The sequence below is a fragment of the Glycine max genome, chromosome 17 (assembly GCF_000004515.6).
Source record: "Glycine max cultivar Williams 82 chromosome 17, Glycine_max_v4.0, whole genome shotgun sequence".
Taxonomy (NCBI): Eukaryota; Viridiplantae; Streptophyta; class Magnoliopsida; order Fabales; family Fabaceae; genus Glycine; species Glycine max.
The window spans coordinates 35,715,604-35,770,734 of record NC_038253.2 but is presented as its reverse complement, the minus strand read 5'-3'; the positions used below and the strand labels follow the sequence as shown (position 1 = coordinate 35,770,734).

At 34.3% G+C, this 55,131-nt stretch overlaps 5 protein-coding genes and 1 pseudogene across 10 annotated transcripts; 3 read left to right on the top strand and 3 right to left on the bottom strand.

The window, feature by feature from the left end:
* Nucleotides 1-3,201: 3,201 nt before the first annotated feature.
* Nucleotides 3,202-5,350, bottom strand: LOC100813531 (rust resistance kinase Lr10). Its single transcript, XM_003549256.5, has 2 exons — nucleotides 4,508-5,350; nucleotides 3,202-4,419 (listed from the first exon to the last, which is right to left on the bottom strand). The coding sequence occupies exons 1-2, from the start codon at nucleotides 5,238-5,240 to the stop codon at nucleotides 3,329-3,331; spliced, it is 1,824 nt and encodes a 607-aa protein (XP_003549304.1). The 5' UTR covers nucleotides 5,241-5,350; the 3' UTR covers nucleotides 3,202-3,328.
* A 253-nt stretch (nucleotides 5,351-5,603) lies between these two features.
* LOC100782182 (rust resistance kinase Lr10) lies at nucleotides 5,604-9,865 on the top strand. 3 transcript variants are annotated; one of them, XM_041010976.1, is made up of 5 exons: nucleotides 5,604-5,891; nucleotides 6,078-6,121; nucleotides 6,224-6,622; nucleotides 7,620-7,679; nucleotides 8,759-9,865. In XM_041010976.1, exons 1-5 carry the CDS (start codon nucleotides 5,722-5,724, stop codon nucleotides 9,829-9,831), a joined length of 1,746 nt encoding a protein of 581 aa, XP_040866910.1. In that variant the 5' UTR covers nucleotides 5,604-5,721; the 3' UTR covers nucleotides 9,832-9,865. The 3 variants fall into 3 exon arrangements, with proteins under 3 accessions (XP_040866910.1, XP_006601168.1, XP_014625496.1); XM_014770010.2 differs by having other exon boundaries at nucleotides 5,749-5,891; nucleotides 6,002-6,121; XM_006601105.3 differs by having other exon boundaries at nucleotides 5,607-6,121.
* Nucleotides 9,866-23,168: 13,303 nt separating this feature from the next.
* LOC121173883 (secreted RxLR effector protein 161-like) lies at nucleotides 23,169-23,798 on the top strand. The gene has a single exon (XM_041011421.1). The coding sequence runs from the start codon at nucleotides 23,169-23,171 to the stop codon at nucleotides 23,796-23,798; it is 630 nt and encodes a 209-aa protein (XP_040867355.1).
* A 474-nt stretch (nucleotides 23,799-24,272) lies between these two features.
* On the bottom strand, nucleotides 24,273-26,178 carry LOC100812455 (rust resistance kinase Lr10-like; annotated as a pseudogene).
* A 4,385-nt stretch (nucleotides 26,179-30,563) lies between these two features.
* Nucleotides 30,564-32,750, bottom strand: LOC100809236 (rust resistance kinase Lr10). Its single transcript, XM_003549252.5, has 2 exons — nucleotides 31,893-32,750; nucleotides 30,564-31,804 (listed from the first exon to the last, which is right to left on the bottom strand). The coding sequence occupies exons 1-2, from the start codon at nucleotides 32,623-32,625 to the stop codon at nucleotides 30,714-30,716; spliced, it is 1,824 nt and encodes a 607-aa protein (XP_003549300.1). The 5' UTR covers nucleotides 32,626-32,750; the 3' UTR covers nucleotides 30,564-30,713.
* A 237-nt stretch (nucleotides 32,751-32,987) lies between these two features.
* LOC100305358 (stress-induced receptor-like kinase) lies at nucleotides 32,988-35,914 on the top strand. Of its 4 annotated transcripts, none has more exons than XM_041010858.1 (4): nucleotides 32,988-33,272; nucleotides 33,459-33,502; nucleotides 33,605-34,012; nucleotides 34,729-35,914. In XM_041010858.1, exons 1-4 carry the CDS (start codon nucleotides 33,103-33,105, stop codon nucleotides 35,790-35,792), a joined length of 1,686 nt encoding a protein of 561 aa, XP_040866792.1. In that variant the 5' UTR covers nucleotides 32,988-33,102; the 3' UTR covers nucleotides 35,793-35,914. The 4 variants fall into 4 exon arrangements, with proteins under 4 accessions (XP_040866792.1, XP_006600115.2, NP_001237957.1 ...); XM_026126290.2 differs by having other exon boundaries at nucleotides 33,257-33,272; nucleotides 33,383-33,502; XM_006600052.4 differs by having other exon boundaries at nucleotides 32,989-33,502.
* The last annotated feature ends 19,217 nt before the right edge of the window (nucleotides 35,915-55,131 follow it).

Genomic DNA, 55,131 nt, shown 5'->3' with positions numbered 1-55,131 from the left:
TGCCGATATGTATCTAGACTTGTGGAAAAGAGAAGTCTCCCATTAATATCCGTGTTGATATATAGTAAGTTTTATTCAAGCAATACATTCTAATGATTTTGACAGGGTTGCCTTATATAATCACATGATATGCAGCGACTTTGACTAGTCAAAGTCATTGTGTAATTCATATAATTAGTATTTACAAAATTGAAAATAATAATTATTCCAACTTTAATATTATTGGATTTTTTTATCGACCAGTCAGAACATAATTAATATTGTTGGATTGCATGTATAAGGTGAAAATTTATTACCAGTGTGAAAAATATTTTGATTTTTTTATCCATAAATATTAATTATTAATATTATTAGATTTTTGTTAGTTGGAAAATTTGAATCCAATTTCTCTCTCATTCTCTTCTTTCTTTGCCACCAGATTAAATTTATATCTCTTATTTTAATTTCTTTGTGTTACATGGGCACGGGAGAGGAAAAGATGGTTACGTTAACATACACAGAGTTGTATCAAATGAACTTTGAGATCCTCAGCAAATTATAGTGACTTAACTTACCAATGAGCTTTTTTTATGGATTTATTATTTCAATTTTTCTTCTGTTATTTATTTTTGTTATTAATTATCTTCATATATTTCATGCAAAAATCTTGCACGTATCTTGAAACAAACTTTAGTTATTATCACAGGTACTATTAATTAGTCTTTGCTAAAGGACAATGTAAAATAGAAGCAGTTCCGCTCACTAATTAAAGTCTATGCCGTGAAGATTAATACAGGTTTAAATTTCAAAGAATATGACAAGGTTGTCTTGTATATATGTCCAATCTAAGTGTCACTCTCACTGTCATGCATTATTGTTTTGGGGAAGACTATGTTCGTGGACCTGATCCTTGTTAGTGTTAATTGAAATTGAACAGGTCATATATAACCAATTTTTTGTGTATTAATTTAACTATTTATTATTTCTATTTTTCAGTTATTTATTTTTGTATCAAATTATCTACATATATTCCATGCATAAGTCATGCATGTATTTTTATCAAAAAGGTATATAAGTCATGCATGAGTTGGTGTAATTAAACTTCTCAAATCTAAGTTCGATTCTAACATATAAATAAATAGAGTGTTCAACATATTACTTAAAACAAACTTTAGTTCTTGTCAAAGGTACTATTCACTAGTCTTTGACTGACTTTTTCTGTAGTATTGTGTGTAAAAGGTAAATGAACAATTAAATTATAAGCAATCTCACTCACTATACCCATAATCCTTCCTCACTTTTGGACTTGTGGACTAGAAAAACTCAATAATTAAAGTCTGTGCCGTGAACCTTATTAATGCATCCATGTTTAAATTTCGAAGAATTTGTCAAGATTTTCTTGTATGTATGTGTCCAAAATATAATGCTACTCTCACTCGTCTCTCACTGCCATTATTGTTTGGAGAGACCCGTGGACCTTGACCTTGGAGTTAAATGAAATTGAACAAATCATAAAGCTAATTCTTGATAGAGTTAAACCCGAGTTGTATCAAATGAGCTATGAGATTCTCAACTAATTATTATTAGAAATAAATAATTAACTAATATATATATATATATATATATATATATATATATATATATATATATATATGTAGACAGAAAATATTTAATATAAAAAATCTTTAGCATAATATGTAGTTTCAACATTATTTTTTTTACCTGCAAAACAAAGAGTATATATTTATATAAAATGGATGGGTATAAGCTATAACCAGAATCTTAAAAGTTTCAACATTAATGTTTTCATTAAAATATAAATTTCTATCATTAGATTTTTTTATGAAATTTATGTTTTATATTCATTTCAGTGGCTTATTTTTTTTTAGAGTTGAAAATCAACGCTATAATTTGAAGAATTCATTTTAAAAATATAAAAAAGACAAGAAAATAAGCAAGAGAAAGACTAGGTGAGAGATAAAAATGTTAATAGAGAATACGTAAAATAAATGGTATAAATAATTTTATAAAAAAAAGAGTCTTCGAGGAGTATTGGATATTATATTTGGTAATTAATGTGCAAAATCTGCGATCAAACTAGAGCTGTGCATGAAGTTCATTCCTTGCATATTCAAAACTCATGGTGACCGCGCGCGTGCGTTCACTTAATGAAATGAACAAGAGAGGATCCTAAAGCTTTGTATTCTTGATAAAAAATACTTCCTTTATTGTTGATTAATATTCTTAATTCACTCTTCAAATAACATAATATTGACTAAGAGGAGTGGTATAATTTTCTTTCTTATGTGCGAATTTTCTTACAAATTTTGGTTTCCAAGTAATACGGACATCAATAATCAATTTCCTGCCATTTGCAGCAAATTGCTTTGTAGAAAAGTCGAAGGTTAGGAAATTTTCAGTAGATTTTCACACGAAAATATCCTCAAGCAATTTTATTTGTAGAAATTTTATTTCAAAAATTCTCAACTAGCTAGGTTTCCTGCAGGTTTCAAATCCTCAAATAGTTCTGCATGTAATTTTCAGGTGAATCTAAAATCCACAAGTAATTTTCCAGCAGATTATAAATCCCATATAATTTTCCTATAGATTTTAAATTCGCAAGTAATTTTCTTGAGAATTTAAAATATCCGCATCAATTTAATTTTTATTTTATTTTATAAATATTAATGCATGATTATGAGTTTTTAATATTAATATCCTTCAGAATTTGTTTAGGAAAGAAACAAATTTGATTAAAAAGTCTAGCCCTTGTTAAGAATAAATTTGGTAAACTCTTGTGTATTGTTTGATTTAAACATTTTCATATCTTGGTTTTTTATAACTCAATTTTATTTACAGACATGCTGAAAGCACAAATGAAAATTAAGTAAATGGAAAAATAGGAAATAAAATTGAGGTTCTGTAATTACCACCCAGATAGAAGACGAATTTAATACAAACTACACAACTACATGAATAATAAAATAATGAGTAATTCATTTTTTGAAGATGTAAATGTTCAATGTTAAAAATAATTGTTCACTACATTTAATTGAACTCCAGTGGGGTTTTTTTTTTTTTTTTTAAATCTTACCAATAGTAGTTTTCGATTTATTGACACCATTAAACTCTTATTTCATAATCATTTTTCATCAAACATATATATATATATATATATATATATATATATATATATATATATATAAAAGAATAATTGATTAATTATAATAATAATTTACTTTATTTTCATACATTTGATTCAAACACAACAATATTTCCTTGAGGAGAAAACAAAATATGTGTAAACACTAATCATCTCCCGTTGTAAATAAATCAATAAGTTAATTTCTCATTCTTGAATTACTTCCAATTCCAAAGGTAGTCTTGCCGAAGTCAATCCACTAGGAATAGTGGAAGTGGATGAGTGAAATGGATTAGGAGGAACAGTTAATAGGTCTTCCTCTTTACTTTCCAACATTTGTATGACAGATTTTATGGATGGCCGGTTCAATGGCTGCCACTGAATGCACCAAAGTCCAACAATTGCTAGTTTTCTTGCAATTTTAACATCACCTTCATCCTCAACATGGATATGTACATCTCCATGAACTAGGTCATGCATCCAATCTGGGTACAACACATGGAAATCTTCTGCAGAAGACGTGTCTACATTCTTCCTTCCTCCAACCATTTCTAACAACAACATTCCGTAACTATAAATATCAGACTTATAAGACACATTCCCAAAGTTTCTGGAGAAAACTTCAGGTGCAATGTATCCCAAGGTTCCCCTAGCAGCTGTCATGGACACCAAACTAGGATTCTTGGAACACAATTTTGCTAAGCCAAAATCAGAAATTTTTGGAGTGAAGTTGTCATCAAGTAACACATTGTGAGGATTGATGTCAAAGTGAATAATGGGATGGTTACAACCTTGGTGAAGATACCCAATCCCTTTAGCTATACCAAGAGCAATATTCTGCAGCTTCTCCCAGCCAAGGAAATTCTGCTTGTCATCTGGTGGAAATATGAAGCTTTGTAGTGAACCATTTGGAAAGAAATTGTAGACCAGAGCACGATGGATTCCTTCAGCACAATAGCCAAGCAAACGAACCACATTGATGTGGTGGATTTTGCCCATAATTTCCACTTCATTGATGAACTCTTTCCCTTCTCCCTCTGTATTATTGAGGATTTTCACAGCCACCAGAATCTCATTTGAAAGTTTTCCTCTGAATACAGCCCCATGAGCTCCTTCCCCTAGCTTCTCTTTAAAACCACCAGTGATTCTTTTCACATCAGCATAAGTAAATCTTGCAGGCTTTTCTGCCCTGTATTCCTCTAAGAACTTCTCCACCCTTGCTTGGTCCTCTTGTTTCTGTCTAAAATGGTATATGATCTTAAAAACGACAATAACCGCGAACCCCAAAAGAATCGAACCTGTAATAACAACAGTAGGAGACTTTATTAAAAAAGAAAAAAGAGGCAAAAAGACTAAGTGAAGTTGTGTGAAGGAGTTTGATCTAACCTGGTGCAGAGTAAATAAAAGATTTGGGAACATGAATAGTTTTTCGCTTGTCCTTGCAGTCGAAACATTCGATGTCACCTCTGTTGTTCTTCCATTTACATTTCTTGCCTTTTGCTTTGCACTGACTACAATTTGCTTCGGACCATCTTAAATCCAACGAATTTCGCTGCATCCCGTATGCCGAAACTGGCGTAACGATATCGAACATTTTGGTACAGGATGTTAGGTCCAAACTGAGCACACTGTCATCAAGATCAGAAACATAAATCGGACAGGAGATCATGTCTTGTGAGTCTGACAGTGACTGCTGGTAGTTTCTCAGGTGTTGATGCTCAACTGAAGAACAGTTGAAGAAGCTCAACTTACTTGTTTTAGCTTCATCGTCAAATTTGTAAGGATGAATAAGAGAATCGTTGATTTGCAGAAACTTGTGCGGAAGGCAATTTTCCGGGTCATTCAACACAATTTCATGATTTTCGTAGTTTATGTAACTGACTTGGAGTTTTACGGAGGAGAGAGCAAGCATAGTCTCATGTTTTTGAGTACAATATAGACAAAACCCCGGATAACCACATTCATCTTTAATTCCCTTGATGAGTTTGAAGGGAAATCTGATAGGTGGTTGGCCAGAGCCGCAAGACCATTCCCCACACTCATTGTTGCTGCTGCCACTTTTGATAAGGAGAAGGATTAACATTATTTGGAGGGGCAGCACACTAGGAAGCTCTGTCATCTCAGCAACGTGTGCTTTGTTTTCTTTTCGTGCCAGTTAGAAACACTGAATATTTAAGTTCATCGGTAGTTAAGTTGAGTTGAAATTAGCATGTGTCCCGTTGATCCACGCACTTAATGTTTTTATGCTTGAACAGATTTTATGTTTTTATTTTATTTAATTTTATATTGAATAATCAATTGCAGAAACCAGATAGAAAATGGGAAAACGCGGTTTCTCAGTCCAAGTCAACACATGTTTGGATCCTCGACGCGCTTAGGACATGACTTAGGTCATTAGAAGCAACAACTAGTAAATTGGAGGTGATTTTTGGGTAGATGTGACTTGGAAAACGTTATAAAAAAAAACACGTACTTGGTTATCAGTATTACCACATAATTTTGTAAAAGGAAAAAAATGTGTCCCTTATATATTTCAAGTCCGTGTTCTAAATTTAATATCTAACTTTGATTTTGTATGCACTTCAAACAGTTTGGGCGTCATGTGGAGAGAGAGAGCGTTATTGGTGATCCTGCTACTGCTTCTAGTCCAGCAAATTTGTGCTACCAAGAAGCAAGATCATGGTTGCCCCCTTTCTTCCTGCGGCAAAATCACCAACATAACTTACCCATTTCGATTAAAGGGCCACCCTAAAAGCTGCGGCGACAATAGGTATGAGCTAGCTTGTGAAAACAATGTTACTGTGTTACATTTGTACTCTGGAAAATATCATGTGCAGGCAATCAACTACAATAATTTCACTATCCGAGTGGTTGATCCAGGAGTCGATCAACAAACAAATTGCTCCTCCCTTCCTCGCTATTTCTTGTCTCGCTCCAATTTCACTGATACTTACAGTGATATTTACAACATGGATCCATACCAAGCTGGTCAATATTCAGGTCATCGGAATTTATTTATTTGTTATCGGTAAAGATTAGTTGTTAGTTTTCATTTATGATGAAATCCACGACTTTTTCATTCTCAATTCTTTCAATACTTAGGTCGTAGTAATTGGGACAGGCTTGCTTTCCAGCATATAGTGTATATGAATTGTAGCAATCCAGTGACTCAGAATGGGAAGTATGTGGATACTGCTTCATACGTCAACTGGGACTCCAAAGACAAGTACATATACGCTATTGCTGGTGACTTAAAAGCAGAGGACTTCCAAGTTGGTTGTCACGTAAAGCTGGTTGCTCTGACATCTTGGTGGGGTTTGGATACAAACAATTATTCCTACTCTGCCATGCACACGGGGCTAGTCTATGGATTTGAGATTTCATGGATGCGCCTCATATGTGAGCAGCACTGTCCAAGTAAACACGGCTGCTACTACTACAACTGCTTTTTCGACTCTGTCAGCCAGGAGCTTAATTATTGGGACGGGGATTCATTAGGGAGTGAGTGAAACTTAACATAAAAAGACTTTTTTATTCAGAGTGCTCTATGTTAATATGAATTCTTTTTTTTTTTTGTTAATATACGTGACCTTCTTGTTTTATGAAAATTAATGGTAAATAATATTTTTTATGGACCTAAAGGTTTAGCTTTAATAATCTTAACTTTTGGCCGACCTCTTTTAATTGCATACACTCGTACATTATGTGGTAAACGAATTAGTAACTTCTATTGTATTATGAATTTCTTCTGATCATCACTTGCAGAATTTAAAATATAATTTGGTGTATTTTTATTTTTTGTATTTACAAAAAAAAATTTAGTCCTTATGTTTATTTTAATTTTTAAGACACTTTTGAATAGTAAAAAAAATATTATCTAAAATATCTTAAGAACTAAAAATAAAATAAACATAATTTATAATAATTAAAAAAATGTTAAATTAGATGAACTAAGAATAAGCCTTTAAAATATTTGCCCCTTTAACATGCCCATTATTACTGTATTCATTTACTTTAATCATTGTCATTTTACTCATTTGGAACATCAACCAATTCGAATCATCCTACTTTTCTAACAACAATCTATGTACGCTATTTATAATTTTGTGGATTTTTCATGTCAACTTGAATTAATATTTTTATTTAATTTTTTTATTGAATTAAAGGATAATTATATATATATATATATATATATATATTTTAATTTCGTTAATTGATAGTCTTTTTCTTCAATTGACAAAAAATAATTTATTATTTTTATACTTTACCTATGTATTACCTACCCAAAAAAACTATTTTAACAATATTTATAAGAATCCGTGCATTAAATAAAACATTTACTATTTTTTCTTTTTAAAAGGAAAAAGAATTATTATTTTTAAATAAGAAAAGCCTGTTAAACTTGTCAATGGCTATAACCTTTATGAAATTATGCATATGGTCATCTTTGTCTAGTTGTTGAGATCAACAGGATTCTAAAATTGATATTTTCCTTCAGTTTTAGGTGATATACTGGGTACTTTAGGTGATATACTGGGTACCATTTTCAGTCTGGAAGGTATGCATCTTATCATCTTTACCTTTGCTTTAATTATGTACATAATGAAAAGAATTAGTTTTGATGCTTTATCACACGACCTTATTCAATAATATCCTCCACCTTAAATATACATGTGAGATTCACTAATAATTTATGGTTTAAATATATTTTGATGTCTAATAAATATTTAATTTTTTATTTATTTTATAATATATTCATGTTTTATGTTGAGTTCCTAATATAATTATATTTTTATTTTTTCTTCTTGATATTTTGTTTTAGTTTCGGATATATTAATAAATTTTGTATTTGTTCTCTAATAAATTAACGAATCTCTTTTTAGTTACGACTAATAATAAATGAAAAAAAATTTATCTGGAAATAAACATAAATTTTACTAATTTATCATAAACTAAAAAAATATCAAGAACCAAAAATAAAAATATTATTATATTAAAGACTCAATACAAAATAAAATAATATATATATATATATATATATATTAAAAAAACACAAAAATTCAATATTTATTAACGATAAAATTATATTTAATTCTTATTTCTTAAATATACATATATGTATGTAGAAATAATTTAATACATATATAAATGAATCCATTTGGTTGTATATGTAACAAAACCAATGATTTTGTAGTATATATAAAATCTTCTAATAAACATAAAACAATAAATTAGTCCCTAAAATTGGCATAACTATTTATTTTGATTCTTTTGCAAAAAAAAAAATAAATTAGTTTTTAATTTTGACAACCATTAGCCAATTTGGTCTTAAATGCACTTTAATGTTAAAGGAAAAATTTACTTATACATAGCAACGTCAACAACCAAATTGATTAATATTTGTTTAAGATAGAAATTAAATAAGTGCAAAAAAACTAGAAATTAAATCTGCTTTATGTTTTTGTAACTATCTAAATGGATGTGCATAGTATCAATTTTATGAATCAAATTGTTTTTTTTTTCAAGTCAAATTGATCTTTTAATTTAACAAATTACTTTATTTCATTTTATATTAACGATGTAATCAAATGATTCTTTACCATGATCTTTATTCACTCAAGTAAAATTTTCTTGCAGGTTTAATTATGTTAATTATGTTATGGGCATGGAAAATTTTGTTGACAATGCCACTGTTTATTGTGATTTTGACGTGTAAATGGAGAAAAAGACATTTGTCAATGTTTGAAAGTATTGAAAATTATCTAGAACAAAATAACTTGATGCCTATTAGATATTCATACAAGGAAGTTAAGAAGATGGCGGGAGGTTTTAAAGACAAGTTGGGTGAAGGAGGATATGGCTCTGTGTTCAAGGGAAAATTGCGTAGCGGGTCTTGTGTGGCAATAAAGATGTTAGGTAAATCAAAAGGAAATGGCCAAGATTTTATTAGTGAAGTTGCAACCATTGGAAGAACATATCATCAAAATATAGTACAATTAATTGGATTTTGTGTTCATGGGTCAAAACGTGCTCTTGTCTATGAATTCATGCCCAATGGATCTCTTGATAAATTTATTTTTTCCAAAGATGAAAGTATACATTTAAGCTATGATAGAATATATAATATATCAATTGGAGTGGCTCGTGGAATTGCTTATCTCCACTATGGGTGTGAGATGCAGATTTTGCACTTTGATATCAAGCCCCACAACATTCTACTAGATGAAAACTTCACCCCAAAGGTCTCTGACTTTGGATTGGCAAAATTATATCCAATAGATAATAGCATTGTCCCAAGGACAGCAGCAAGAGGAACAATTGGATATATGGCTCCAGAATTGTTTTATAATAATATTGGAGGAATATCCCATAAGGCTGATGTTTATAGCTATGGAATGCTTTTGATGGAGATGGCAGGCAAGAGGAAAAATCTAAATCCCCATGCAGAGCGTTCAAGTCAACTTTTCTTTCCCTTTTGGATTTATAATCATATTAGAGACGGGGAAGATATAGAAATGGAAGATGTCACAGAGGAGGAAAAGAAAATGGTAAAGAAAATGATCATAGTTGCACTTTGGTGTATACAATTGAAACCAAATGACCGTCCCTCAATGAACGAAGTAGTCGAAATGCTTGAAGGAGACATTGAAAACTTAGAAATACCTCCAAAGCCAACTTTGTATCCAAGTGAAACGATCACAAAAAATTAAAAAATCAAGTCTATAATGAGATAATATCGAATTATTTCATAAGTTCTTATTATTCTATATAAATTAATCCCTTGGTAAAGTACACTATTTTGACAATACACGATAAACATTTATTTGCTTCTCATTATTGTTTTGAACACTTGTCCATTCATAATAGTTCACTTGTTTTTATCATTTCCTATTATTTTACATCTCAAATGTTTAAAAATGAGTTATCAATTTTTTTTCTAAGTTTCCAAATATGGAATCATGGTAGAACTCACTTTACTTATGATGATATTCACAAATTTTACTGTAAGATTATATTTCACAACTAGAGAAGTGAGATTCTACATCGGTTATTTGAAGTATACTACATCGGTTTACGACCGTCATCATAAGGAACGTCATAAAAAGGGAAAGCCTATTCTACGACGGTCGCGAACGACCGTCTTAGAATGATTAGCATTCTACATCGGTCATCTCAGAATCGGTGTAGAATGCATTGCACTCTAAGACTGTCTTTGACACATGACCGTCTTAGAATGATTAGCACTGTACATCGATCGTTTCAGAACTGACGTAAAATGCTTTTATTTTTATTTTTTTAGTTTGAGCTACTTTTTTTTTTTTACAAAATTGAAAGCTAGGTTCAAATACCTGCAATAAACACGTGAGAATATAAAATTAATTAAATTTTATACAATGAAAGATAACAATATATAAATTCAAGATGGTACATATTAACCAAACAATATATAAAAGATAACAAGTCAAATATTTCCTTTGACCCTTTTCCAATCTCTTTCACTGCTCCCCATAATATTTATGGGTGTAGGTATCCCATATACTTGGTCCCCTACCACCTTTCGTTGGTGCACCTTCAAACTATATACATATATACATTAATTTCACAATAAGCACAACACAAAATCAAAATCAAGCATGTCTCATTAATGTTCGAGGCCCAAGGACTAGAGGCCCACATGTTCTAAGGAGTCCTCAATTGAACAATTTATAATCCTGAGCTTGAAAGATGTAAGTGCTTATTATACTCATCAATCAATCCAAAAAATTCACTTCCTCTCAAACATTTAAGTTAAAAGATAAGGGTGTTTGTTATGTTTACTCTATCTATCTAAGTAGTCCAGCTTAAAAAAGTCGTAAATAAAGTATTACCTCCTCCCCCAAAACACCCACAACTGAAAAATGTAAGTACAGAATTTTCCTCAATTTATAAATCTACATCTATATCCAAATTTGCCTGTATCTCAATTCTCACCTACCAGCCACATTTACATCTACATTAATACCAAGAATTTAAAAAACAACCATTTCAAGTTCATATTCACACATGCACGGATTAAAAACTTTATTTAACATATTGAATATTAAAAAATTGTAGACTTATTCCCATGAGGATGGAAATCATGGAATAGTTTTAAACCTTAGACAGATGCACAAATTTACAATTGGTTTCCAGAGTATCAGCATCACGTTCAATCACGTGGTAAGAAGCAAAGTTTTCACAAAGTATTGATGCATATCAAAATTTATGGGGTTTGGTCCCCAACTTCACATAATCTAGTATTCCTAAAACAACAATATAGTAATAAACACTAACAATTTAATTATGTGTCCTCATCATAATTAATGAATAAAATTAATTTTAAGCAACAATTAATTTTAATGAATAAAATTATAGATCTGACCTTGGCCTGCAAGTCATTACCTGCAGAATGCAGAAAAGATTCATGAAAAGATCTGACCTTGCGCAGGAAGCTGTAAACTAACTATTAATGAATAAAATTAATTTTAAGCAACAATTCAAGATTAATTTAAACTTCAATCTTAGTACAGGAAGCTGTAAACTAACTATTTCTACCAACAATCATAATATAGTAACTTTAAAGTAACCCAATACTTCACCCTATCTCCAAATTCCTTAAAACAAAGTTCCGCGTAGTCTTGAAAATCATTTCTGAAAATTAATCATAGATTATGACATTAAATGTTATAAAAGAGTCAAATTTTTTAATTACATTTAAATCTAATACGAAAAATAAGGAAAATGAAAAAAGAATTATCATTTTTAACACATGTGGTGATTAATTTGTATATACCATTCAAAAATCTTTGTCTAAAATGTTAGCTATAATTCAAATAGAAAATTAAATTTTGTATAACTCACATAATGCGTGGATTTAAGAAGCCACCTTATTCATCTTGCAAAGCTTGGGGAAGATCCCAATGAAAAAGGGTCACAAATGGTTGTAAGCCTATGATGTTGAACTTAGTCAATTACCATTATTTTCAACTACCCAAAGAAAATGTTACATGCAAACTTCAATTAAAAAAAATATATAGTAAAAGAAATAATTAATGCCAAATACAATAAGACTCTTGAAGCATAATTAAGGAATGAAACTATAAAGCTTTAATCACCATCCATGTATGAATTAAAAAAAAATCTATAAAACACATTAAATAACCTGCAAAGTATAGTTCTTTGTTGGTGAAATGATCCGGAAGCAAAACCTCAAATCTGATTGGTCATTATCTACTTTAATTGTTGATGTAAGCAAGTTCACAGTGTGATGAGCAACAGATTTCTCATCATGTACTCCACCATGATGATGAGAAGACAGCCATCGACTTAAAAGTCCAGAAGCAAGCTCAGAGCTATTCCTCTGGCCAGGATGTTGACTACTAGACCCCTACACATGATAAATAACCACAAAAAATGTCCATATGTCCCCCTGTATTCGGGCTTGGGTTTATCTTACTTAGGTGTTATTTTATGTACACTATTAGATTGTCTCCATCATTATGGGATTATGTCTCTAATCCAAAATTCTGGGAGACATTTAATGATTTTGTTCAGACTTAAAATTAAGCGTTCGGATATCTAAAAAAATTTCCATTTGCCCAGATATGCGATGCAATCAAGCCTAAATCTCTGTTCTTTGTCTCTGATAGAAACTAGATCAGAAACTAGAACGGAATGAGTTTTTTATTGAATGAATCCCTAATGGTTAATCTGCACCAGTGTGGTATAAGAATTCAGAATGAATGAGGGCAAAATCTACAAGAATGACCTCCCCAGGAAAAAGAGAGCCGAGTTTCTCCCACCCAAAACTAATCCTCACGAACTAACTCCCTTCCCTTTTCATCTTCTGCAGTTCTAAAAAATCCTTCAAATATGATAGTAAAATTAACAAAAGTTAAAAAGATAAAGCATATGAAAAAAGCAATGCTTTTCAAGATAGATGAGGCAACGAAAATTGACATCAGACCACAGGTGTTTAAAATTAAAACAAATGAAGTGAAGGCTTATATTACTAAAACACTACAATAAAAGTGGACTAAGAGCAGTAGCTTGATTCACACCAAGTCTCAAACCTCCTTCGTAATGATAATAATAAAAAATAAAATACAAATAATATGTAGAACACAAACGATACCAAATATTTGGACACTATATGCCTTAACATTGGAAATATTATTAGCTCATTACCAGAAGATCATTTTGTGTTTTAGGATAAGCTAAATCAGAAAGTTGAAGCCTCTCTTTTACTTTTTATGGACTTGGTTCAAAGAGGTCTTAAAATTATAAGCTGGTAGAAATTATAACAGACAGTAAATGCAGCCTTCCTAGTGCATACTATAGAGAAACAGAAATCTATGTTAAAAATAATTCAATGGGGGAAAATAGCAAGAATAATCTGAATTGATACCTCAATCTTTTTCCTCAAATCATCATTTCCTTTCAGGAGGGAGTGCACTGGAATGAAGGCTGAAAGAAATATAATCCGTCCTAATTCCAACACTAGAATCCTGTAGAGTCAAATAGGACACATCACATGGCCAGGACATTAACATGAAAAGCATAAAAGAGGGACTAATAGGCCAAACACAAACATTACATTTGAAGTCACAAAATTTAAAAATTCATGATTTATACATGAAATTCTTTTTTCAAAAGGATTTGCTTTGATTTTGAAATCTTTGTGATTTTAGTTGAGTACATGCAGAAATCTGCTCAAATTTGATTTGATTTAAGTTTTAACTATTTAAATTGACAACATTGTTCTCATTATAGAGAAATCATATTATTTGAAGGGTAAAAGAGGAAAATTAGCAAGATAACACGAATTCGATTCATTTTTAATGAATTCCAAACATGGGGATCGGTTTCTAAATCAAATTGGTTCTATTTTTTAATGATTACATAGAATATGGGAATTGCACAGAATTATATATACCTCTAATAGAAATGTTATTTCATCCAAATCCAAGTCCTCACCAAACACGCAGTCAAGTTTTACTCCAAGAAACCAAAGCAGAAAATCCATATCAATATATCAAAGTAGTAAAAAAAATACACATATACAATTGCTTATTTCAAAACACAGATTGGTGTCTAATTTAGGAAATGAGTACAATGCATATTTTGTGATAGAACATGATAAGCATAATATATTTTAGTGGGTCTGTGTACCAAAATGAACACCCCATGAAGTATACAACTCATAAATTGATCTTAAAAAGGCTTTTCCAACTTTTGTTTTTGCATTTATAGCCACGAAACCATTAGTCATCCATTTATAGCCATGAAAACATAGTTTGAAATTGAAATTTGACAGTTCAATTTTTTATGTTTACAACTCAAGTATTCCTTTGATAAAATAGAGTGGTTTGATTAACACGCCAAATTCTATCATAACAAAATACAATATCAAAGCATTCAAATGACCAAAATTTTTATTCCAGAACCAATAAATAACATGCAAATGAATAAACTCCAAATACATAGCACATGGTAATATATTTTACCAAACTCAAATCATAAATAATTCCAATTTAGATAGACATAAATTGATGACAAGGTATTTGTGGGGGTTTAGGTTAAGAAAGGAGGTAGCGACGAGGGTTTGGGTCTGTGGTGGTGATAACAAGGTTGGCATGGGGAGTTTGGGTTTGCAAGGATTGATTCTAATTTGAATCGATGTTAAAACTGATGTAAAAATATATTTTTTTATATCAATTTATAAATAGCTAATATTATGAAGTTGCTTTGAATTTTAAGAATGCACCGTGTCATTTACTACAAAGATTTTCAAACAACTAATGTTTACATCGACGTAAAATGTGTTTCATGTAATCGTGATTAAACGCCATTTATATATAAAAGAGTAACATTGATTAACCACAATTTATATAAATATATTAAAATTAGTTTTGATTTTAATTTATATAGATGAATAAAATTAATAAACAACAATTTGATATAAGGCGCACTTAATTGCACTTTTTGCCTTAACCTTTTTAATTTTTGGTGAATTTTACCCCAACAAATATAGATGACTAAATTTTACCCTCAATATTTAAGCAACTTATAAATTTTATTTCTTGTCATTTATCCATTGATAAACATAAAAATTAGAAGTAAAATATGTCAAATTAATTTGTTAAGAGTAAAATTCATCAAAAATAAAAAATTTAATGATAAAAAATATAATTGAATCTTTATATATATATATATATATATATATATATATATTATAGAAATTTTATCACAAGTCTATTCACTACTAAAAAATAACTTTTTTATGACGCGTATTCTAAGACGGTCATACGTAACCGCCTTAGAATGTCACGTGGTGGCAGTTCTGTAATTAAGAAGAATAATTTTTTTTATGACACACTTTCTAAGACGATTTTATGGAACCACCTTATAATGTACTAGGGGAACGTAATCCACAACGGGTTTATATAGAAAGACGTCATTGTTTTTATTCCCCTAATTACATAATCCACTATCGTGTGTACTTTGAAACCCTATCCTCCTCTGAAATCCGATCCCTTTCATTTCTCCCTCCACTCTTTAGCGCTTCCTTTGACTCTTGCCTTGGCCACCCGCTCACGGCCGCACAAGAGCATCACCGACTTCCGCGACGAGCTCCACCAGCTCATCAAACGCCTCTTGCGCTCCAACCAAAACAACACCTGTGATTCTTGCGGAGGCTTCAGATTCATAGTGTGCGATGAGTGCAACGGAAGCCACAAAGTCATTATATGACTTGAGTCCTATTGTATGTTCTTAAAGGTTTCGGTCTGAGTTTTATAAATAAAAAACAAGAATACAAAAATTAATCATCAAAATCAATGACACTGGGTGGTTCCTTTGAAATTATTTTGTCTGGTGTGGCTGGTGATGCGGCCAAATTGGGTCGAAACTGTTCCGACCATGAAGAAAGTGGAGCTAAAGTTGGAGACTTAAAGCCTTAAAGCGTGCACAAGAGCAAGCAGCTCGAGAAGGACGAAGATTCAATGAGGTTTCTATGCTTGCTTTTCAGATATTCCTTGTTCCTGTCTGTGATCCTGTAATAAATTTGTTGTTTACTATATGGATATGTTCAGGTTGTGGAAGAAAGGTGGAGTTCTCTTGGTGAGTTGAGGGTGTCAGGGTCTTGGGGAAAGCAAAAGAGCAAACAAGTGGTAGATGAGGGTGTCGGGGTCTTGGGGAAAGCTTTATGCATGATTTTGGGGAAAGCTATATTAATGAAATCTAAGGGTTCAATTGCATGTTCAGAATTTATGTTAAGCAAATCTAAGGGTAAGATCCACCTTATTACACATATTTCATTTTCTAAAATATTTGATTATTCCCACTGACAAGAATTCCTTGTTAAGGGAAAGTATTTGGTGGTTAGTGATGTGAATTTGAAAGCCTCCAGTGTTCAAAAGTCAAAATTTGGGCCTTAAGGATCTTGTTGTTTGCAGAGTTGGACAGACAGGGTTTGAAAAAGGTGAGATTGGATGAAAGACACTATTTGATTCTAGCGTTAAATGTTTAATTTGATAATTAATTCATGTTTACAATTGATTGCATTTTAATTGACCTTATAGTTATATTCTTGGGTTGAAATCTGATTGCTCAATTTTATATAGGATCACTGGACTGGATGTTTGTCATCTTTTATGACTAACTGTTGTATAGAAAAGTTTTATAAAATTTATATCTTTTCCCCAATTTATGGTTCTTTTTGTAGGTTTGTACATATTTTTAGCTTAGTTTAGTTTTTATGCAGTATATATACCCTTCAATAAGCATTAATGAGTTTTCAACTTCAGTTTCAGGTGAAAATAGATGAAGAAATAGAAGGCTGCTACAGTTGGTGTCTCGCTAAGCGAGGCATATGCGCTTAGCGAGCAACATCCGCTAAGCAAGGCATCAGCTCGCTTAGTGAGTCAAGGGAATCTTGAAGAGAATCTGCCACGCATGCACGCGCTCAGCGCACCATCAGCTCGCCTAACGAGTAGTTTGTCTCTTCTGGCGCTTAGCGCGCCTGGCTCGCTAAGCCAAAAGTCACTTACTCGCACTTAGAGCGAGAATGGCGCTAAGTGAGCCTTCGAGGTCAGAAAGCCCTTTAAAGTTGAAGTTGGCGTAAAAAGAATGTGTGCTTAGAGGAGAGTCTTTAGTCTGGGAGAACAATTGTGCATTATGTGAAAGAGGCAAGGGAGCACCAAAAACCCCAGCTTTCAAGAGGATCTTAGGTTTTAGGGTAATTTGTAGGTTCCTAGAGGTGGAGGAGACATCCCCACTGCTGTGTAATCTATATTTTGCTTTCTAAAACCACTATTGTAGCTGAAAGGTGGTACCTTACCATGGAAGGCTAAAGCTTTTGTTGGGTAATTCTACTGAGTCTTGATGTAAATATTCTTTCATATCTATTTGATGTTGTTTTGTTGTGTTCACTGTTTCTATCTGCATTTAATTCTTGCATGCTTTTGGACTGATCAACCATTTGTGTGTAAAGTTACGATTTTTAGCATTGGAAAATGTTTTTAATCCTTAGAACTGGATAGAGCAGGGTTAGATAACTGCATTGCTAGACATAGAGTGCAGGGTTTTAGTTTTTATTATGCTTTGACCTTAATGTTGTTCGGTTAGGCTAAGTTCGATGAGGGATCCGAGAACGAAGTTTAATTAGAATTAGCCCATTCATGCGAGACATCGATGTTTGGGATAATCGTCCTCAGCATAGAACACAAGAACAACATTGAATAGAGAAAAACCCTTAATTGCATCAAGTAATTCAGTAGGAGGACCCAACATTTTAATCATCTGTTTTCTCTCCCTTTGTGATAGCTTAGTTTGTAGTTAATTTAGAATTACGGAATATACCTTTTGCTTATTTCTATTTAATGGCTTTATACAATGTTTACTTGCTGTGAACACATCACTGAATGAAACAAGTTTCCTGAGTTTGATACTCGATTTCTTACCATTTTATATTACTTGATCAACTCGGTACACTTGCCAATAAGATTTCGCAGTTATAAAGTGAGCGAACAAGTTTTTGGTGCCGTTGCCGGGGAACTTCTTTTCATTTGGGAAGTTTAGTTCAGTTCGTACGCATTGATTCTTTATTCTTTGATTTATTGTCTTTGTGAATAGTTAGTTTAGTTCAGTTTGTAGCCAGAGGTTCAAGCACATAACATTACTTATCCCCATTCTTTGATACAACTAATACATGGCAATTTATTTCATGGCCTACCTAATGAAGACCCATATGCACACCTAGCAACCTACATTGAGATTAGCAATACAATCAAGATTGTCGGTGTGCCGGAGGGTGTAGTTAGGCTGAGTTTGTTTTCATTTTCACTGTCTGGAGAAGCCATGAGATGGCTACACTCATTCAAGGGTAATAGTTTGAAGACTTAGGATGAAGTTGTTGAAAAATTTATGAAGAAATATTTTCTTGAGTCGAAAATAGTAGAAGGAAAAGTTGCCATCTCTTCTTTTCACCAATTTCCAGACTAGTCCTTGAGTGAAGCTCTAGAAAGATTTCATAGCTTGCTGCGGAAAACTCCGACTCATGAATTCTCAGAGCCGATTCAGCTTAATATCTTTATTGATGGGTTAAGGCCGCAGTCAAAGAAGTTGCTTGATGCTTCTACTGGGGGAAAAATTAATTTGAAGACCCCAAAAGAGGCCATGGAATTGACTGAAAATATGGCTGCAAGTGATCACACTATCTTGCGTGATCAGACTCATATTCCCACCAAAAGAAGTTTGTTGGAGCTTTCATCCCAGGATGCACTGTTGGCACAGAACAAGTTGCTTTCCAAGAAGCTTGAGACTTTAACTAAAACATTAAGTAAGTTGCCAAATCAATTTCATGTTCATCAACCTTCACATCCTACTGTTTTGCAGTTTGGAGGTTGCAGCATTTATGGTGGAGCTCATTAGTCTGGATGTTGTATTCCCATAGATGACACAGCTCAAGAGGTAAATTACATGGGGAATCAGCCCAGACCCAATTTCAATGCAGGTGAATATTCAGGTTTTCAACATGGTCAGAATTATAACCAACAACAAGGACAATGGAGGTCTCACCCAGGAAATCAATTTAACAAGGACCAGGGTGGGCCATCTAATAGGCCTCAACAACAAGGGCCTAGCCTTTATGAAAGGATGACCAAGCTGGAGGAGACCCTTGCTCAGTTTATGCAGGTTTCTATGTCAAATCATAAGAGCACGGAGTCAGCTATCAAAAACTTGAAATCCAGGTGGGATAGCTGGCCAAACAGTTGGCAGACAAGTCTTCTAGAACTTTTAGGAGGAACAATTAATAGGTCTTCCTCCTTACTTTCCAACATTTGTGTTGGGCTGTGACCAAAATCCATATAGAAGTTTATTTTGTTATTTTTCTGTTTTGTCCTCTGCTTATATAAGGTAAGGATGCCCTGTATTTTACATAGAGGATAAGCTTCCACTTGTATATTATTGCAAACATAATAAAAGCTTTCTGTTTTTCCCTCCCATGGATGTAGCCTTACTCAAGGTGAACCACATAAATCTGTTTGTGTGTTCTTTCTCTCATCTCTTTCTCTTTCAATTTTGTTACAACATCGTGTGTGTGACATAACTTTCTTCTGCATCTGTTGTTGCTGTTTTTGCTTGTTCTTCATCACTTCCACAACAATCTGGAATCAAGAGCTCAAGTTGCGATCAAGGGAATTCAAGATTCTCGTCTGAATATAAAGATCAAGCTGTGGGAGTCTTGTTTCTGGTTCTTTCGCTGCTTCTTTGTGATCAAGAACATTCAAGAAATCATGTCAAACACAATCAGGATTGAGAAATTCAATGGAAAGAACAGCTTCAATCTGTGGCGCATCAAGATGCATGCTTTGTTGAAGGAACAACATGTTTGGGCTCCTGTTGCTTCTGCATCTGTGAAGAAAGAAGTGACTTCTGAATCAAAAGAAAAGGCCTCTATTTCAAAGACTGAAGAACTTGCAGAACAAGAAGAAAAGGCTCACTCACTAATCTTGCTTTCCTTGTCTGATGAATTTTTATATGAAGTTGCAAATGAAGAAATTGCAAGTGGCTTATGGCTCAAGTTGGAAAAGCTGTATATGACTAAGTCAATATGCAACAAGCTCTTCTTGAAGAGGCGTCTATTTGGTTTACACATGAAAGAAGATACATCTCTTTAAGATCATCTTGATGAATTGACTTCTATTTTGATGGAATTAAGAGATATAGATGTTAAGATAGAGGATGAAGATGCTGCCATGATTCTGTTAGCCTCTCTACCACCATCATATGAGAGCTTTGTCAATTCTCTTAGTGTTGGTAAGGAATGTGTCACCATGGAGGAGGTGAAATCCATCTTATACTCAAGGGAACTTCGATCTAAAGCACCTGGAAATTCTGAAGAATCAAATGGATTTGGTCTTGTTGTCTCTAACTCTAACAAGAACATCAAGAAAAAGGTGTTTAAAGGAAAGAAGAAGACTCATGTCAATCCAAAGGATATTTGTAACTACTGCAAGGAGCCAGGTCATTTGAAGAAAGATTGTCCCAAGAAAAGGGGCAAACCATCTGCTGTTGTTGCCAAGGAAGGTTCCACATCTGAAGATGAGCTTGTTCTCTCAGCTGCTGATCATTACCAACATTATGAAAATAAGTGGATATTAGACTCTAGCTGTTCCTTTCATATGTGTCCTAACAAAACCTGGTTTGACACCTATGAAGAGAAATCGGGTGGAAATGTCTTCATGGGAAATGATGTCTCATGCAAGACAGTTGGAATTGGCACAATAAAAAGCAAGATGCATGATGGAATTATCCAAACGCTCACTGAAGTTAGGCATGTTCCAGAGCTGAAGAAGAATCTAATCTCCATAGTTATTATGGATGGAAAAGGGTTCAAATGCAGCAGTGAAAATGGGGTCATGAAAATTTAGAAAGGCTCTACGATGGTGATGAAGGGTATAAAAAGGGGTAATCTCTATATACTTCAAGGTACAACATGTGTTGAGGATGGTCTAGTTGCTATTGCATCAAGATCCAATAAGAGCATACCTGACTTAACTCAATTGTGGCACATGAGGCTAGGACATATGAGTGAAAAAGGTATGATGATACTTCAAAAGCAGCAGCTGTTGGGAAATTAGAAACTGGATGAACTTAAATTTTCTGAGCATTGTGTTTTCGGCAAGCAACATAGGATTAAATTTCCTAAAGCAATTCACACCAGCAAAGGAACTTTTGATTACATTCATGCTGACTGTTGGGGGCTTGCAAGAGTACCTTCTCTAGGTGGTGGAAGGTATTTTCTGTCCATAATTGATGACTACTCAAGAATGACATGGATCTACATCATGAGTCAGAAGAGTCAAGCTTTCAAATGCTTCAAAGAATGGAAGGCACTGATTGAAAAACAAACTGAAAGGAAAGTTAAAAGACTCAGAATTGATAATGGCTTGGAGTTTTGCTCAACGAAATTTAACAAATTCTGCAGAGATGAAGGGATTGCTAGACAGTTTACTGTTAGGAACACTCCTCAGCAAAATGGAGTTGCTGAAAGAATGAACAGAGCACTCCTGGAAAGAACAAGATGTTTATTGTCCAATGCTGGTCTCAACAGAAGTTTTTGGGGAGAAGCTATCAATACAGCTTGCTTTCTAATCAATATAACACCCTCTACTGCTATAGGACTTAAAACTCCTATTGAAATCTGGAATGGCAAAACAGCAAACTACTCAAATCTAAGAGTATTTGGCTGCAATGCCTATTATCATGTCAATGAAGGAAAGTTGGTACCTAGATCAAGAAGAGTCTGTTCATGGGTTATGGTGATGGGGTGAAAGGCTATAGGATCTGGTCATCATCTGAAAGGAAAGTTCTTCTCAGCAGAGATGTAATTTTTGATGAATCACACCTGTTTCATCCCAAGCTTGAGGTTCCAATTGCTGGAACACAAAGATGCCACTCTCCTCAAGAAAAGGATGTAGAATCTACAGCCAAAGACTCAGAAAAAGGGGGTCATTTCGAAACATCTCCTGTGGTTCTTCAAGAAGGTGAGAAATTAGAAGATTTTAGTGCAAATGAGTCTCATTTAGCTGCTGAACCTGATCCTCCACAGCTCAATTCTAGAATCAATCAGAGACCAAAAAGGGTCACTAAACCTCTTGAAAGATATGGTTTTGAAGACATGGCTGCCTATGCATTACATGCAGCTGAAGAAATAGATTCAAATGAACCAGACACTTACCAAGAAGATATTAATCATCCTGAAGCTGAAAATTGGTTGTTAGCTATGAAAGAGGAAATGGAATCTTTATATAATAATCAAACCTGGAAACTTGTTGAACTACCTAAAGGAAGACATGTGGTAGGTTGCAAGTGGATATTCAAGAGGAAGCCTGGTCTTTCAGAAAAGGAAGGGATAAGATACAAGGCTAGGTTAGTTGCCAAGGGATTCAGCCAGAAAGAAGGAGTAGATTTCAACGAAATCTTTTCACCTGTGGTCAGACATATATCTATCAGGGTTTTGCTTGCTATTGTGGCAAACCAAGATCTGGAACTTGAACAACTTGATGTCAAGACTGCTTTTCTCCATGGAAGATTGGAAGAAAATATTCTAATGAAACAGCCTGAAGGATTTGAAGTTCAAGGAAAAGAAAGGTATGTTTGTCAACTGCAGAGGTCCTTGTATGGTTTGAAACAATCTCCAAGGCAATGGTACATGAGGTTTGACAACTTTATCACCAGCCAAGGATTCAAGAGAAGTCTCTATGATTGCTGTGTTTATCACAACACGGTGGAGGATGGATCAATGATCTATCTTCTACTCTATGTAGATGACATGCCTATTGCAGCAAAAAGCATGTGTGATATACAAAATTTGAAGATCCTCCTGAGTGGTGAATTTGATATGAAAGATCTAGGGGCTGCAAAGAAAATCTTAGGAATGGAGATCTATAGGGACAGAACTCAGAAAAGGCTATTTTTGTCTCAAAAGGATTACATTTAGAAGATACTTATGAGGTTTGGAATGGCTGATTCTAAACCTATTAGTACTCCCCTTTCAGAAAAAGAGAAGCTGTCAGATATGATAAAGGTTCAAGCTCAGGCTGATAAGGACTATATGTCAAAGGTTTCATACTCAAGTGCTATTGGCAGTCTCATGTATGCCATGGTCTGCACCAGACCTGACCTTGCTTATGCTGTTAGCATGGTTAATAGGTTCTTAAACCAACCTCAGAAGGAACATTGGAAGGCTGTGAAGAAAATTTTCAGATATCTTAAAGGGACTTCAGATGTAGGTTTGATCTATGGATCTCACCCAGATTGCTGCCTCACTAGCTATTCTGATGCAGATTTTGCTGCTGATCTTGTCAAGAGAAGGTCATTAACAGGGTATGCTTACACCCTTGGTGGCTGCTTGGTGAGTTGGAAGGCAACACTTCAACCTTCTGTTTCCTTCTCAACTACTGAGGTTGAATATATGGCTTTTACTGAAGCTGCAAAGGAAGGAATTTGGCTGAGAGGTCTGATAAATGATCTCGGAATTAATCAAGAATATGCTAACATCTATTGTGATAGCCTTAGATGCTTGGCCAAGGATCAGGTTCATCATGATAGAACCAAGCATATAGATGTTAGATATCACTTCATTCGGTAAGAGAGAAGAATCAAAGTTCATAAGATTAGCACTCTGCACAATCCTGCTAATATGTTCACAAAGCCAGTTCCAAAGAGCAAGTTTGATCACTGCTTAAGCTTGCTCAATGTAGATTGTTGGGGTTAAAATCATGTGTGTTTGGAGGGTGCAGTTTGTGTTTTATATGGATGTTGGTTCAAGGTGGTGAATTGTTGGGCTATGACCAAAATCCATATGGAAGTTTATTTTGTTATTTTTCTGTTTTGTCCTCTGTTTATATAAGGCAAGAATGCCCTGTATTTTACATAGAGGATAAGCTTCCACTTGTATAATGCAACCATAATAAAAGCTTTCTGTTTTTCCCTCACGTGGATGTAGCCTTACTCAAGGTGAACCACGTAAATCTATTTGTGTGTTCTTTCTCTCATCTCTTTCTCTTTCAATTTTGTTGCAACATCGTGTGTGTGACATAACTTTCTGCTGCATCTGCTGCTGCTATTCTTGTTTGTTCTTCATCACTTCCACAACAATTTGTATGACAGATTTTATGGATGGACAATTCAATGGCTGCCACTGAATGCACCAAAGTCCAACAATTGCTAGTTTCTATGCAATTTTAACATCACCGTCATCCTCAACATGGATATGCACATCTCCATGAACAAGGTCATGCATCCAATCTGCATACAACACATGGAAATCTTGTGGAGAAGACATGTCTAACAATATTTTGTAACTATAAATATCAGACTTATAAGACACATTCCCAAAGTTTCTAGAGAAAACTTCAGGTGCAATGTATCCGAAGGTTCCTCTAGCTGCTGTCATGGACACCAAACTAGGATTCTTGGAACACAATTTTGCTAAGCCAAAATCAGAAATTTTAAGAGTGAAGTTGTCATCAAGTAACACATTGTGAGGATTGATGTCAAAGTGAATAATGGGATGGTTACAACCTTGGTGAAGATACTCAATCCCTTTAGCTATACCAAGAGCAATGTTCTGCAGCTTCTCCCAGCCAAGGAAATCCTGCTTATCATCTGGTGGAAATATGATGCTTTGTAGCGAACCATTTGGAAAGAAATTGTAGACCAGAGCACGATGGATTCCTTTAGCACAATAGCCAAGCAAACGAACCACATTGATGTGGTGGATTTTGCCCATAATTTCCAATTCATTGATGAACTCTTTCCCTTTTTCCCTCTGTATTATTGAGGATCTTCACAGCCACCAGAATCTCAATTGAAAGTTTTCCTCTTAATACAACCCCATGAGCTCCTTCCCCTAACTTCTCTTTAAAACCACCAGTGATTCTTTTCACATCAGCATTAGTAAATCTTGCAGGCTTTTCTGCCCTGTATTCCTCTAAGAACTTCTTCACCCTTGCTTGGTCCTCTTCTTTCTGTCTAAAATGGTATATGATCTTAAAAATGGCAATAACTACGAACCCCAAAAGAATCGAACCTACAATAACAATAGGAGACTTGATTAAAAAAGAAAAAAAAAGGCAAAAAGACTAAGTGAAGTTGTGTGAAGGAGTTTGATCTAACATGTAGTAGAGTAAATAAAAAGATTTGGGAACACGAATAGTTTTTTGTTTGTCCATGCAGTTGAAACATTCAATGTCACCTTTGTTGTTCTTCCATTTACATTTCTTTCCTTTTGCTTTGCACTTACTAGAATTTGCTTCCAACCATCTCAAATCCAACGAATTTCGCTGCATCCCGTAAACCAAAACTGGTGTAACGATGTCAAACATTTTGGTACAAGATGTTAGGTCCAATCTGAGCACACTGTCGTCAAGATCAGAAACATAAATTGGATAGGAGATCATATCTTGTGAGTCTGACAGTGACTGTTCAGAGTTTCTCAGGTATTGATGCTCAACTGAAGAACAGTTGTAGAAGCTCAACTTACTATTGTAGAGTTCGTGCACTTCCCATTGTAGCTAACACAGGCTTTCAACACTTGTTGGACGTCACTTATATATTGTATAAAATTAAAACGTGTAAGTGATTAAGTCCATTGGATGTGAATAAAACAACTCAGTTTATATATACTGGTTTTCATAATAGGTGAAAGCTAGTTAATTAACAACACTCGAACGTTGAATATAACTCATTAATAAAACAATTTTTCACTTGTGGTTGGACGCGCACTAATAAGAGTTTTAGAATGAAAAATAATATCAAGTGTGCTCGTTATGTAGTAGCTCCTATTCACCAGACCACCACGATAAATCCCTTACAACGATAGTCATGGGTTTGGATTGGTAAGGGTGACAAGGTCGTGGTAGGGGACTTGGTATCATGGTGGCGACGAGGTCTTTGTGGGGGTTCAGGTTAATAAAGGAGGTAGCGACGAGGGTTTGGGTCTGTGGTGGTGACAACAAGGTTGTCATAGGGAGTTTAGGTTTGTAAGGGTGGTAGTGATAGGGGTTTGGGTGGGTGATGGTAGCAACGTGGTGGCGGGGTGGGGTCGTGGTGGCAGTGATGTGGTTGGTAGGTTTGGGTTCATGGTGACAATGAGGTCATTGACAACAAAGTTGAGAGAGAAACTAGAGATTTTGAGATTTTGTAAGGCTAGAGCAAAAAGGAGTTCAAATTAATAATACAAAAAATGATTCGACATTGATTCTGATTTGAACGGATGCTACATATGATATAAAAAGATATTTTTTATATTGATTTATAAATAGCTAATGTTATGAAGTTGCATTGAATTTTAAGAATGCACAACACCATTTACCACAAATTTTCAAACAACTAATGTTTACATCGACATAAAATGTGTTTCATGTAATCATGATTAAACGCCATTTGATAGATAATAATAATAATAACAATAACAATAATAATAATAATAATAATAATAATAATAATAATAATAATAATAATAATAATAATAATAATAATAATAATAATAATAGTAAATATATAGTTTTTATTAAAATCTTTAATATTTTAACAATATTTTAAAAAATTCAAACACATGTATTATTTTCCATTTAAAAATTTTAATGTCCACATTTTTATGGAAAAATTAATTTACATATAAATGAGTAACATTGATTAACCACAATTTATATAAATATATGTTAAAATTAGTTTTGATTTTAATTTATATAAATAAATAAAATTAATAAACCACAATTTGATATAAGGCGCACTTAATTGCACTTTTTGCCTTAACCTTTTTAATTTTTGGTGAGTTTTAGCCCAACAAATTAAAATGATTATATTTTACCCTTAATTTTTAAGAAACTTATAAATTTTACTTCTTGTCATTTATCCATTGATAAATATAAAAATTAGAAGTAAAATATGTCAAATTAATTTGTTAAGAGTAAAATTCATCAAAAATAGAAAATTTAATAATAAAAAATATAATTAAATCTTTATATATATATATATATATATATATTATAGAAATTTAATTATTGATTATCACAAGTCTATTTATTAGTCTTCGAGTTCAGCTTTTTCTATTGTTTATTTCGCAAACGTAGCAATTCAGATAATTACTAGTTGGTTCATAGAATGTACTCATCAAAAGTTCACCACACATCTAGACTTGTGGAAAAGAGAAGTCTTCCATTAATATCCGTGTTGATATATAGTAAGTTTTATTCAGCAATACATTCTAATGATTTTGACAGGGTTGCCTTATATAATCACATGATATGCAGCGACTTTGACTAGTCAAAGTCATTGTGTAATTCATATAATTAGTATTTACAAAATTGAAAATAATAATTATTCCAACTTTAATATTATTGGATTTTTTTATCGATCAGTCAGAACATAATTAATATTGTTGGATTGCATGTATAAGGTGAAAATTTATTACCAGTGTGAAAAATATTTTGATTTTTTTATCCATAAATATTAATTATTAATATTATTAGATTTTTGTTAGTTGGAAAATTTGAATCCAATTTCTCTCTCATTCTCTTCTTTCTTTGCCACCAGATTAAATTTATATCTCTTATTTTAATTTCTTTGTGTTACATGGGCACGGGAGAGGAAAAGATGGTTACGTTAACATACACAGAGTTGTATCAAATGAACTTTGAGATCCTCAGCAAATTATAGTGACTTAAGTTACCAATGAGCTTTTTTTATGGATTTATTATTTCAATTTTTCTTCTGTTATTTATTTTTGTTATTAATTATCTTCATATATTTCATGCAAAAATCTTGCACGTATCTTGAAACAAACTTTAGTTATTATCACAGGTACTATTAATTAGTCTTTGCTAAAGGACAATGTAAAATAGAAGCAGTTCCGCTCACTAATTAAAGTCTATGCCGTGAAGATTAATACAGGTTTAAATTTCAAAGAATATGACAAGGTTGTCTTGTATATATGTCCAATCTAAGTGTCACTCTCACTGTCATGCATTATTGTTTTGGGGAAGACAATGTTCGTGGACCTGATCCTTGTTAGTGTTAATTGAAATTGAACAGGTCATATATAACCAATTTTTTGTGTATTAATTTAACTATTTATTATTTCTATTTTTCAGTTATTTATTTTTGTATCAAATTATCTACATATATTCCATGCATAAGTCATGCATGTATTTTTATCAAAAAGGTATATAAGTCATGCATGAGTTGGTGTAATTAAACTTCTCAAATCTAAGTTCGATTCTAACATATAAATAAATAGAGTGTTCAACATATTACTTAAAACAAACTTTAGTTCTTGTCAAAGGTACTATTCACTAGTCTTTGACTGACTTTTTCTGTAGTATTGTGTGTAAAAGGTAAATGAACAATTAAATTATAAGCAATCTCACTCACTATACCCATAATCCTTCCTCACTTTTGGACTTGTGGACTAGAAAAACTCAATAATTAAAGTCTGTGCCGTGAACCTTATTAATGCATCCATGTTTAAATTTCGAAGAATTTGTCAAGATTTTATTGTATATATGTGTCCAAAATATAATGCTACTCTCACTCGTCTCTCACTGCCATTATTGTTTGGAGAGACCCGTGGACCTTGACCTTGACCTTGGAGTTAAATGAAATTGAACAAATCATAAAGCTAATTCTTGATAGAGTTAAACCCGAGTTGTATCAAATGAGCTATGAGATTCTCAACTAATTATTATTAGAAATAAATAATTAACTAATATATATATATATATATATATATATATATATATATATATATATATATATATATATAGACAGAAAATATTTAATATAAAAAATCTTTAGCATAATATGTAGTTTCAACATTATTTTTTTTACTAGCAAAACAAAGAGTATATATTTATACAAAATGAATGGGTATAAGCTATAACCAGAATCTTAAAAGTTTCAACATTAATGTTTTCATTAAAATATAAATTTCTATAATTAGATTTTTTTATGAAATTTATGTTTTATATTCATTTCAGTGGCTTATTGTTTTTTAGAGTTGAAAATCAACGCTATAATTTGAAGAATTCATTTTAAAAATATAAAAAAAGACAAGATAATAAGCAAGAGAAAGACTAGGTGAGAGATAAAAATGTTAATAGAGAATACGTAAAATAAATGGTATAAATAATTTTATAAAAAAAGAGAGTCTTCGAGGAGTATTGGATATTATATTTGATAATTAATGTGCAAAATCTGCGATCAAACTAGAGCTGTGCATGAAGTTCATTCCTTGCATATTCAAAACTCATGGTGACCGCGCGCGTGCGTCCACTTAATGAAATGAACAAGAGAGGATCCTAAAGCTTTGTATTCTTGATAAAAAATACTTCCTTTATTGTTGATTAATATTCTTAATTCACTCTTCAAATAACAATATTGACTAAGAGGAGTGGTATAATTTTCTTTCTTATGTGCGAATTTTCTTACAAATTTTGGTTTCCAAGTAATACGGACATCAATAATCAATTTCCTGCCATTTGCAGCAAATTGCTTTGTAGAAAAGTCGAAGTTTAGGAAATTTTCAGTAGATTTTCACACGAAAATATCCTCAAGCAATTTTCTTTGTAGAAATTTTATTTCAAAAATTCTCAACTAGCTAGGTTTCCTGCAGGTTTCAAATCCTCAAATAGTTCTGCATGTAATTTTCAGGTGAATCTAAAATCCACAAGTAATTTTCCAGCAGATTATAAATCCCATATAATTTTCCTATAGATTTTAAATTCGCAAGTAATTTTCTTGTGAATTTAAAATATCAGCATCAATTTAATTTTTATTTTATTTTATAAATATTAATGCATGATTATGAGTTTTTAATATTAATATCCTTCAGAATTTGTTTAGGAAAGAAACAAATTTGATTAAAAAGTCTAGCCCTTGTTAAGAATAAATTTGGTAAACTCTTGTGTATTGTTTGATTTAAACATTTTCATATCTTGGTTTTTTATAACTCAATTTTATTTACAGACATGCTGACAGCACAAATGAAAATTAAGTTTATAACTCAATTTTATTTACAGACATGCTGACAGCACAAATGAAAATTAAGTAAATGGAAAAATAGGAAATAAAATTGAGGTTCTGTAATTACCACCCAGATAGAAGACGAATTTAATACAAACTACACAACTACATGAATAATAAAATAATGAGTAATTCATTCAGTGGGGTTTTTTTTTTTTTAAATCTTACCAATAGGTTTTCGATTTATTGACACCATTAAACTCTTATTTCATAATCATTTTTTACCAATAGGTTTTCGATTTATTGACACCATTAAACTCTTATTTCATAATCATTTTTCACCAAACATATCCAAATATTAAACATCATTTATACATATATATATATATATATAAAAGAATAATTGATTAATTATAATAATAATTTACTTTATTTTCATACATTTGATTCAAACACAACAATATTTCCTTGAGGAGAAAACAAAATATGTGTAAACACTGATCATCTCCCGTTGTAAATAAATCAATAAGCTAATTTCTCATTCTTGAATTACTTCCAATTCCAAAGGTAGTCTTGCCGAAGTGAATCCACTAGGAATAGTGGAAGTGGATGAGTGAAATGGATTAGGAGGAACAGTTAATAGGTCTTCCTCTTTACTTTCCAACATTTGTATGACAGATTTTATGGATGGCCGGTTCAATGGCTGCCACTGAATGCACCAAAGTCCAACAATTGCTAGTTTTCTTGCAATTTTAACATCACCTTCATCCTCAACATGGATATGTACATCTCCATGAACTAGGTCATGCATCCAATCTGGGTACAACACATGGAAATCTTCTGGAGAAGACGTGTCTACATTCTTCCTTCCTCCAACCATTTCTAACAACAACATTCCGTAACTATAAATATCAGACTTATAAGACACATTCCCAAAGTTTCTGGAGAAAACTTCAGGTGCAATGTATCCCAAGGTTCCCCTAGCAGCTGTCATGGACACCAAACTAGGATTCTTGGAACACAATTTTGCTAAGCCAAAATCAGAAATTTTTGGAGTGAAGTTGTCATCAAGTAACACATTGTGAGGATTGATGTCAAAGTGAATAATGGGATGGTTACAACCTTGGTGAAGATACCCAATCCCTTTAGCTATACCAAGAGCAATGTTCTGCAGCTTCTCCCAGCCAAGGAAATTCTGCTTGTCATCTGGTGGAAATATGAAGCTTTGAAGTGAACCATTTGGAAAGAAATTGTAGACCAGAGCACGATGGATTCCTTCAGCACAATAGCCAAGCAAACGAACCACATTGATGTGGTGGATTTTGCCCATAATTTCCACTTCATTGATGAACTCTTTCCCTTCTCCCTCTGTATTATTGAGGATTTTCACAGCCACCAGAATCTCATTTGAAAGTTTTCCTCTAAATACAGCCCCATGAGCTCCTTCCCCTAGCTTCTCTTTAAAACCACCAGTGATTCTTTTCACATCAGCATAAGTAAATCTTGCAGGCTTTTCTGCCCTGTATTCCTCTAAGAACTTCTCCACCCTTGCTTGGTCCTCTTGTTTCTGTCTAAAATGGTATATGATCTTAAAAACGACAATAACCGCGAACCCCAAAAGAATCGAACCTGCAATAACAACAGTAGGAGACTTTATTAAAAAAGAAAAAAGAGGCAAAAAGACTAAGTGAAGTTGTGTGAAGGAGTTTGATCTAACCTGGTGCAGAGTAAATAAAAGATTTGGGAACATGAATAGTTTTTCGCTTGTCCTTGCAGTCGAAACATTCGATGTCACCTCTGTTGTTCTTCCATTTACATTTCTTGCCTTTTGCTTTGCACTGACTACAATTTGCTTCGGACCATCTTAAATCCAACGAATTTCGCTGCATCCCGTATGCCGAAACTGGCGTAACGATATCGAACATTTTGGTACAGGATGTTAGGTCCAAACTGAGCACACTGTCATCAAGATCAGAAACATAAATCGGACAGGAGATCATGTCTTGTGAGTCTGACAGTGACTGCTGGTAGTTTCTCAGGTGTTGATGCTCAACTGAAGAACAGTTGAAGAAGCTCAACTTACTTGTTTTAGCTTCATCGTCAAATTTGTAAGGATGAATAAGAGAATCGTTGATTTGCAGAAACTTGTGCGGAAGGCAATTTTCCGGGTCATTCAACACAATTTCATGATTTTCGTAGTTTATGTAACTGACTTGGAGTTTTACGGAGGAGAGAGCAAGCATAGTCTCATGTTTTTGAGTACAATATAGACAAAACCCCGGATAACCACATTCATCTTTAATTCCCTTGATGAGTTTGAAGGGAAATCTGATAGGTGGTTGGCCAGAGCCGCAAGACCATTCCCCACACTCATTGTTGCTGCTGCCACTTTTGATAAGGAGAAGGATTAACATTATTTGGAGGGGCAGCACACTAGGAAGCTCTGTCATCTCAGCAACGTGTGCTTTGTTTTCTTTTCGTGCCAGTTAGAAACACTGAATATTTAAGTTCATCGGTAGTTAAGTTGAGTTGAAATTAGCATGTGTCCCGTTGATCCACGCACTTAATGTTTTTATGCTTGAACAGATTTTATGTTTTTTTTTTATTATTTTATATTGAATAATCAATTGCAGAAACCAGATAGAAAATGGGAAAACGCGGTTTCTCAGTCCAAGTCAACACATGTTTGGATCCTCGACGCGCTTAGGACATGACTTAGGTCATTAGAAGCAACAACTAGTAAATTGGAGGTGATTTTTGGGTAGATGTGACTTGGAAAACGTTATAAAAAAACACGTACTTGGCTATCAGTATTACCACATAATTTTGTAAAAGGAAAAAAATGTGTCCCTTATATATTTCAAGTCCGTGTTCTAAATTTAATATCTAACTTTGATTTTGTATGCACTTCAAACAGTTTGGGCGTCATGTGGAGAGAGAGAGCGTTATTGGTGATCCTGCTACTGCTTCTAGTCCAGCAAATTTGTGCTACCAAGAAGCAAGATCATGGTTGCCCCCTTTCTTCCTGCGGCAAAATCACCAACATAACTTACCCATTTCGATTAAAGGGCCACCCTAAAAGCTGCGGCGACAATAGGTATGAGCTAGCTTGTGAAAACAATGTTACTGTGTTACATTTGTACTCTGGAAAATATCATGTGCAGGCAATCAACTACAATAATTTCACTATCCGAGTGGTTGATCCAGGAGTCGATCAACAAACAAATTGCTCCTCCCTTCCTCGCTATTTCTTGTCTCGCTCCAATTTCACTGATACTTACAGTGATATTTACAACATGGATCCATACCAAGCTGGTCAATATTCAGGTCATCGGAATTTATTTATTTGTTATCGGTAAAGATTAGTTGTTAGTTTTTATTTATGATGAAATCCACGACTTTTTCATTCTCAATTCTTTCAATACTTAGGTCGTAGTAATTGGGACAGGCTTGCTTTCCAGCATATAGTGTATATGAATTGTAGCAATCCAGTGACTCAGAATGGGAAGTATGTGGATACTGCTTCATACGTCAACTGGGACTCCAAAGACAAGTACATATACGCTATTGCTGGTGACTTAAAAGCAGAGGACTTCCAAGTTGGTTGTCACGTAAAGCTGGTTGCTCTGACATCTTGGTGGGGTTTGGATACAAACAATTATTCCTACTCTGCCATGCACACGGGGCTAGTCTATGGATTTGAGATTTCATGGATGCGCCTCATATGTGACCAGCACTGTCCAAGTAAACACGGCTGCTACTACTACAAGGTCTGCTTTTTCGACTCTGTCAGCCAGGAGGTTCATTATTGGAACTGGGAAACATCATGGGGTTGGAGTGAGTGAAACTTAACATAAAAAAGACTTTTTTATTCATAGTGCTCTGTGTTAATATGATTTTTTTTTAATATACGTGACCTTTTTGTTTTATGAGAATTAATGGTAAATAATATTTTTTATGGACCTAAAGGTTTAGCTTTAATAATCTTAACTTTTGGCCGACCTCTTTTAATTGCATACACTCGTACATTATATGTGGTAAACGAATTAGTAACTTCTACTGTATCATGAATTTCTTGTGATCATCACTTGCAAAATTTAAAATAGGTTAAATATATTCTTTAATAAACATAAAACAATAAATTAGTCTCTAAAATTGGCATAATTATTTATTTTGATTCCTTTGTAACAAAAAAGAGTAAATTTAGTTTTTAATTTTGACAACCATCCATTAGCCAATTTGGTCTTAAATGCACTTTAATGTTAAAGGAAAAATTTACTTATACATAGCAACGTCAACAACCAAATTGATTAATATTTGTTTAAATTAGAAATTAAATATATGCAAAAAAACTAGAAATTAAATTTGCTTTATGTTTTTGTAACTATCTAAATGGATGTGCATAGTATCAATTTTAAGATCCAAATTGTTTTTTTTTTCAAGTCAAATGGATCTCTTAATTTAACAAATACTTTATTTCTTTTTACATTAACGGTGCAATCAAATGATTCTTTACCATGATCTTTATTCACTCAAGTAAAATTTTCTTGCAGGTATTCTCATAATTTTCACTATGTTATGGGCATGGAAAATTTTGTTAACAGTGTCACTGTTTATTGTGATTTTGACGTGTAAATGGAGAAAAAGACATTTGTCAATGTTTGAAAGTATTGAAAATTATCTAGAACAAAATAACTTGATGCCTATTAGATATTCATACAAGGAAGTTAAGAAGATGGCAGGAGGTTTTAAAGACAAGTTGGGTGAAGGAGGATATGGCTCTGTGTTCAAGGGAAAATTGGGTAGCGGGTCTTGTGTGGCAATAAAGATGTTAGGTAAATCAAAAGGAAATGGCCAAGATTTTATTAGTGAAGTTGCAACCATTGGAAGAACATATCATCAAAATATAGTACAATTAATTGGATTTTGTGTTCACGGGTCAAAACGTGCTCTTGTCTATGAATTCATGCCCAATGGATCTCTTGACAAATTTATTTTTTCCAAAGATGAAAGTATACATTTAAGCTATGATAGAATATATAATATATCAATTGAAGTGGCTCGTGGAATTGCTTATCTCCACTATGGGTGTGAGATGCAGATTTTGCACTTTGATATCAAGCCCCATAACATTCTACTAGATGAAAACTTCACCCCAAAGGTCTCTGACTTTGGATTGGCAAAATTATATCCAATAGATAATAGCATTGTCCCAAGGACAGCAGCAAGAGGAACAATTGGATATATGGCTCCAGAATTGTTTTATAATAATATTGGGGGAATATCCCATAAGGCTGATGTTTATAGCTATGGAATGTTGTTGATGGAGATGGCAAGCAAGAGGAAAAATCTAAATCCCCATGCAGAGCGTTCAAGTCAACTTTTCTTTCCCTTTTGGATTTATAATCATATTGGAGATGAGGAAGATATAGAAATGGAAGATGTCACAGAGGAGGAAAAGAAAATGATTATAGTTGCACTTTGGTGTATACAATTGAAACCAAATGACCGTCCTTCAATGAACAAAGTAGTCGAAATGCTTGAAGGAGACATTGAAAACTTGGAAATACCTCCAAAGCCAACTCTGTATCCAAGTGAAACTATCACAAAAGATTAAAAAATCAAGTCTAATGAAATAATATCGAGTTATTTCATAAGTTCTTATTATTCTATATGAATTAATCCCTTGGTAAAGTACACTATTTTGACAATACACGATAAACATTTATTTGCTTCTCATTATTGTTTTGAACACTTGTCCATTCATAATAGTTCACTTGTTTTATCATTTCTTATTATTTTACATCTCAAACGTTTAAAAATAAGTTATCAATTTTTTTTTCTAAGTTTCCAAATATGGAATCATGGTAGAACTCACTTTACTTGAATATGTATGGTGATATTCACAAATTTTACTGTAACATTATATTTCACAACTAGAGAAGTGTGATTCTACATCGGTTATTTGAAGCATACTACATCAGTTTACGATCGTCGTCGTAAGAAACGTCGTAAAAAGGGAAAGCCTATTCTACGACGGTCGCAAATGACTGTCTTAGAATGTTGAACATTCTACATCGGTGACCGATGTAGAATGCTCAGTATTCTAAGACAGTCATGTTTCAACGATCGTCTTGGAATGATTAGCATTCTACATTGGTCGTCTCAGAGCCGATGTAGAATGCATTGCATTCTAAGACTATATTTGACGCATGATCGTCTTAGAATGATTAACATTCTACATCAGTCGTCTCAGAATTGATGTAAAATACTTTTATTTTTATTTTTTTAGTTTGAGCTACTTTTTTTTTTTTACAGAATTAAAAGCTAGGTTCTTCAAATACCTGTAATAAACACGTGAAAATATGAAATTAATTAAATTTTATACAATAAAAAATAACAATATATAAATTCAAGATGATACATATTAACCAAACAATATATAAAAGATAACAGGTCAAATATTTCCTTTAACCCTTTTCCAATCTCTTTCACTGCTCCCCTATATATATATCTTGGGAAGAAAATATATTTGGATATTTATGGGTGAAGGTATCTCATATACTTGGTCCCCTACCACCTTTCGTTGTCGCACCTTCAAACTATATACATATATACATTAATTTCACAATAAGCACAACACATAATCAAAATCAAGCATGTCTCATTAATGTTCGAGGCCCAAGGACTAGAGGCCCACATGTTCTAAGGAGTCCTCAATTGAACAATTTATAATCCTGAGCTTGAAAGATGTAAGTGCTTATTATACTCATCAATCAATCCAAAAAATTCACTTCCTCTCAAACATTTAAGTTAAAAGACAATGGTGTTTGTTATGCTCAGTCTATCTATCTAAGTAGTCCAGCTTAAAAAAGTCATAAATAAAGTATTACCCCCTCCCCCAAAACACCCACAACTGAAAAATGTAAATACAGAGTTTTCCTCAATTTATAAATCTACATCTATATCCAAATTTTCTAATTTCTATAACTATGTCCATATAATATTCTTTCTCAGCACATGAATTGCACAGACCAACACATTCTTCAGATATACTATATACCTAACAATGTTCCTGTGCTGCATTTCTTTCAAGAGAGAAATCTCGTGAATGGCGGTGCTGGGAACCCCCTCATCCTCCTGCTCGAGGCGAATCTTCTTCAACGCGATGGTCTCGTTGGTGACGCGGTCGCGACCCTATCTTCTCAACCTTTTCGTACTGCAAAAATTCACAAAACGCACACATACGCTGAGTAGAGGGAAAGAATCGAAACTCAAAAGTGAAACTGAAGCTTCAAAATGCAATGTGTTTTACTAACCTGTTCCATCAAAGAAGCTCTTTGAGTTCCAACAATCACCGGAGAGAAAAGAGGAAAAGTAGATGACTGAAGAGGAAGATGACAATCTGGGAAGTTAGGAGTTACAGTGAGCCTCGCAGATTTTGAAGATCCCGTTCTTGAACTTGCTACTAACTCTGTGAAATCATTTCAGATACCGGCAATTACATCTTCTTCTTCTTCGTCGTTGGTGAGCACGGAGAAATCCTCTTTGACGCCGCACGCGGTGGGACTGGGGGTGGATGCGGAATCGGGTTTCTTCAGAGGTGATTTTAGGTCACAGTCATTGTCGTCGTATAACTGTTGATGCAGCACAGTAGAAAGAACTCAGCTTCGAGGTTGTGACCTTGCTTAGGGTTCAGAACGCGTATAACTTTTTTTTTTTCTAAACTAACAACGACGTTTTCTAATGACACTCGTCTTAGAATAAAGTCTTCGAATTACAAAAATGCCATCTTGGTCTACCTACAAAGACGGGTGGCATAGACCGTTATAATTATATTGGCGTTAATTACAAAAATGCCACCGACGTACATTCTAAGACGGTTCCAGAGAACCGCCTTAGAATGTGCGTCGTAAAAACAGATTTTTTTAGTAGTGTACATTAATACCAAGAATAAAAAAACAACCATTTCAAGTTCATATTCACACATGCACGAATTAAAAACTTTATTTAACATACTGAATATTAAAAAATTGTAGACTTATTCCCATGAGGATGGAAATCATGGAATAGTTTAAACCTTAGATGCACCAAATTTACAATTGGTTTCCAGAGTATCAGCCTCACGTTCAATCACGTGGTAAGAAGCAAAGTTTTCACAAAGTATTGACGCATATCAAAATTTATGGGGTTTGGTCCCCAACTTCACACAATCTAGTATTCCTAAAACAACAATATAGTAATAAACACTAACAATTTAATTATGTGTCCTCATCATAATTAATGAATAAAATTAATTTTAAGCAAAAATTAATTTTAATGAATAAAATTATAGATCTGACCTTGGCCTGCAAGTCATTACCTGCAGAATGCAGAAAAGATTCATGAAAAGATCTGACCTTGCGCAGGAAGCTGTAAACTAACTATTAATGAATAAAATTAATTTTAAGCAACAATTCAAGATTAATTTAAACTTCAATCTTATTTCTACCAACAATCATAATTTAGTAACTTTAAAGTAACCCAATACTTCACCCTATCTCCAAATTCCTTAAAACAAAGTTCCGCATAGTCTTGAAAATCATTTCTGAAAATTAATCATAGATTATGACATTAAATGTTATAAAAGAGTCAAACTTTTTAATTATATTTAAATCTAATACGAAAAATAAGGAAAATGAAAAAAGAATTATCATTTTTAACACATGTGGTGATTAATTTGTATATACCATTCAAAAATCTTTGTCTAAAATGTTAGCTATAGTTCAAATAGAAAATTAAATTTTGTATAACTCACATAATGCGTGGATTTAAGAAGCCACTGTATTCATCTTGCAAAGCTTGGGGAAGATCCCAATGAAAAAGGGTCACAAATGGTTGTAAGCCTGTGATGTTGAACTTAGTCAATTACCATTATTTTCAACTACCCAAAGAAAAGGTTACATGCAAACTTTAATTAAAAAAACATATATAGTAAAATAAATAATTAATGCCAAATACAATAAGACTCTTGAAGCAATAACACCAGTGATTTTTTACAATAAGACTCTTGAAGAATAATTAAGGAATGAAACTATAAAGCTTTAATCACCATCCATGTATGAATTAAAAAAAATCTAAAAAACACATTAAATAACCAGCAAAGTATAGTTCTTTGTTGGTGAAATGATCCGGAAGCAAAACCTCAAATCTGATTGGTCAGTATCTACTTTAATTGTTGATGTAAGCAAGTTCACAGTGTGATGAGCAACAAATTTCTCATCATGTACTCCACCATGATGATGAGAAGACAGATCGACTTAAAAGTCCAGAGCTCAGAGCTATTCCTCTGGCCAGAATGTTGACTACTAGACCCCTACACATGATAAATAACCACAAAAAATGTTTTTTTATATAAATGTTTGCCAATTAATCACCCTCAATGTATCACTTGATAAATGTTTTTTATAAATGGCATGCACTTCCGGAAACCAAAAAATGAGTGTGTAAAGACAAAGCTGATTCCAAACCTGGATAATATAGGGCTCCATTTGGTGCAACAATTCATACCCCTACTGTTGGAAATAATTCAAGTCACACATCGACTAAAAGTAATCCTACATTAAAATATATAATTGAGGGACAACCCTCACTCCTTGAGTTAACTTTTAAGGTTGAGTTAGGCCCAGATTTCTTCTTGGCATCAGAGCCTATCCTAGATCCCTTCAAAAGGACCACACACCAAGCCCAAAGAGTGTTGGGCGTGAGGGGTGAATTAGTAAAAAAAAAACCCAAGTCCCTCATTCTATGTGCTAGCTTTTGGGGTTGAGTTAGGCCTCTCACATTATAGACTCTAAGATACCAAGAAGAAATCTGGGCCTAACTCAACCCTAAAAGTTAACTCAAGGAGTGAGGGTTGCCCCTTAATTATATATTCTAATGTAGGATTACTTTTAGTCAATGTGTGACTTGGATTATTTCCTACAAGTGAAGTAAATTTAAGATGAGCGAGTTGAGACGAAGAATGTGGAAAAGAATAATTTGCATGGCAGAGATGCTTAGCTGTTATTTTATTTACACTATTAGATTGTCTCCATCATTATGGGATTATGTCTTTAATCCAAAATTCTAGGAGACATGTAATGATTTTGTTCAGACTTAAAATTAAGCGTTCGGATATCTAAAAAAATTTCCATTTGCCCAGATATGCGATGCAATCAAGCCTAAATCTTTGTTCTTTGTCTCTCATAGAAAATAGATCAGAAACTAGAACGAAATGAGTTTTTTATTGAATGAATCCCTAATGGTTAATCTGCACCAAATGTGGTAAGAATTCAGAATGAATGAGGGAAAAATCTACAAGAATGACCTCACCAGGAAAAAGAGAGCCGAGTTTCTCCCACCCAAAACTAATCCTCACCAACTAACTCCCTTCCCTTTTCATCTTCTGTAGTTCTAAAAAATCCTTCAAATATGATAGTAAAATTAACAGAAATTAAAAAGATAAAGCATATGACAAAAGCAATGCTTTTCAAGATAGATGAGGCAACGAAAATTGACATCAGACCACAGGTGTTTAAAATTAAAACAAATGAAGTGAAGGCTTACTAAAACACTACAATAAAAGTGGACTAAGAGCAGTAGCTCGATTCACACCAAGTCTCAAACCTCCTTCGTAATGATAATAATAAAAAACAAAATACAAATAATATGTAGAACACAAACGATACCAAATATTTGGACACTATATACCTTAACATTGGAAATATTATTAGCTCATTACCAGAAGATCATTTTGTGTTTTAAGATAAGCTAAATCAGAAAGTTGAAGCCTCTCTTTTACTTTTTATGGACTTGGTTCAAAGTTCAAAGAGGTCTTAAAATTATAAACTGGTAGAAATTATAACAGACAGTAAATGCAGCCTTCCTAGTGCATACTATAGAGAAATAGAAATCTATGTTAAGAATAATTCAATGGGGGAAAATAGCAAGAATAATCTGAATTGATACCTCAATCTTTTTCCTCAAATCATCATTTCCTTTCAGGAGGGAGTGCACTGGAATGAAGGCTGAAAGAAATATAATCCATCCTAATGCCAACACTAGAATCCTGTAGAGTCAAATAGGACACATCACATGGCCAGGACATTAACATGAAAAGCATAAAAGAGGGACTAATAGGACAAACACAAACATTACATTTGAAGTCACAAAATTTAAAAATTCATGATTTATACATGAAATTCTTTTTTCAAAATGAGTTGCTTTGATTTGAAATCTTTGTGATTTTAGTTGAGTACATGTAGAAATCTGCTCAAATTTGGTTTGATTTGATTTAAGTTTTAACTATTTAAATTGACAACATTGTCTTCATTATAGAGAAATCATATTATTTGAAGGGTAAAAGAGGAAAATTAGCAAGATAACACGAATTCAATTCATTTTTAATGAATTCCAAACATAGGGATTGGTTTCTAAATCAAATTGGTTCTATTTTTTAATGATTACAGAATATGGGAATTGCACAAAATTATATATACCTCTAATAGAAATGTTATTTCATCCAAATCCAAGTCCTCACCAAACACACAGTCAAGTTTAACTCCAAGAAACCAAAGCAGAAAATCCATATCAAGATATCAAAGTAGTAAAAAAATACACATATACAATTGCTTATTTCAAAACACAGATTGGTGTCTAATCTAGGAAATGAGTACAATGCATATTTTGTGATAGAACATGATAAGCATAATATATTTTAGTGGGTCTGTGTACCAAAATGAACACCCTATGAAGCATACATCTCATAAATTGATCTTAAAAAGGCTTTTCCAACTTTTGTTTTTGCATTTATAGCCATGAAACCATTAGTCATCCATTTATAGCCATGAAAACATAGTTTGAAATTGAAATTTGACAGTTCGATTTTTTATGTTTACAACTCAAGTATCCCTTTGATAAAACAGAGTGGTTTGATTAACACGGCAAATTCTATCATAACAAAATACAATATCAAAGCATTCAAATGACCAAAATTATTATTCTAGAACCAATAAATAGCATGCAAATGACTAAACTCCAAATACATAGCACATGGTAATATATTTTACCAAACTCAAATCATAAATAATTCCAATTTAGATAGACATAAATTGATGACAAGGTATTTGTGGGGGTTCAGGTTAAGAAAGGAGGTAGTGACGAGGGTTTGGGTCTGTGGTGGTGATAACAAGGTTGTCATGGGGAGTTTGGGTTTGCAAGGGTGGCACTGATAGAGGTTTGGGTTCGTGCTGGGGGGGGTGGGGTCGTGGTGGCAATGATATGGTGGAGTTCAAATTAGTAATATGAAAAATGATTCGACATTGATTCTAATTTGAACCGATGTTAAAAATGATGTAAAAATATATTTTTTATATCAATTTATAAATAGCTAATATTATGAAGTTGCATTGAATTTTAAGAATGTACTGCGTCATTTACTACAAAGAATTTCAAACAACTAATGTTTACATCGACGTAAAATGTGTTTCATGTAATCGTGATTAAACGCCATTTATATATAAATGAGTAACATTGATTAACCACAATTTATATAAATATATTAAAATTATTTTTGATTTTAATTTATATAAATGAATAAAATTAATAAACCACAATTTGATATAAGGCGCACTTAATTGCACTTTTTGCCTTAACCCTTTTAATTTTTGGTGAATTTTACCCCAACAAATATAGATGACTAAATTTTACCCTCAATATTTAAGCAACTTATAAATTTTATTTCTTGTCATTTATCCATTGATAAACATAAAAATTAGAAGTAAAATACGTCAAATTAATTTGTTAAGAGTAAAATTCATCAAAAATAAAAAATTTAATGATAAAATATATAATTAAATCTTTATATATATATATATATATATATATATATATATATATGATAGAAATTTTATCACAAGTCTAGTCACTACTAAAAAATAACTTTTTTACGACGCGTATTCTAAGACGGTCATACGTAACCGCCTTAGAATGTCACACGGTAGCAGTTCTGTGATTAAGAAGAATAATTTTTTTTTGTGACACATTCTAAGACGATTTTATGAAACCACCTTAGAATGTATTAGGGGAACGTAATCCACAACGGGTTTATATATAAAGACGTCGTTGTTTTTATTCCCCTAATTACATAATTGCCACTATCGTGTGTACTTTGAAACCCTAGCCTCCTCTGAAATCCAATCCCTTTCATTTCTCCCTCCACTCTCTAACGCTTCCTTTGACTCTTGCCTTGGCCACCCGCTCACGGCCGCACAAGAGCATCACCGACTTCCGCGACGAGCTCCACATCGTCCTCGGCTGTTGCAGCAACCTTCCCTTGCCACGCGTATTCATCGGTGGCATCTACATTGGCGGAGCCGACGATGTCCACCTGCTCCACGAGAGCGGCGAGCTCCACCGGCTCATCAAATGCCTCTTGCGCACCAACCAAAACAACACCTGTGATTCTTGCGGAGGCTTCAGATTCATAGTGTGCGAGGAGTGCAATGGAAGCCACAAAGTCATTATATGACGTGAGTCCTATTGCATCTTCTTAAAGGTTTTGGTCTGAGTTTTATAAATAAAAAATAAGAATACAAAAGTTAATCATCAAAGTCAATGACACTGGGTGGTTCCTTTGAAATTATTTTGTTTGGTGTGGCTGGTGATGCGGCCAAATTGGGTTGAAACTGTTCCCACCGTGAAGAAAGTGGAGCTAAAGTTGGAGACTTAAATCCTTAAAGCGTGCACAAGAGCAAGCAGCTTGAGAAGGACGAAGATTCAACGAGGTTTTTATGCTTGCTTTTCAGATATTCCTTGTTCCTGTCTATGATCCTGTAATAAATTTGTTGTTTACTATATGGGTATGTTCAGGTTGTGGAAGAAAGGTGGAGTTCTCTTGGTGAGTTGAGGGTGTCGGGGTCTTGGGGAAAGCAAAAGTGCCAACAAGTGGTAGCTGACGGTGCCGGGGTCTTAGGGAAAGCTTTATGCATGATTTTGGGGAAAGCTATATTAATGAAATCTAAGGGTTCAATTGCATGTTCAAAATTTATGTTAAGCAAATCTAAGGGTAAGATCCTCCTTATTACACATATTTCTTGTTCTAAAATATTTGATTATTCCCACTGACAAGAATTCCTTGTTAAGGGAAAGTATTTGGTGGTTAGTGATGTGAATTTGAGAGCCTCCAGTGTTCAAAAGTCAAAATTTGGGCCTCAAGGATCTTGTTGTTTGTAGAGTTGGACAAACAGGGTCTGAAAAAGGTGAGATTGGATGAAAGACACTGTCTGATTCTAGCGTTAAATGTTTAATTTGATAATTAATTCATGTTTACACTTGATTGCATTTTAATTGACCTTATAGTTATATTCTTGGGTTGAAATCTGATTGCTCAATTTTATATACGATCACTGGACCAGATGTTTGTCGTCTTTTACGACTAACTGTTGTATAGAAAAGTTTTATAAAATTTATATATTTTCCCCAATTTATGGTTCTTTTTGTAAGTTTGTATATATTTTTAGATTAGTTTAGTTTTTATGAAGTATATATACCCTTCAATGAGCATTAATGAGTTTTCAACTTCAGTTTCAGGTGAAAAGAGATGAAGAAATAGAAGGCTGCTGCAGTTGGTGTCTCGCTAAGCGAGGCATATGCGCCTAGCGAGCAACATCCGCTAAGCGAGGCATCAGCTCGCTTTGCGAGTCAAGGGAATCTTGAAGAGAATCTGCCACGCATGCATGCGCTCAGTGCGCCATCAGCTCACCCAACGAGTAGTTTGTCTCTTCTGGCGCTTAGCGCGCCTGGCTCACTAAGCCAAGAGTCACTTACTCGCGCTTAGCACGAGAATGGCGCTAAGCGAGCCTTCGAGGTCAGAAAGCCCTTTAAAGCTGAAGTTGGCGTAAAAAGAAGGTGTGCTTAGAGGAGAGTCTTTAGTCTAGGAGAACAATTGTGCATTATGTGAAAGAGGCAAGGGAGCACCAAAAACCCCAGCTTTCAAGAGGATCTTAGGTTTTAGGGTAATTTGTAGGTTCCTAGAGGTGGAGGAGACATCCCCGCCGCTGTGTAATCTATATTTTGCTTTCTAAAACCCCTATTGTAGCTGAAAGGTGGTACCTTACCATGGAAGGCTAAAGCTTTTGTTGGGTAATTCTATTGAGTCTTGATGTAAATATTCTTTCATATCTATTTGATGTTGTTTTGTTGTGTTCACTGTTTCTATCTGCATTTAATTCTTGCATGCTTTTGGACTGATCAACCATTTGTGTGTAAAGTTGCGATTTTTAGCATTGGAAAATGTTTTTAATCCTTAGAACTGGATAGAGCAGGACTAGATAACTACATTGCTAGACGTAGAGTGCAGGGTTTTAGTTTTTATTATGTTGTGACCTTAATGTTTTTCGGTTAGGCTAAGTTCGACAAGGGATCCGAAAACAAAGTTTAATTAGAATTAGCCCATTCATGCGTGACATCGATGTTTGGGATAATCGTCCTCAACATAGAACACAGGAACAACATTGAATAGAGAAAAACCATTAATTGCACCAAGTAATTCAGTAGGAGGACCCAATATTTTAATCATTTGTTTTCTCTCCCTTTGTGATAGCTTAGTTTGTAGTTAATTTAGAATTACAAAATATACCTTTTGCTTATTTCTATTTCATGGCTTTATACAATGTTTACTTGCTGTGAACACATCACCGAATGAAACAAGTTTCCTGAGTTCGATACTCGATTTCTTACCATTTTATATTACTTGATCAACTCGGTACACTTGCCGATAAGATTTCACAGTTATAGAGTGAGCGAACAAGTTTTTGGTGCCGTTTCCAAGGAACTTCTTTTCATTTGGGAAGTTTAGTTCAGTTTGTAGGCATTGATTCTTTATTCTTTGATTTATTGTTTTTGTGAATAGTTAGTTTAGTTTAGTTTGTAGCCAGAGGTTCAAGCACATAACATTACTTATCCTCATTCTTTAATACAGCTAATACAAGGCAATTTATTTCATGGTAATGAAGACCCATATGCACACCTAGCAACCTACATGAGATTTGCAATAGAGTCAAGATTGCCGGTGTGCCAGAGGGTGCAGTTAGGCTGAGTTTGTTTTCATTTTCACTGTCTGGAGAAGCCAAGAGATGGCTACACTCATTTAAGGGTAATAGTTTGAAGAATTGGGATGAAGTAATTGAAAAATTTATGAAGAAATATTTTCCTGAGTCAAAAACAGTAGAAGGAAAAGCTGCCATCTCTTCTTTTCACCAATTTCCAAACGAGTCCTTGAGTGAAGCTCTAGAAAGATTTCGTAGCTTGCTGTAGAAAACTCCGACTCATGAATTCTCAGAGCCGATTCAGCTTAATATCTTTATTGATGGGTTAAGGCCGCAGTCAAAGTAGTTGCTTGATGCTTCTGCTGGGGGAAAAATTAATTTGAAGACCCCAGAAGAGGCCATGGAATTGACTAAAAATATGGTTGCAAGTGATCACACTATCTTGCATGATCAGACTCATATTCCCACCAAAAGAAGTTTGTTGGAGCTTTCATCCCAGGATGCATTGTTGGCACAGAACAAGTGGCTTTCCAAGCAGCTTGAGACTTTAACTGAAACATTATGTAAGTTGCCAAATCAATTTCATGTTCTTCAACCTTCACATTCTACTGTTTTGCAGGTTGGAGGTTGCAATATTTATGGTGGAGCTCATTAGTCTGGATGTTGTATTCCTATAGATGACACAAATCAAGAGGTAAATTACATGGGGAATCAGCCCAGACCCAATTTCAATGTAGGTGAATATTCAGGTTTTCAACATGGTCAGAATTATAACAAACAATAAGGACAGTGGAGGTCTCACCCAGGAAATCAATTTAACAAGGACCAGGGGGGCCATCTAATAGGCCTCAACAACAAGGGCCTAGCCTTTATGAAAGGACGACCAAGCTGGAGGAGACCCTTGCTCAGTTTATGCAGGTTTCTATGTCAAATCATAAGAGCACGGAGTTGGCTATCAAAAACCTTGAAATCCAGGTGGGATAGCTGGCCAAACAGTTGGCAGACAAGTCTTCTAGCACTTTTAGAGCCAATACTGAAAAGAATCCAAAAGAAGAGTGCAAAGTTGTCATGACCAGAGGTAGGAAGGCCATCATTGTTGAGGATAAGGAGAGACCAGTTGATGATAACCAATAACTAGTTGTTGAAGAAGAGAAGGAAGAAGAAGAAGACCAGTTGAAGGAGAAACAAATAAATGATAGAGAGAAGGAAATAAATGTAGAAGAGAAGGAAGAAAAAGAAAAACAAAAACAAAAAGAAAAAGAAAAAAATGAAAAAAATGAAAGAAAAGAAAGAGAAAAGAAGACCAAGAGTGAGCTGGCTCGTGAAAAGAAGAAGGAGGCAGTTTCATGTACAGGGAAAGAGGTGCCATATCCTTTGGTACCCTCAAGGAAAGACAAGGAGTGACACTTAGCTTGGTTCCTTGATATCTTCAAGAAATTGGAGATTACAATGCCCTTTGGAGAAGCCTTGTAGCAGATGCCACTTTACTAAAAGTTTTTGAAGGATATGCTAACTAAAAAGAGCATGTACATTCACAGTGACACTATTGTTGTGGAGGGAAATTGTAGTGCAATGATCCAATGAATCCTTCCACCAAAGCACAAAGATCCTGGGAGTGTTACCATTCCTTGCTCTATTGGTGTAGTTTCTGTTGGTAAGACTCTCATTGATTTGGGAGCCAGTATAAATTTGATGTCGCTCTCCATGTGCAGGAGACTTGGAGAGCTGGAAATAATGCCAACAAGAATGACACTACAGTTAGCAGATCGCTCCATTACTAGGCCATATGGATTCATTGAAGATGTTTTGGTCAGAGTTAAGCAACAGTTGACCCAGTGGTGGAACCTTTGAGTGAGACTGAGGAAGAAGTGGAAGCAGAAGATGATCAACAGAAGGAGATACCAATAATTGTGAGTGAAAAAGAAATAAGTGAGAAGGAAGAAAAAGAAAAAGAAAAAGAAAATAAAAAAATTGAGAAAAAAGAAAAAGAAAAACAGAGAAAAGAAGAGAAGAAAAAGACCAAGAGTGAGGTGGCTAGAGAAAAGAGAAGGGAGGCAAGTCCAAGCAAAAGGAAGGAGGTGCCATATCCATTGGTACCAACAAAGAAAGACAAGGAATGGCACCTGGCTCGTTTCCTTGATATCTTCAAGAAATTGGAGATAACTATGCCCTTTGGAGAAGCTCTTCAACAAATGTCGTTGTACTTTAAGTTCTTAAAGGATATGCTCACATGGAAGAATAAGTACATTCACAGTGAAAACATAATTGTGGAAAGAAATTGTAGTGCTGTAATTCAGAGAATCCTTCCACCCAAGCACAAAGATCCTGGGAGTGTGACTTTTTTGTGTGCAATTAGTGAAGTTTCTTTTGGCAAGGCTCTTGTTGATTTGGGAGCCAATATTAATTTGATGTTGCTTTCCATGTGCTAGAGGCTTGGAGAGTTGGAGATAATGCCAACAAGAATGACTCTTCAATTAGCTGATCGCTCCATCACCAGACCCTATGGAGTGTTAGAAGATGTTTTGGTTCGAGTTGAACACCTTATTTTTCCTGCTGACTTTGTGGTAATGGACATAGAGGAAGATGCATATATTCCCTTAATTTTGGGACGTCCATTTATGACTACTGCAAGCTGTGTAGTACACATGGGAAAGAAGAAACTAGAAATAGGTATTGAAGACCAAAAGATTAGCTTTGAGTTGTTTGATGAAGAATAACATTTGTTGGACCAAAATGTCTGCTTACAGGTGAATGAGTATGAAAAAAAGGTTCTGATGGAGGGAACCAAGTTTGATCCGGACCTATGAAAGAGCTATGCGTCAAGCTATAGTGACATTAAAAGAGCGCTTACTAGGAGGCAACCCAGCCCTTTTTAATTCTATTTTTCTTGCATTTAGTTAAGTTTGATTGCTTGTGATTGTTTGAATTCAGCATGTTTAGTATTGGAAAAGGGGTTAAAAAGCTTTGGCGAAGATGTGGACAGAAAAATAACTTGAAATTTTTTTTTGTTGTCCACTCGCTAAGCGCCATCTTCTTCACATGCTAAGAGAACTGTTGTTCGCGCTAAGCGCATTGACCCTTGATCATTGGCTGAATGGTCCTGCTAAGCGAGTGACCTATGCACTAAGCCCAATAAACTCTCTGTCCATTTAATTTTTGGAATTGGGATAAGTGATTCATCTCGCTAAGCGCACAAGGCTTGTCTTGCTAAGCGCGCTGACGCACTAAGCGCAAATCCTTCTCTGGATTTTAATTCTTTTGAATAGCACTAAGCGAGACGTGCACGCTAAGCGTGGGCCACTACTGCATTTAAGGAGCATTTTATTCGCTAAGCGAGAATTGCAGGACCAATTAGATTTGCAGAGCTCGCTCAGCGCGCATCTTCACGCTAAGCCCAAAAACTTCTCTGGAATTTCATAATTTTGTATTGGGCTTAGCGAGTAGATCCGCTAAGCGCATGATCTTTAAAACTCAAACGTCATGTTGACTCGCTTAGCGAGTCCATGCGCTAAGCGAGTCATTCGAAACTGCCAGCAAATAAGGCAACTGCCTTAGGCAGTTACCATTTTACTTCCTCTGAGCATTTTCTCCTATTCATTGCATTCAACCTCTGCACAATACTTCAATCTCCCTGCATTGCCTGCATTTTTGCTCCCTCTTTGCACTCATATTCAACAACACAAGTAAGTTTCTTAACCTTGTTTATTTTATTTCCAAGTTTCAAACTTTAGGCTAGTTAACTTAGTAAGTGTTAGTTTGAATTTATGTTAATACTTAGTTCTGTTAGGTTAGTTGTTTGTTAGACTAGAATTAGGATTTTATTTTCGTTGCAATGTGCTTGTTTTGATTGGGGTTAGATGGCCTAATAGGGGCCTAAGTGGAGGGGTGAGAAGCCTCAGTTTTTTTTTTTTTTTTTTTTTTTTTTTTTTTTTTCTGGAACTCGCAATGAGAGCGCTAAGCGCGACTGTGCGCTAAGTGAGTTCATCATTTTTGTTGAATATTTGGATTTCCAGATGAACTCTCTAAGCACGGCCCTGTCCCGCTAAGCGCATTCATCTTCTCTGATTGAAAATTCCTAAACTTGCTAAGCGCGTCTGTGCGCTAAGCGAGTAATGTGTTCTCAGACACTTAGAAATTTTTGCGTTTAGTGTGCGCTAAGCGTGCCCTATACAGAACCATACGATACCACCAGATTCGTTTCTGAGGTTGCGTGGGAACGATATGCACATAACGTTCACTCCCGGAACATCCTTCCAGAGAGGAATGTCACCTTATACATCTCGGAGTACGACGAGTTTCACAGGGAGCTCGAGCGGAGGCAATGGCATAGAGCCTTGACTAGGCAGCCTGATGGTCACATTGATGCGGCCCCGGTCAAAGAGTTCTATGCCAATCTCTATGATCCAGAGGATAAGTCCCCAAGACAAGTTAGAGTTCGAGGCAAATTGATTAAATTTGATGCTGCTTCATTGAATGCTTTCCTAGAGATACCACCAGTCATTCAGCCAGGGGAGTAGTACACTTCTTATTCTCTTTTCTGCAGGACGCGCATCGATCCTCAAGAGCTTGCCTCTAAGCTCTGTACTTTAGGGCGCGGGTTCGTTTTAAATGTTTAAGGAGCGCCCTGGAAGCTCATGAGGAAGGATTTGACTACTCTGGCATAGACTTGGAGTGTCCTATCCTATTCTAACCTCGCCCCCACTTCTCATACATTCGATCTAAACATGGATCGGGCGAGGTTGGTCTATGGACTTGTGATGAAGATGGACATGGATTTGGGTTCACTCATTTCAGGCCAAATATCTCAGATGGCCTAGCCCAGCTCCTCCAGGCTTGGCTTCCTAGCTCTTATTACAACTTTATGCATTGCCAGAGGGGTAGTCTCTTATTCTTTGACTTTCAAGTCCCTTAGCCCTGCCATTAACTTGGTATACATAAAGAAGAATTGTTGGAACCTGGATGACCCTTCGATCGCATTTCTAGGGACCCGCAAGGCTAGGGCTAGGGGACTCGACACTTTTTCTCCTTCTTTATTAGCCCCTCCAGCTTCAGCCCCTTCTGCTATAGCTTTTCTTCCACCACCACTAGTTCAGACCAGCACCTCCACTCAAAGCTCAGATCTTATGGTGCCGATGCTACAGAGCCTCCACCATGGCTTATGCCTGGTGATGCAGAGCATTCATAATCTGGCTCAGCATCGGCCCATCATCAGCATGGAGGAGTTCGCAACTCAGGTGGCCTGGCTAGGAGTCCAACTTCCTTCTCAGGGGGGAGGTGAGGCCTCCGCAACCCAGGAGCCTCAGCCACAGCCAAAGGCCACTCCAGAGACCACACCACAGGCTTCTCCAATCACCACACCCGTTTTGGAGGTCTCTGACGAGGAGGAAGGCACTGCAGATACGGATTATGCAGCAAACTATTCACCCCTTGGTATTCTACTTATTTGTGTGGATGCGAAATCTACCAGTAAGCGCACCGGGTCATCAAGTAAAATAATTAAAATGGTGTGAACCGAGTATCGAACTCAGGGAACTTGTTCATTTGGTAAAGGTTAGTTCAATAAGCAGGCATTTGCAAATAGAAAACATGATTATGAATTAAAGTAAAAGTATGCTCTATTCTAATTACAAAGCAATAAACGTGAGCAAGTAAGTGTGAAAACAAATATCTTAAGGCGTTGGGTCCTCTTACTGAGCAAATTGATGCAATTAAAGATGTTTCTCTAATTAAAGATGTTTTTGTGTTCTATGCTGAAGGCTCAAGTACTAAACACCGATGTCTCGTAAGTTTAGCCTAATTCTAATTAAACTTCATTCGCAGATGTCTATTGTTGAACTTAGCTTAATTGAACAGCTTTATGAGCACAACATAATAAAAACTAAATTATCGCACTCCGCGTCCAGGCATACGATAACCTAATCCTACTCTATTAAGTTCTAAGGAGACAATACATCTTTCAATGCTAAAGCCCCTAACAGTACACGCATATGGGTGATCAAGCCACAAACATGCAATAATAAAATGCTGATAGAAACAATGAACACATAAAACAACCTTAATAAATTAGATAGGGAAAGAATTTACATCAATTACTCAACAAGAATCCCCAACTGAGGGTTTAGCGTTCCATAGCAAGAAAGCTCCTTTTATAATGACAAAGAGGAATTAAGAGAAATTGCTTGCTTACAAAGGAGTGGGGATGTCTCCTCCACCTCTAAGAATCTCATAATCACTCAAAAACTCACAAATCTTCCTAAAAGATCAAAACTTGGCTTCTTTGCTCTGTTCTTTTACTTTGTGTATTTCACTCTTCAAGCTCTTATGGCTATTCAACGCTTTCTTCGTAGTCTATTTAGACCTCCTTGTAGTCTTTTCAGACCCCTCTTCTCATTCTGCGCAAATCAAGCTTAAAAAGGACTCTCTGACCTCGACGTTGCGCTTAGCGCGAGTAAGTGAATTTTTGCTCAGCGCCAAACTCGCGCTAAGCCTGGAAGGAGAGAAACGACTCACTGAGCGAGCTGATAATGCATTGAGCACGTGCCTGCGTGACAGATTGCCTTCCAGATTACTCTTATCCACTAAGCGCGTTGATGTCTCGCTTAGCGGATGACACTCGCTAAGCGCGTTGAGCTCGCTTAGCGAGACATCAACTTTAGCATTTCTTCAAAATAACTCCTTTTTTGCCTGAAATTGAAGAGAAATTGAAATTAATTCCATACACAAGGCTTCTATTGAGCATAGATTAAAAAAAAATTAAAATTTATTTACAATCCTACAAAAAGAACCATAAATTGGGGAAAATATACACATTTTTTAAAAGTTTTCTATACAAAAGTTAGTCGTATAAGACGACTAACACAAACATGCAGGCGACGCAGAGTACTTGGGACCCTTGGTCCACAACAGTTCAGGACACACCCCAGCCAGCCCAAGATACTCCCTCCTCACCTCTGGACCAGCCCACTGCACCACAGGAGCCCTGACAAGATCTTTTTGCAATTTTTTCTATTTATGATACACTATTATGCTTTAATTTCAGTTTATGTTTCAGTTTATTTAGTTACCAAATTTTAAAGCTTGTTAAACAGTTTACAGCTTTGATTGTTATTTCAGTGGTTTGTTTCATTTGAAAAATTTTGTGTTTGTTGAATGATTTGAATTGATTGATTGCATGGATTGAGTGAATTGTGATGCGTAGATCATATGCATTGAATAAGTATGCAATAATTAGAAGAGAAAAAACATGAATTAGGAGAATGAATGAAAATGTTAGTTGGTTTGACAGATAAATTGTGAAGGCAATCATTAGCCACAACCCGATGAGTTGCGTGATCTTTAATTGTGAGAGAATGACTAACATTAAATACTTATTTTTGCATGAATCTCTGAATACTGAATGGATGCATAAATTTTGGAAATGATGAAGGCCATGATTGATTGAAATAACCACTTAGCCAAAAAGCTTACCTTGTTCATGAATGAGTAATCCCTTCACTACTACAAAAAAGATCTTTTAAGTCGATTATTTAAGGCCTTCTACGACGGTTTTGAATCATCCTAAAATCCGGCGTCGTAATATCATAATGTACTTACAACGACGATTTCTAAACTGTCGTGGAAAGTAACATTTTCTAAGACGATTATTGAATAACCGTCTTAGAATCTAGTAGATACAAAGGCGGTTTGCCATACTACACCCGTCTTAAGATGACATAGTCAACATGCAAATTCTAAAACGGTTATTCAATAACCGTCTTAGAAAGTTCAACATTTTAAAATGATTCTAAAAGAACTGTCGTAATATGTCTTAAAAACAAAGACGATTATCAAAATAACCGTCTTAGAATAGTGTTTTTGCATGGAATTCTATGACGGTTATTTTTACAACCGCCTTAATTTCTAAAACATACTATGACAGTAAAAGAACTGTCATAGATAATTTTATTTTATTTTTGTTTTTTGCCTTTTGTGTGTGTTCGCAGGTAGCTTTAAAAGCTGTTGCTTTTAATTAAATAGTATAACACACAATTTGAACAATTATAAAATGATTTAATTACAGCAAACATACAATTTGTAGATATAAAATAATTTCAACAATTATAAAATCATTCAATTTGTAGATAACACTAATATATAACCAATACATGCAGCAACAACAACAACAACAACACATCTGATACAATGCAGACTTGGAATTTATATGAGAAATACAAGAATTTAGATGACAGTACCTAAATGCTACAATAACATTTTCCAAAGTGTATTGGGTTTGATGAGGCTCATCTTGCAAAGCAAATACCCTACCTTTGCACTTCTTAATTCTCGCTGCTTCCGTTATAAGAGTTTCCAACCAATTTTGAATCAAGTTATATCTATAGAAAAACATATATTCAGGAGAGAGCATAAATGATGATGGCATATGAGTATGACACACTTGGCAAATCAGGCTTCAAATAAACAGTCAATTGAATAGCCACCATCCTTGAATATATATATATATATATATATATATATATATGCAAAGATAAGAACATTAATCGGCTTTAGGACGTTAGGTGGAGAAAATCTGCGCTCTTGCAAAGGCAAGGAAAGCCAATGATACACCTGCTACCTACTGGTAATAGAATATAATACCATCATTTTTGTTTAATATGAGTTCCATTAAGAATATTTAAATGATTCCCTACCTAACCCCATTTAATTTTATATTTATATTGAATTGATCGATTCAAATTTTGAGACAAAAATTGTAATTAAGCTTATAAGTTACGAACTATTTTTCACTTATCCTAGAAATTAAAATTTTTATATACGTGTACTTTAATTATCATTAAAATTAATCTATAAATTTATTTTACACATTTTTTATAACTATTATATTTTCATTAG

Bases quoted from the DNA above. Each gene is read 5' to 3' on its own strand.
- LOC100813531 (XM_003549256.5), bottom strand. From the start codon at position 5,240: ATGACAGAGCTTCCTAGTGTGCTGCCCCTCCAAATAATGTTAATCCTT. The intron at 4,420-4,507 runs GTTAGATCAAAC...TTGTTATTACAG, and splicing joins TTTTATTTACTCTGCACCAG to GTTCGATTCTTTTGGGGTTC.
- LOC100782182 (XM_006601105.3), top strand. From the start codon at position 5,722: ATGTGGAGAGAGAGAGCGTTATTGGTGATCCTGCTACTGCTTCTAGTC. The intron at 6,122-6,223 runs GTCATCGGAATT...TTCAATACTTAG, and splicing joins CCAAGCTGGTCAATATTCAG to GTCGTAGTAATTGGGACAGG. The intron at 7,680-8,758 runs GTATGCATCTTA...ATTTTCTTGCAG, and splicing joins TACCATTTTCAGTCTGGAAG to GTTTAATTATGTTAATTATG.
- LOC121173883 (XM_041011421.1), top strand. From the start codon at position 23,169: ATGGCTGATTCTAAACCTATTAGTACTCCCCTTTCAGAAAAAGAGAAG.
- LOC100809236 (XM_003549252.5), bottom strand. From the start codon at position 32,625: ATGACAGAGCTTCCTAGTGTGCTGCCCCTCCAAATAATGTTAATCCTT. The intron at 31,805-31,892 runs GTTAGATCAAAC...TTGTTATTGCAG, and splicing joins TTTTATTTACTCTGCACCAG to GTTCGATTCTTTTGGGGTTC.
- LOC100305358 (XM_006600052.4), top strand. From the start codon at position 33,103: ATGTGGAGAGAGAGAGCGTTATTGGTGATCCTGCTACTGCTTCTAGTC. The intron at 33,503-33,604 runs GTCATCGGAATT...TTCAATACTTAG, and splicing joins CCAAGCTGGTCAATATTCAG to GTCGTAGTAATTGGGACAGG. The intron at 34,013-34,728 runs GTGAGTGAAACT...ATTTTCTTGCAG, and splicing joins GGAAACATCATGGGGTTGGA to GTATTCTCATAATTTTCACT.